A 60,948-nucleotide genomic window follows, 5' to 3' on the forward strand; every position below is an offset into this window, starting at 1 on the left:
CATCTTAAAACGTTACCACATGGAAGGCTGCAAGCCCGTCAAGACCCCTATGGAAACAGGACGTGTGAGACACACAGACGAACCGGCACCGACGGAGCAGAGCCCCCCGACCATACCCTATCAAAATCTGATTGGGAATTTAATGTACCTCGTCCAAGGGACTCGCCCAGACATTGCTTTCGCGACTCATTTTTTAAGCCAGTACAATACAAACTTCACCATCACACACTGGAAGATGGCGAAAAGGGTGCTACGGTACCTACAGGGCACAAAGGACGCTGGTATTACGTATCGGGCATGTGGTGAACCTGTCGTCGGACATTGCGACGCAAGCTGGAATGAGACAGGAACGGGTCATTCGCGGAGTGGATACGTCTTTACGCTGTCGAAGGGAGCCGTAAGTTGGAGATCGACCAAGCAGCAAGTGGTCGCGCTCTCGATGTGCGAGGCTGAGTACATCGCCGCTACGGAGGCGATCAAGGAAGGCAAGTGGCTACAAATGCTACTTCATGAACTTGGGTTCAACAAATACGGCACTAAAGGAATGGAAATTAGGAGTGACAGCCAGTCCGCGATATGCCTGATGGAAAATCCTGTCAAGCACCAGCGTTCAAAACATATTAACCTGAAATATCTCTTTGCAAGACGAGAAGTAGAGAACGGGAACTTCGTCATGACATACCTCCCAACAGACCGAATGACAGCAGACTACCTGACTAAGGCGGTTGGCGGCATGAAGAATCTGGTGTGTGCAACCGGATGCGGGTTACAACTTGGACAGTCTCAGTCGAACCTTGAGACCTACGGAGGTGACTAGTCTGGCTGGATGCAATAGACCTGATTACCAACGTGAAGGGGGGTGTGTTGGTAGCCACGTTGGCAACCCTGTATATATTGTACATAACTTCGTTTTCTATGGGGGGAAATAAAACCGAGCTGCAGGTGCGGCAGCGGAATCCTTTTTTCGGCACCGCTAAGCGACGAAGTGGACGTGGTTGTTCTGCACTCTCGCGTGTTGGAATGCCAGGGCACCAGCTGCGGTAGACCGAAACATAGGTACAGGTCAACAAAACTGACATGCAAAACTGTCACGTTCATTTATTCGAGGTATAACAAACAGCAATCAGTCACGCAACTATTACAAAATGCAAATACAAAAACATTACGAAACCGTAGATGAATACACCTACTCACAACACAGCGCAAGCAGATATAGCCTGCCCACTCGGCAGGCCGGACGTATATACTTCATGTTTTTGTTTGGAATCTAGTGTTTGATGTGCCTCACGTTCAAATGACAAGTGTCCGTACATATTCTCCTGGAAACGTATGTGACACTTGGAGGAGCGCCTTCACAAGTGGAACTGGTAGCGTACCCATAGAGGAAGTAATATGCCTGAAAGCCAAAATGTATTCCATCAAATTAGCCATGGAAAAACAAACTGCAAGAGCTAAAGGGGTCAGAAAGAACAACATTGTGTGCAAATACCTCCTCCATGATACATACCACGATACCCTCTTCAAGCACACTAGCATATCTCACGAATAGGTGTCAATAGTTGGAAAGAACAACAACAACAAAAAGTGAAGAAGTGATGATGACATGGGATGTTTTCCCGTGGTAGCCACAGGACCCTACCCCACTTCACAGTGGTTAACATGAGAGGATGAATTATGGTGAAAGTGAAGCGACGACAGGTCGGAGTTCTGTTTGGAGCTCTTCGAGGAGTCCAGTGGCTTGCATGAAAACAAAAAGGGAGCGAAGAGCCTGGCACTGATGCGCAGGGGAGCTCCATGGGCCAAGTACTTTGGACAAGCTGAATGGTCTATGGTCAAGGAGTTCAAGTTGGAGGATCGTAGCTGGGGTGTGGCAAGCTAGGCACAGTGCCGTGTTACTGTAACCCAGCTTAATACGGAGCACAGGGGAAAGAAACATTGCATGTACACCAGAAATGTGAAAAGAAGTGTCGTGGTGTACGACGGCAAACGATACCACTACAATGATGTTGACTCCTACCCATACGGAAGCTGCGAATATGGTAAGCTGGAGTGGATGACCTAGATAGCCTGGTTTCAGCAGGCGTTCTTTCTCCCCTCAGATAATGTAGGGGATGAGGAGGCGTACTGTCATTTGGACTGTGTAACTGGAAAAATGAGGTACCTTGTTTCTTCTCGCTCGTCTCGTGCACGATGGCGCTGGACGCCGGCGACTGAACTGCAAGCATCAAGCTGGAGACGGGTAAGCACACCCACGCACACGAATGCCCAGGCGATATTTTGGCCATCAGAGAGTGGTATGTAGTACCTATGCGGTTCGGCATTAACCTGGATAAATGCTACTATCGCTGCGCACATGCCTTCAATCGCTGGATGTGAGCGACAGCTACGAAGATATCTAGTGCATGTGGAAATGTCAACTCACGAAAAACAAAATTTTTCTTAGCCACTCTCCCGGAGTCGTCTACATCATGCGACACATTCGAGGAACCACACCGAGCATTAGAGGAATCAATCTCTCCAAGATTGCGACGATTTTTCTCAATCATGAACTCAATAAACGCTGAAATGTACTTCGCTTGTCTGTCTAAGACAGAAGACGCCAGCGGGGTGGTGGTAACGAAAACCGGCTTGTCATTGTTTGCGTCACATATGTGGGCTGCGTCACGACTGTAGCCAGGATGAGATGAGATGGTGTGATAACACCAGGAAGGCCAATCAGCATTTTAGAAGGAGCCAATCAGCGCGAAGTGGATGGAGCCGACCAGTCGGCGATCTGTAGGTTTAAAAATGGGTGGAGCTATAACTAACCAATCAACATGCCAACCAATTAGTGGCTCATAATCGACCAATCAACGTGAAGGAGCGAAGCTAGCTAATTATCATAAAGGGGTGGAGTCCCGACCAGTAGGCTTGCAGTAGACCAATCAGTGTGAAGCGCCTGCAGCCAAGCCAGCTCACTACCACAAGGTGTGGAGCTATAGTCAACCAATCGGCGATCAGTAGGTTCGGAGCGGACCAATCAGCGTTTGGGGCGGGGACAAGCCGCCTCATTCGCATAAAGGAGTAGAGCGATGGTGGACCAATCGGAATTGGCTTCTGTTGGGTCAGAATTGGATTATGTTGGATTAGAACTGTATTTTGCCTTGGAATTGGATTAGAATTGGCTTCTGTTGGATAAGAGAAAGCTCTTGGCTATAGCACTTGTATTCATACTACTCGCGCATCGTTCGGACCTCTCTACACTGAGGAACTTATCTTATGCTTTTGAGAACACTCTTCACGAAAAAACTAAACGAAAAACTAAAAAGGGGGGGTCACCCCAGTGGTCGTTTAAAGGGACAGTCCGGGAAAACCGGAAGTTGATTTTTTCCAACTGTCACGGAAGCTTACATGCTGGGTGGAAAGTTTCAGCTCACAAAACGGCGTGGTTTTCGAGATATCGAATAAAAAAGACTCATCTGAAGACATCCGGTTTCGTTTTTCTCCCTCACATACTCCTTGCCCCAAGGATCCTCTATGTACGTCAGCCGTCACGTGAGTATGACGTCCCCAATGGACAAAGTGGAGCGGAGGACTGCGCCGTTGCTGGGAATGCAGAGAGGTGTTTTTGTCTATGAGTGTACTGAACAGAAGGCTACGTCGTGATACCTGTGTTTACATTGACGCTACTCTGCATTTTAGTCTACATAACGCGTGATTGCTACTCAAAAACATCATAATGGACAAATGCTAGCACGCAACAATCAACTATCGCGCAAAAAGGCATGCGCAAGTCACGTGCGGCATCGCTCTTATGCACGTCACGCGAGAGCTCGCTGCGGCCTTTACTCGGGACCAACTGCGGCATAGAAAAATGTCGATTATAAATCGTGCGATACGATTTCTTCTGAAATATTTTGCACAGTTGTTGTGAGGAGTATTAGAAATCATAAGGCGGTGTTTCCCAGACCTATGTTTTCGACCGGACTGTCACTTTAAGGGCGCATGGCATTCATCTATGTTCTTCACCCCTTTCTTCACGTAACGACCGATGACAGCCGAGACACAAAGATTGTGTTTGTGATCGTCTATGTTTCTTTTTTGTCTCGAGGTTCAGTCAAAGTTCATCATGTATCACCAGTTAGCCTGTATTTTGACTCTTATCACGTAATTGAGGTCATCTACTTTAACGAGAATGGGGTCCCTGGGTTTGAATCTCGAGAACCACAACTTATATGCCCGTTTGACCGATGAGGTACAGGAGGAACCGAGTAGACTTTCTTTCGCCTTCATGACCTTATGTAGCATTGTACAGAATGCACTCTTCGTCTTTGACATAAACTCTATGTGAAGCCAACATGTGCCTCTGTGCTTCACATGGAGATAGGACGGGGACCTAAGAGTCGTATTTGTTGATAGGTACTCAACTAGTTTAGATGTCGCTCTTTCCATTTTCCCAAGCCGTGTCTTACATGTTTCTTCGTCTTTGAGCGAAGTCTGGGGCGGTCCACCTTGACTTTGAATGGACGGGACAATATTACGATGTAATGAATGTCTCCGCTCTTAGTACTCCATGGAATACCAACACGAACAGGCCCAGAGCGACGGTTTAGGGGCCTCCCTCCTCTCGACGGGTTACTCAACGGTACTTGCCTGGGATAGCATACCAAAAGCAGTTTCCGATCCGTATAAGCATGTTGCTTGCATTATGTGTCCACATGGCAACGCTCTTCGTAATTTTACAGTGAAAACGGAAAATGAGAAGCGTGGAAGCAAACTGTTGGCTCAGCTAGAATAAACACGGACAACAACCGTTCTCGTTGGTAGCTAGAGCTGAACTGGCTGAGCTGCCGCTTAATATCGCGCGCCGCGATTCTGGATGCGCTGTCGATGGCGGTAGTGGTGCCGCTACAGCTGCCCCCCTCCTAGGGAGTCGCCGTAAAGCGACGACTGGTGACTAGGCGCTTGGACCATGTTACGTGTGGACGGAAAGGGCTCGAAGGGACTGCCGACGGGTCCCCAGGCTGGCTAGTGGGAAGCGGGGCGGAAGGACCAAGCGATGCGACGGCCGGCGAGGTGGAGGCGTCGATGAAGGCAGGTTTTAGACGGTGGAGGGAAACAGTTGTCTTCCTTGCCATTGACGAGGAGCGTGATCTGAGGAGCGCGAGGAGCGGAGGCTGGGGTCCTCCGCACGATGGGATAGGGCCCGGAGTAGGGTGGCTGAAACGATTTTTTTCACACCGTCGCAGCGGACGAAGACATGCGAGCAGCGGTCGAGGTCGGGGTGTTGCAAGGAGTTTGAGACGCGACTGGAACGAGGAGGGGTGGGCGGAGAGCGTCCATGGTGTGCCGGAGCCGGGACAGGTAGTCGGCAGGAGACAGGAGCGGCAGGTTAGGCGAGGCTTCAAGGAGGTCAGCGGGAAGGTGTAGGGTGGCACCATACACAAGATCTGCAGTGGTGCAGCCAAGGCTTGAAAGATGTTCGGATGCCCAGCAGGACGACAAGCAGAGCTTCTGGCCAGGGGGTATGCTCGGCGGCGCGGAGGGCGACCTTCAGCAGCCGATGGAGTCGCTCAACGAGACCATTGGATGTGGGATGATAGGCAGTTGTGCGGGAACGCTTCGCATGAAGTTGGTAAAGAGGGCTGACTCGAACTGAGGACCTCTGTCAGTGGTGATGACAGAGGGTACTCCGAATCGTGAGATCCACGCACTGATAAGCGCTTGGGCGATGGTGGGGGCGGTAGCATCAGTGATGGGGACGGCTTCCGGCCAGCGCGTGTATCGGTCGACGATTGTAAGAATGTAACGGAAACTGTTGGTCAATGGCAGTGGGCCAACAAGGTCTATATGTATGTGGTCGAAGCGGCTCGACGGGAGTGGGAAAGCAGAAGGAGGCAGGCGAGTGTGGCGATGGACCTTGTTCCGCTGGCAGGATAGGCAGGTCTGTACCCAGCTTGTGATGTCCCTCTTCATGTGGGGCCAGACATAACGCTGGGTAATGAACCGCTGAGTAGCGAGGATGCCTGGATGACAAAGGCGGTGGAACGAAGCGAAGACGGCACGTCGAAGGGGAACGGGGACTAGAGGACGTGGGCGGCCATGGGACGTGTCGCAGGCAACAGCCGTCGTGAAACCAGGGAGGTGGACGTCCTGGATCTTCAAGGAGATTGAGTTTGAAGCGCGGAAGGTGGCGACCTCAGTGTCAACGAGCTGGGCCTGAGCCACGGTGTCCAGCGAGAGTGGTTCATGGGCGCAAGGGCGCTTGACCTGCGTGACCGAGCTCAGGCGACTTAGGGCGTCGGCAACAGTGTTGGCATTTGCTGGATGTCGGTGGTAAACTCTGGTATGAAGGAGAGATGCCGGACTTCACGGGGTGTATATCCAGAACCAGAGGACGACAAGGCGTACGTCAGGGGCTTATGATCCGTAAAGAATGTAAATGGGCGGCCTTCAAGAAAATGGCGAAAGTGTTTGATTGCGAGATAGATGGCAAGTAATTTCCGGCCGAATGTGCTGTAGTGAGTTTCGTGAGACTTGAGTTTTCCGGAGAAGAATGCGAGTGGGCGCCACGACCCTGAAACTTGCTGTTGGAGTACCGCGCCGACTGCAACGCTGGAAGCATCCACCATGATGCATGTGGGTGCATCGTACCGCGGGTGGATGAATAGCGTTGCGGAGGCAATAGCTTCTTTGATGGACTGGAATGCTTCTGAGGCGTCGGGAGTCCACTGAAGCGTTGCGGAAGAGCGTTTAGAGGTGGAGAGCAGGGCTTCCAAAGGGTGAAGCATAGCGGCACACGATGGTACGAAACGGCGATAGAAATTTACCAGCCCGAGGAATTGTCGGAGTTTGGTGATAGAAGAGGCTGTGGATCTCCCGTTCCCATCTAAAGTTACTGTCACAGTAACTTTAGATGGTAAAGGCAGTATGCCTTGGCTGCTGATCTGATGGCCGAGGAAGTCTAGTTCTTGGACGCCGAATTCGCTCTTGGAAGCGTTAATCACAATGCCGTTCTCTCAAAGACGGGTGAAGACGGCGTGAGGGTGTTGCTCGTGCTCCTCAGGTGAAGAGCTCGCCACTAGGAGATCGTCGATGTAGGCGTAGACGAAGGGAAGGCCTGGAATGATGTTATCGATGTATCTTTGGAAGGTCTGTGCCGAATTACGTTGGCCGAATGGCATTCTCAAGAACTCAAACAAATCGAATGGTGTTGTTACGGCTGTTTTAGGGATGGCCTATTCCGCCATCGGGATCTGATGATAGGCCCGTACCAAATCGATCTTAGAAGAGGTGGTGGCACCTTCATTGTTAGCTGCAAAATCCAAGATGTGAGGAATGGGATATCTATCGGGGACTGTGGCATGGTTGAGAGCAAGATAGTCTCCACATGGTCGCCAGTCGCCTGTCTTCTTCGGCACCATGTGGGGCGGCGACGCCCATGTACTCGAGGAAGGTCGGATGATGCCGAGTTGAAGCATATGATCAAACTCCGCTTTGGCTACCTTGGCGCACAAATACGCCATCGTACGCCTCCGGAAGTTCCTCGGGTAAGTAGGCAACGAGTTACATGCAAAAGTGCGGGTTACGTCTTTCTGCACACACCCTGTACGTCACGAAAAATCTCAACCAACCAGGCGCTTGTCGTGAGCTTCCGTGCACCGGAATGAAACGGGAGCTCGAAAAACGGCACGTCTTTCGTCTTACACTCTGGGGTGCGCGAGGGGCGCTGGTGTCCCGTTAAGTGAGTGGATGAAACACTAGCGCCCATGGGCTCCGCACCCAATTTCCAACACGCCACGCGGAGGCATAAAGTTGCACGTGCACAGGGGCATGAAAATGGAGACGGTCGTGAACGGTCGATTCTAACGGTTACTCGAAAGGTGGTCCCTAGTTGAGCTCTCTATTACATTAAAACGTTTAGTACTCTTAGATTAATAATATTCTTGGGAGTTGTTATGCTTGAAGTTGACTTGGCATGAACTTCCTTCTACGTGTTACTGAAATTTAGAGATAGACTTGATTCTTGAATCCTAAGGGATTCGAGATTCGCGAATCCGAATCCAAGTATTCAAAACGGCGAGTCGAATCATTCGAATCCACCAACCACATTTGTTCGATTCTTTTTTAAAATTGGCGCCTCCGGAGTCCACCGAAAGCCTGATTGACCGGCCCCGGGGCGCGCAAAAATCACAGCATAAAGCTCCGACATTAAAAATAACACGGTTTTGTTTTTGATCGTTTCTTAGCCTTATGAAAAGAATTCAGACTCGGGAGTCTATGTAGTTCCTGTAGTCGATGAACAACACGTTAAACTACATTTAAGAAGCAGTATATGGCAGAAAGTGAACTGCAATTTAATTTGTTTTTCATCACACTTAGAAATGAACTTCACAGCATAGCACGCTCCTAGCCAACCACCATATCGAATGATATCGTTATCTGCTCTGATTTGTTGAAAACGGGAGGCGTACGCCTTTTCTGTGACAATTATGAACAGTATAAGTGTCACAGAGAAGAGCAAGATTGCTCTTCAGTTGTTGTTGACCTTCTGGTCGTGCACATAAAGATTGATTATTCTTTATTCTGTAGCTTCTCAGTAACACCTTGCCCTTTTATAAATTATTACCGGGAAACCAACATATGGTATTGTTATACGATGAATTATTCGACCATCTGCCCGACACATGATTTCTTCGGACACTCGATTTGGAGAATGGGAAAGTCTGGAGCGCGCATATAAGTGCTGATAAGATCGATTGCCACATTTTAAGCACCGATTGACGTCGCTCAGTGATGCCCGACGTGCAACTGAAATAAGCCTAACAAGACAAAATTCACGAGCCTCTGCGTTTGCGATACAAATGGCGCTATGTACTGTGTTGGTTGTTTTTGTTAATCAACCCAGCGATGACGGTGTTTAGCGGCTTCATGGAGATATACCGACCAGCCCCAGCCCGAGTCTCAACTTTAGCTTGCCCTTCCGGTTTGTTGCCAAAACGACATCCGGTTTCGCAGCAAACACGGTTTGCGCCAACCGCTATGTCGACTGATACTGTTATCGCTTCTGATTTGAAAAGAGAGAGGGCCGTATACGCCTTCTTATGACAATTCAAATTGCCACAAAGAGGCGTACGCCTCCCACTTTCAACAAATCAGGAAAGTGAAAGCTATAATTCTGCATGGTGGCTGGTTCCGAGCGCCCTTGGTCGCTGAAGGATTGGAAGTCTTCGAGGCAACGAAAGTTGTGACGCGGCCTTGTTTATGTTTACCCGAGAATGTCATGTATAGATGCAGCAGGGCGTAGCAGCCTTATTGCGCTGTGAGGTATAACGTCGTAGCTCCTCTACAGGTCTTCCACACTCTCAGAAAAAAGGTAGAGCAGTTACACCTTTTAGGAGACAATAGTTGTCTCATAATATGTTGTGCCTAAAATGTTGCAAAGTTCTACCTGCTACCTGCTGCCGCAAACACAAACAAGCCTCAACGAAAACTTGCGGTGCCACGAAGACTTCCGGTCCGTCCGCGACTAAGGACGCTCGGAATCAGCCGCCATGCAGAATTATATCTTTCATGTTCCTGATTTGTTGAAAACGGGAAGCGTACGCCTTTTTTTGCCAACTTGAATTGCCACAAAAAGGCGTATACGATGCTCTCTCTCCTCAAATCACAAGCGATAACTGTATCAATCGGCGCAGTCGTTGGCGCAGAGCGTGTTTGCTGTCAAACCGGATGTCGTTTTGGCATCAAACCGGAAGCTATGAAAACGGCATGTATAGGGTTCTTCTGGTTTGGTGGGCGAGGGGGGCACACGCCTTTTTGTAGTGATTTGGATATATGATAATTCCTTTTATCACCCTTTGACATCCTTTATCAGAGGTTATGTTGACCTAAGTGGTAACTATAGATGTTACCACACTGTCAAAACAGAACTTCACCACATAGCACGTTCCTAGCCACCCACCATTCCAAATGACATCATTCTGTGCCCTGATTTGTTCAAAACAGGGGGGAGGCGCCTCTCTGGGACATGCACAATGTGTCCCAGGTAGGCGCCTCCTCCCATTTTCACCAAATCAATACACAGAATGATATCATTCGGAATGATGGTTGGCTATGAGCGTGCTATGTGGTGAAGTTCTGTTTTAACAGTGCACCTTTTCACACCATTTTTTCTTAGAGTGCATAAATGAACTTCACCGCATAGCCCGCTCCTAGCCAACCATCATCTCGAATGATATCGTTGTCTGCCCTGATTTGTTGAAAACGGGAGGGGTACACCTTTTTGTGACACTTATGCTGTTCATCAGGGCTGGGCAGTAATACTGATATTTTGTATTATAATACAAATACATAATACATGACGGCAATGGGTATTATAATGCAAATACATAATACTCTTGCGTCAAGGTATTATAATAAATAATAATACAGTCGACCCCCGTTTATCCGGACTTCATTTATCCGGATCCCGCGGTATCCGGACAAAAGGCACGGGAACGGATTTTCCTCCATGTATTTTGTTCTCCTTTATCCGGACTTGAGCTTCCGAACTCGGACAAGAATTTCCGGGAACGAAACTCGAAAATTCTTGTAATCCAGCTGCAGTTATCCGGACTACCGTGAGTAAGAGGAGACGCTGACCCCGCTTTGTCACCCTTTTCGCTGTTTTGGGGTTATTCCCGTCACACGTCAGGGACCTACATTCCTCCGTAGGGGAGACAACCGTGCACGATGACCCCCTTTTCTATTTGTGTGCGTTGGGTCACGTTGACCAGTCGAGTCATTTGGAAATATCTAGAGCAACTGTCCGGTTTTAGAGGGGAGAACTCCAACCCGAGGGCCTGCTGCTTACGGCCCGTTGGCCGATGAAGACATTCCCCTTAGCTGAGCTGCGATCCCTGCTGCAGAGGCTCACTGCGACTGCCGTAGATGATGCTGCGGTTTCTGATTACGTTGACGTTGATAAGGATGATGACGCGTGTGCAGCTATGACTGATGACTGTGTGATTGCTGCTGTTGCCTCCGATGATGTTCTTTCCGTTCCGCACTGACATTCTTCGAGCAGCGCAACAGCGTGGCTCAACTCTATGCACTTAGCAAAAGTTTGCAGGAATCGAGTGCCTACACTACTATGTAACAGCTGTCATTGACGAGATTTCTGTGTTTTAATTAAACCTTGCTCTGTAGGACGTTTCTATTCGGTCGTTTCATTAATCCGGATGCTCCGGTATCCGGACGATGTCGCCGGGAACGGCACCGTCCGGATAAACGGGGGTCGATTGTAATACATCTATGTATTACTTGGGTAATACTAGTAATACAGTTCACTGGATTCATTGTGAGCCCGTCTTCGTAAGGGATTCTCCTTCATGCTTTCTTCATACTCTAGGTGTGCAGGAGGACTGACCCTCTGAAATGTTTAAAAAAATGTTAAGAAAGAAACGGATCCCGTTCACATGTGCGGTCAGTTTAAGCTGCACAAGAATGACGCGTCATCATTATTAGGGTGTTGTTGGTTATGTCTTCACACAAAACAAATAAAGACAATAGAGGTTCACCTTGAGATGAACCTTCAAATACGAGGTTGACTGCTTCGATGCGCTGATCACTTTCGAACAGAATACTTTACACATTTTGTCTTCAATGTGGTCTTCATGTGGTCCGGCCGTTCAAAATTCTGCGACCGTCCATGTTAAGAAACACCTACAGTTCTGTCCGGGCACGTAAAGCATCCTTCTAGGAAGACATTGCACATGTGATGACTGACATGAGGGGATGTCGTCATTAACCCGAACAAACGCCCGGAAACGAGTGTTCCCAACTCTGAACTCATTGATCCAGTCCCGTGTAATCTGGGAAAGGGGCCTTGCTGTGAACTTACGGTCAGTGTGGCCGCATACCAGGCGCTTTGGTTTGTCACCAATGGGAGATGGGCTTCTTGGAAGGAAGATTACCGATCATCCGTACGTGTCACGCTCCTGTTAGGACCAAAAGCTCCACAAAAAGTATTACGACTTCGCAAGTAATACAATACACGTAATACCTCAATTTTGTGTATTATAATACAGTTACAAATACATTTTTAGAGTCAGTATTATATTCCATGATACAGATACTCAAGGTATTATAGCAATAGTATTATAATACAAAGTATTACTATTACTGTCCAGCCCTGGTGTTCATAATTGTCACAAAGAAAAAAAAAGGCATACGCCTCCAGTTTTCAACAAATAGGAGCAGATAACGATATCATTCCAAATGATGGTTCACTAGGAGCGTGCTATGCAGTGAAGTTCATTTCTAAGAGCGTGATTCGGGAGCGTTCCATTGGTGCTAACGTAACACGTTAAAACAGAAATGACTCCTTTTGTTGACGTTCATAAAGCTTCATTAGATCACGGGCGTAGATGGGACGCGGGCTCACGCACCTCGAGAATCGGAGTCCAAGGCTAAAATATGACCGGACTGAACTATAAGTTAATGTCAAATAAATGCTGCTTTTGTGCTTACTCTTGAAACTAGCTAGCTCCAATGGCTTAGTGGCCAGGATGAATGTCTTTCACCCGGCGACCAGGGGCCCTATTCTCGTCAAAATAATTGACCTTGATTACTTTGTGTCTCACCAGCTTCCGTGGCATAGCGATTAAGTTAAGATGATAGCCTTCTACGCCGAGACTAGGAGGTGACGCGGGTTCGAATCCTGTCACCGGCTGTGCTGTCTGAGGTTTTCCCTGGCTTTTCTGAAGACTTTCCGGACGAATGTTGGCACAGTTCCCCCCGAAGTCGGCCCAGGACGCATGCGAACCCCGCTGTCTTCTCTCCTTCCTGCTGTCCTCTCTCCATCTGTCAACGTCTGTACGCCGCTCATAGCCACAGTTGCTTCACGGCGCTAACACGGAATTAAAAAAAAAAACTTGGTGCCTCGCCTGTTATTGCTTGTTACGTGAACAAGGCGTGAAGAACAGTTAAATGAATGTCACGCGCCCTCAACCAATAGTCGAGCTCTTTATCCTGCAAGCTCCGTAGGAGATAAAGCACGAGGAGTGCAGGATCAAGTGCTCGACTATTGACTCGACATCCATCTCTGTTCTTCACGCCTTCTTCACGTAACGACCAATAACAGGGGACACACAAAGCAATCGACAGTCGACGACTTTGACGAAGATAGGACACCTGAGTTTGAATCTCGACCACGACAACCTATGTCGTCACCACAACCTATATGCCCGTCTCAGCCGATGAGGTACAGGAGGAATCGAGTAGGCTTTCTTTCGTCAACATGACCTTACGTAGGGCATAGAATACATCGGTTTACATGGACCATTTTCATTCATCAACACATTTTGTGTGTGTGTGTGTCTAACACAGAACCCTTCCTCATTTATGTAAGCTTAGTGTGAAGCCAACGTGTACTACTGTGTTTCACATGGAGATAGGACGGGGACCTACGAGTCTATTTCTTGATGCCTCTATACTCACCTAGAGATACCCGATCATTCTTTTCATTTTACCAAGCTGTGTGTCACGTGTTCCTTCGTCTTAATTCCAGCGAGGATGGGAGCGATCCACATGGACTTTGAATGATCGGGACAACATTAAAACGACCTGCATGTCTCCGCTTTTAGTACTCGATGGAACACCAACAGGTCCAGTGCGACGTTCTAGGGACCTCCCGACTGGGTACTCAAAGATACTTGCCCGGGATTTCATACCGAAAGTAGTTTCCGATCCGTATAACCATTATGCTTGATTTATGTATCCACGTGGCCACGCTTTTCGTAACTTTACAGTGAAAACAGAAAAGGAAAAGCGTGAAAGCAAATAATGAAAGAAAGGTAATGGGAAGCAGTGACCGAGGCTTGTTTACGGAACTATCGTTTGACGGTTCCGTGGTATTCCAGGTGGGTGAACTTTTCACGTGGAAGATTTCGCGTTGTATGAAAGAAAGCGTACTCGATTCCTCCTGTACCTCATCGGCCAGACGGGCGCTGTTATTTGCACTAATCTGCGGGCAATGCAAACATTGATGGATGCAGCATTGTCGACACTGTTCAGAACTTACGAGGACAAAAGCCAATTAATATGGGCGTATACCTTCAGTAACGTGTAAGGCTTAATGAACGTCGTAGCGTTGTTGTTGTTGTCGTTGTTGTAATTGACTTACGGACGTCGTTTGGCCATAGCAGGGAATTATCTACGGAGAAGCCGAGATTGGTATTGTGAAGCATGACCTTTGGAAGGCAATACAATACCAGAAATGCGATCAATTAAAATTCAATGTCTTAATTACCTTATCCGTACATTTTTAATGAAATGTCGAAGCGGGCAGCTTTGCGTTTGTAAGCGAGGTATATATATGGGCAGCTCAGGTATAAACCCCTACATTCGATGTACGTGCATGCTGGCAACGTTGACAAAGTCCTCTCCAATATGAAGCTGTTCTTGATTGGCACGCTGATAGCGTTGGTAACCGTCGTACACATATACGGGTAAGCAGTTATTTTCCATAAAAGTGATAATGCCTACTCTGTCGGATAGACGTGCGAGGATTGAAAGGATGGATTTAAAAGGAGAATTAGAGAGACGATTGCATCATTCTTGTTGAACATATTTCGATAGTGTTGTTGTTATTATATTATTATTATTATTATTATTATTATTATTATTATTATTATTATTATTATTATTATTATTGTTATTATTATTATTATTATTATTGTTGTGTTATGCCTTATTTCATTAGGACTGATTTGTTTTCCGGAATATTACCGACGTTTCTGCCTTGGTGATACCGTACACCGAATCTGCTGTGAGATGTAGATGTTTCAGGCCGAAGAATAAGACAAATTAGTTGTTTGATAATAGCACGAAATACTGTAGAAGCTATACTACCCGAGCTATGGCCAGAGACAGAGAGGACACGGCACTTCGTGCTTCCCCAATGGTCAGGCTTCTTCAGTGTGGAGTTCATCCACCAGCTCGTCTGAATCTATGACTATTTTGTCATTGTCTGGCAAACTTCGTTGAGTGCTAGGAAATTGGAGGCGAGGGACCGCTAAATTTGCTATGTGATGGGGTACCTGAACCAAATAAAGTCGACAGATTATTGGGCTTTTGTTTGCCTCCGCGGTCAACAGGTAGGTATGCCATTTTTTAGTATGATAAAGTTTCGTAATATAGACTTTTCTGTTTTTGGCCTGGCGTCTATCTAGTGCCATAACATGTGTGACGGTACTCTCAAAAAGTAAACGTAATTAACAGGTTGAAAATTCACTTAGTACTTTGAAATGTAACATTATTAAAAGCTGATTTTGATGCGTTCTGATATGTTTTTGAGTAACGTGGTGATTTCAACATAGGTTGCGAACTCGTGCTTCTTTTACAGTGGAAATTCCTACTATCTTGAATGTTGGTTTGGTGGGCCGGAAGGCACTTGCGTAGACTAGGTTTAAAAAGCCAGCTAATATTGTTACTCTTCGCAAACAATAAAACCGTGAATAGGTACTTCACGAGTAACTGAGTTGTGCATGGCAAATGCAATTGAAACAGTTCACGTGGCACTGCACAAGTGACATTAAAAGTGATGCGCTTAAGGCATTTAATATCACATTTTTCGCGCCCACGTGGAATGACACGTTCTTCTCAGCGATGGGTTAAGGGGTACACTTCTGGAGATCTTACTTTATCCCCACAGGGGTGGTACACAGGGAGCCGCAGTCGAGGAACCTATGTTGAAAGAAAGAAGCGACCCATGCGGAAATGCGGCGGTAAGATTCATTGTATGTCGTCTCTTATTTGACTTTCGTTGGTGTATGTATGTTTTACGCAAGAAGAACGCACAGCTATATTTTACATCAAAATAAAGGCCGGTGGAGTGTCCCTGAACGAACGAAGTTGCATATTCGACAAGTATCCTACTACTTCCTACACGCACCGGAGAAGTATGGTGTGATGAATGTCAAATAGGACAGTTGGTGACTTTCCTCTTTCCTTGTACATCCCTCAGCGTTTGTCCTACGCCAGCGATTATTGATTGATTGATTTTTAAAAGAAAAAAATGGAGAGCCAGCGATTATTATGTACAACGTTCCTATTCCTTCTATTGTTTTCATTTCTCTCTTCACCAAGCTTTCGTTGTTCTTGTAGGGGTTCGTCGACAGGGGTATATACAGGGTGTTTCACGAAAATCCCCCGGCCGAATAATTCGTGAACAGGTGACGCCATCGAAGAAATTTCTTTTTGGTAAAGATCCTTGGGGGACATCTGCTATGAACTGAGTAGTGAGCGGCTCATTTGCATACGCTCACTAATTAAATAAACAGGCTAACTTTCGCAGGCTTACGGAACTTCTGTTTTACGCATCGGGACCTTCAGTGAAAAGTATTCCAAGAAAAAAAAAAAAAACGCATCGACACTCAGTGATTTTTCCGAGTAATTAATCGGTTTCGGTTTACATATTTCTTGCGCGGAGCAGTGCACCAATGCGCTCTTTGGATCAGCTATCCGGCTGTCAATTTCGTGTTCCTCCGCATGCTTCGCGCACGAGGGCGACGGAAGATAAGGAACAGCCGCAAGAGGTGCTTTGGTATTCATTCTCAACGCGACTGGTAAACAGCGCTGGCGGTACTGTCGTTCCGTAGGTGAGATAGCGTGCTCTTATCATGGATGATGAGGAATGCGCCACGAGCACTGTGAACTAGTGGGGTACACTATTAAAAATTAGCTACACCACATAGTACGCTCCTAACCAACCATCATCTCGAATGACAACGTTCTCGCACGATTTGTTGAAAACGGGAGGTTCGGCGTAATTGGTACAACAACAACAACAGCAAAAGCGTACGTCTCCCGTTTGCCTCAAATCGAGGGATAGAACGTTGTCATTTCGGATGATGGTTGGCTAGGAGGGTCCTATGTGGTGTAGCTAATTTTTAATAGTGTACCCCACTAGTTCTTTCCTTTCTTTTTGTTTCTTGTTTTCTTTCCCTTTCCTTTCTTTTTGTTGCTTTTTGTTTTTCTTTCTTTCCTCTGTTTCGATCGCCCTTTTTTCTTCCTTTTCTTTTTCGTTTTCCCCTTCCCCCTTTTTTTTCGGAATAGCAAGCCGGCTTTTTGCCTGGCTGACCTTTCCTTTCTTTTTTTTCTTAATAAACATATCCCCCCACTAGTTCACAGCGCTCGTGGCGCATTCCTCATCATCCATGATAAGAGCACCCTATCTCATCTACCGAACGACGGTACCGCCCGCGCTATTTACCAGTCGCGTTGAGGACAAATACCAAAGCGCCTCTTGCGGCTGTTCCTTATCGTCCGTCGCCCCCGTGCGCGAACCAGGCGGAGGAACACGAAATTGACAACCAGATATCTGATCGAAAGAACGCATTGGTGCACTGCTCCGCGCAAGAAATATGTAAGCCGAGACCAATTAATTACTCGGAAAAATAACGAAGTGTCGATGCGTTTTCTTTCTTGTAATACTCTTCACTGAAGGCCCCGATACGTAATGCAGAGGTTCCGTAAGCGTGCAAAGTAAAAGTTGAAAGTTAGCATGTTTATTTAATTAGCGAGCGTATGCAAATGAGCCGCGCACTACTCAGTCCATGACCGATGTCCCAAGGATCTTTACCAAAAAGAAATTTCTTCGATGGGGCCACCTGTTCACGAATTATTAAGCCAGGGGATTTTCGTGAAACACCCTCTATAGTTACGACAGTGTTATCATAAAGTTCCTATTATTATCATTTTGTACGCACTCCCCTTCAAAGGAAGACAATCAAATTACACAGAAAAGGAGATGACAGTGCCATCCTAATCAGGGGCTCCTCTGCGTCCACACACCTTATCTTGTTGGTAGATTAATACATGTAGGAGAGGTTTGGTATCATATTATTATTAGATTGACTTTTTTTTTATAGGCGGGAAGTTTTTATTCTTTGCACTTTAGTTATTATGGTGCACAGCTGAGTTCATGTACCCCATGGATGTTATGCATGACACTGTTTCTTTCTTACAGTGCACGAATCACAACCAGTGTGGTCCAAAATGTAGATGCATGGGATCCAGGACCTTTCCCCATGTGCCCAGGTGCCAGACGGCATAGAAGAAATAAATGTTAGCAATTCCCCTTGGCAACTGTGTATGCACTTCAGCATTCTTGTGTTCTTTCAAACTGTTCAGCGAAACGCACGCGGCAAAGCTTACTGAATCGCCTAGAAATATTTGTGTGTCTGTAGAGGAGATGGTGCTCCTCCACATGAGTCCTGACCGGCAATGATGGAATGTCCCAGAGGGCAGATGGCATAGAAATCATAAGGAGAGAGGCTAGAAGAAAAGCTGGGAGAGAGAGTGAAGAGGGAGAGCAGGGAGTTGTACGGAGGGAAGACCCTCTCCCAATGTCCGAGCCCGGGGGACGCCATGATCGACATTGCGGATTCGGCCGGATTCTGCCACAGCCTTTCCACGTGTGAAGAGCAGGTCCGTTCGGCGCAATGGTATCCAATCCAATGCATGTCGCTTCCGCTTCCGCATGGCTCCGTGCGCCATGCCGTGCGCGAAGTGTGTTTGTCTTGTCTGCAATCACCTGTGCGCTTGGATTCCTTATAGAACGAGTATCGTACGGTTTAAACCTTGTTCTGCGACATGAAACAACGGCGCACGGAACTCGTATGAGACACTGTTCGTAACGCGCTAGGCCTACCGTATCAATCATGGCGGCTCCCATGTTGAGATGCCCCCCTTCAGTGGCCTGGTTCCTAGTTATTATGAGAGTTCTATGGCAGATGGTGGTGGCCTCACGCTAGGACGGCACTGGTAGAACTGGCTGCGGGGCGCGCAGCAGCAGAGGCGCGGCATCATCGTTGTCCACGGGCCACCACATTTAACGTTAAGCTGATTTTAACATGATTACACAACTATACGAGAAATTGAGTTACACTGAAATTATACACGAAAAATGAAGGAATTTGGTTTACATAGCAGGTTTTCCGGACGCGGTTCATCAGTTTACACGATGACTTGTCGCAGAAGGCCAGGTGTTGTAAACTGGCTGTTGTGAACTGGCGCTATTCCTGGATACCCTGCTTCCGCGTGTTCTACGTGGCCCCAGTCATTTGAAAATGTGCAGTTTGAAATAGGTATCAATTACAATTAGCTTGATTTTTGTGACGCTTGTGGTTCGTGCAACAGCACATTAGGACGGGAAGCCTTCGTCGACACGAATGCTGGAGGGGAAAACATAACGAAACTCTTTCTCAATACTTCCGAGTGAAGGCGTCTGGTGGGACGTAACAACTTTTACATTCAGTGCATTTCGCCAGATAAACTGTGCGGGAAGTCGATAAGCTGCAATTAAGATTGTATGGTAATTGCCGTATCGTACGCAACGTGGGACGTTCCGAAGGTGAAGACGCCCTAAAGACCATATTACTCCATTTCCTATCCGCTTACGTCACAATTCCTCTTCAGTATTACTGCTCCGGAGAGCAAGGTTTACGAAACACCGTCTAGGTTAAGCACTTGATCGATACCCATCATGTTCAGGGTGTACTTCCCCTTTTAGCATATCGCTTGACCATTTTTTCTTTTAGTAATGGGGATAGAATGTAGTTTGGACACCACGGCGCGTTAGATACAGGGGTCAATTAGATACCACGGTATAGATCTACGTACCGCGAATCCCCCTCGACGGGAACCTGTTTTTTAAAATTAAGTAACTGCTTATTTCATGATCTTCCAGTCCACACATGCAAGTAATAGACATACATACACAGTTGTACACGTGAAGATATTTTGAAACGTAAAATTAATGGCCTCCCTAGCCTATAAGTCGTGGTATTGCGGTCATTGGAATACGCCAGCCAGGTGTGGAACACGCGCAAGAAAACCGACATGCAAAACTGTCACGTTCATTTATTCGAGGTATAACAAACAGCAATCAGTCACACAACTATTAAAAAATGCAAATACAAAAACATTACGAAACCGTAGATGAATACACCTACTCACAACACAGCGCAAGCAGATATAGCCTGCCCACTCGGCAGGCCGGACATATATACTTCATGTTTTTGTTTGGAATCTAGTGTTTGTGTGCCTCACGTTCAAATGACAAGTGTCCGTACATATTCTCCTGGAAACGTATGTGACACTTGGAGGAGCGCCTTCACAAGTGGAACTGGTAGCGTACCCATAGAGGAAGTAATATGCCTGAAAGCCAAAATGTACTCCATCAAATTAGCCAGGGAAAAACAAAATACAAGAGCTAAAGGGGTCAGAAAGAACATTGTGTGCAAATACTTCCTCCATGATACATACCACGATACGCTCTTCAAGCACACTAGCATATCTCACGAACAGGTGTCAGTAGTTGGAAAGAACAACAACAACAAAAAGTGAAGAAGCGATGATGACATGGGATGTTTTCCCGTGGTAGCCACAGGACCCTACCCCACTTCACAGTGGTTAATTTGAGAGGATGAATTATGGTGAAAGTGAAGCGACGACAGGTCGGAGTTCTGTTTAGAGCTCTTCGAGGAGTTCAGTGGCTTGCATGAAAGCAAAAAGGGATCGAAGAGCCTGGCACTGATGCGCAGGGGAGCTCCATGGGCCAAGTACTTTGGACAAGCTGAATGGTCTATGGTCAAGGAGTTCAAGTTGGAGGATCATAGCTGGGGTGTGGCAAGCTAGGCACAGTGCCGTGTTACTGTAACCCAGCTTAACACGGAGCACAGGGGAAAGAAACATTGCATGTGCACCAGAAATGTGAAAAGAAGTCTCATGGTGTACGACGGCAAACGATACCTCTACAATGATGTTGACTCCTACCCGTACGGAAGCTGCGAATATGGTAAGCAGGTGTGGATGACCTAGATAGCGGGGTTTCAGCAGGCGTTCTTTCTCCCCTCAGATAATGTAGGGGATGAGGAGGCGTAGTGTCATTTGGACTGTGTAACTGGAAAGATGAGGTACCTTGTTCTCTTCTCGCTCGTCTCGTGCACGATGGCGCTGGACGCCGGCGACTGAACTGCAAGCACCAAGCTGGAGACGGGTAAGCACACCCATGCACACGAATGCCCAGGCGATATTTCGCCCATCAGAGAGTGGTATGTGGTACCTATGCGGTTCGGCATTAACCTGGATAAATGCTACTGTATCGCTGCGCACATGCCTTCAATCGCTGGATGTGAGCGACAGCTACGAAGATATCTAGTGCATGTGGAAATGTCAACCCAGGAAAAACAAAATTTTCAAAATGTCAACCCAGGAAAAAGCCGCCTCATTCGCATAAAGGGGTCGAGCGATGGTGGACCAATCGGAATTGGCTTGTGTTGGGTCAGAATTGGATTATGTTGGATTATAACTGTATTTTGCCTTCGAGTTGGATTAGAATTGGCTTCTGTTGGATAAGAGAAAGCTCTTGGCTATAGGACTTGTATTCATACTACTTGCGCATCGTCCGGACCTCTCTACACTCAGGAACTTATCTTATTCTTTTGAGAACACTCTTCACGAAAAAAAAGCTAAAAAGGGGGGTCACCCCAGTGGTCGTTTAAGAGCTCATGGCACTCATCTATGTTCTTCACCCCATTCTTCACGTAACGACCAATGACAGCCAGGGATTTCCCTACACCCCCCCAAGGGGGGTGTACACCCCCTCTGCATTTTTGCAACAACACCCCTGAAATTTCTCAGGTGACCTCACCCAGCTCGGCCACCAACACGTTCTGGTAGAGTGCAGCGAATTACATCCTGTACTGTCAAACTTGGGCTGTAGGACCACAGTCATGCAGATGATCGTACCATGCATTTGTACAATCTGTGTGCTAGGTATTCATTGAGCTTCGTGAGACAAGGTGCTAGTCTTTGTCCGTCGTGTGATTATGCATCTTAAAGTTGAAATGCCGTTGATAATGAATCTGTATTCTAATGTACTGTGTTCTAACGTAGTAACATGTACAAATAAAACGGGAAAGCTCTGCAGAGATGTCACCATCGTTTCACGATTCTTTCCGTGTCTAAGAAAATTCCTTAAGTGCAACCTTCACCAAGCATACCCCCCCCCCCTTGAAAGCTCGGCACCCCCCCAGCAGTGAATTTCTGGGGAAATCACTGATGACAGCCGAGACACAAAGATTCTGTTTGTGATCGTCTGTTTTTTTTTTGTCTCGAGGTTCAGTCAAATATCATCATGTATCACCAGTTAGCCTGTATTTTGACTCTTATCACGAGAATGGGGTCCCTGGGTTCGAATCTCGAGAACCACCACTTATATGCCCGTTTGACCGATGAGGTACAGGAGGAACCCAGTAGACTTTTCTTTCGTCTTCATGACCTTATGTAGCATTGTACAGAATGCGCTCTTCGTCTTTGAGATAAACTTTATGTGAAGCCAGCATGTACGTCTGTGCTTCACATGGAGATAGGACGGGGACCTAAGAGTCGTATTTCTTGATAGCTACTCAACTAGTTTAGATGTCGTTCTTTCCATTTTCCCAAGCTGTGTCTTACATGTTCCTTCGTCTTTGAGCGAACTCGGGGGCGGTCCACCTTGACTTTGAATGGGCGGGACAATATTAACGATGTAATGAATATCTTCGCTCTTAGTACTCCATGGAATACCAACACGAACAGGCCCAGAGCGACGGTTTAGGGGCCTCCCTCCTCTCGACGGGTTACTCAACGGTACTTGCCTGGGATAGCATACCGAAAGCAGTTTCCGATCCGTATAAGCATGTTGCTTGCTTTATGTGTCCACATGGCAACGCTCTTCGTATTTTTACAGTGGAAACGGAAAATGAGAAGCGTGGAAGCAAACTGTTGGCTCAGCTAGAATAAACACGGACAACAACCGTTCTCTTTGGTAAGTGGAGCTGAACTGGCTGAGCTGCCGCTTAATATCGCGCGCCGCGATTCTGGATGCGCTGTCGATGGCGGTAGTAGTGCCGCTACAGCTGCCCCCCTCATAGGGAGTCGCCGTAAAGCGACGACTGGTGACTAGGAGCTTGGACCATGTTACGTATGGACGGGAAGGGCTCGAAGAGGCTGGCGACGGGTCCCCAGGTTGGCTAGTGGGAAGCGGGGCGGAGGGACCAAGTGATGCGACGGCCGGCGAAGTGGAGGCGTCGATGAAGGCAGGTTTTAGACGGTGGAGGGAAACAGTTGTCTTCCTTTCCATTGACGAGGAGCGTGAAGTAGGCTGGGGTCCTCCGCACGATGGGATAGGGCCCAGTGTAGGGTGGCTGTAACGGTTTTTTTCACACCGTCGCAGCGAACGAAGACATGCGAGCAACGGTCGAGGTCGGGGTGCTGGAATGAGTTTGAGATGCGACTGGAACGAGGAGGGGTTGGGCGGAGAGCGTCCATTGTGTGCCGGAGCTGGGACAGATAGTCAGCGGGAGACAGGAGCGGCAGGTCAGGCGAGGCTTCAAGGAGGTCAGCGGGAAGGTGTAGGGTGGCACCATATACCAGATCTGCAGTGGTGCAGCCGAGGTCGGGCTTGAAAGATGTTCGGATGCCCAGGAGGACGACGGGCCGAACTTCTGGCCAGGGGGTGTGCTCGGCGGCGCGGAGGGCGACCTTCAGCAGCCGATGGAGTCGCTCAACGAGTGCGTTGGATGCGGGATGATAGGCAGTTGTGCGGGAACGCTTCGCATGAGGTTGGTAAAGAGGGCTGACCCGAACTGAGGACATCTGTCAGTGGTGATGACAGAGGGTACTCCGAATCGTGAGGTCCACGCACTGATGAGCGATTGGGCGATGGTGGGGGCGGTATCATCAGTGATGGGGCTTCCGGCCAGCGCGCGTATCGGTCGGCGATTGTAAGAATGTAACGGAAACTGTTGGTCAATGGCAGTGGGCCAACAAGGTCTATATGTATGTGGTCGAAGCGGCTCGACGGGAGTGGGAAAGCAGAAGGAGCCAGGCGAGTGTGGCGATGGACCTTGTTCCGCTGGCAGGATAGGCAGGTCTGTACCCAGCGTGTGATGTCCATCTTCATGTGGGGCCAGACATAACGCTGGGTAATGAACCACTGAGTAGCGAGGATGCCTGGATGACAAAGCGGCGGAACGAGGCGAAGAGGGCACGTCGAAGGGGGACGGGGACTAAAGGACGTGGGCGGCCATGGGACGTGTCGCAGGCAACAGCCGTCGTGGAACCAGGGAGGTGGACGTCCTCGATCTTCAAGGAGATTGAGTTTGAAGCGCGGCAGGTGTCATGCTCAGTGTTAACGAGCTGGGGCTGAGCCAGGGTGTCCAGCGAGAGTGGTTCATGGGCGCAAGTGCGCTGGACCTGCATGAGCGACCTCAGGCGACTGAGAGCGTCGGCAACCGTGTTGGCGTCGCCGCTGGTATGTTGGATGTCGGTGGTAAACTCTGGTATGAAGGAGAGATGCCGGACTTCACGGGGTGTGTACCCAGAACCAGAGGACAACAAGGCGTACGTCAGGGGCTTATGATCCGTGAAGAATGTAAATGGGCGGCCTTCAAGAAAATTTCGAAAATGTTTGATTGCGAGATAGATGGGAAGTAATTCTCGGCCGAATGTGCTGTAGCGAGTTTCGTGAGACTTGAGTTTTCCGGAGAAGAATGCGAGTGGGCGCATTCGTCGACGCAGGGTCGTGGGCGCCACGACCCTGAAACTTGCTGTTGGAGTACCGCGCCGACTGCAACGCTGGAAGCATCCACCATGATGCATGTGGGTGCATCGTACCGCGGGTGGATCAATAGCGTTGCGGAGGCAATAGCTTCTTTGATGGACTGGAAGGCTTCTGAGGCGTCGGGAGTCCACTGAAACGTTGCGGAAGATCGTTTAGAAGTGGAGAGCAGGGCTTCCAAAGGGTGAAGCAAAGCGGCACACGATGGAACGAAACGGCGATAGAAATTTACCAGCCCGAGGAATTGTCGAAGCTTGGTGATAGAAGAGGCTTGGAAACTCCCGTATGGCAGTAACTTTAGATGGTAAAGGCAGTATGCCTTGGCTGCTGATCTGATGACCGGGGAAGTCTAGTTCTTGGACGCCGAATTCGCTCTTGGAAGCGTTAATCACAATGCCGTTCTCTCAAAGACGGGTGAAGACGGAGTGAAGGTGTTGCTCGTGCTCCTCAGGTGAAGAGCTCGCCACTAGGAGATCATCGATGTAGGCGTAGACGAAGGGAAGGCCTCGAGTGATGTTATCGATGTATCTTTGGAAGGTATGTGTCGAATCACGTTGTCCGAATGGCATTCTCAAGAACTCAAACAAACCGAATGGTGTTGTCATGGCTGTTTTAGGGATGGCCTCTTCCGCCATCGGGATCTGATGATAGGCCAGTACCAAATTGATTTTAGAAGAGGTGGTGGCACCTTGTATGTTAGCTGCAAAATCCTAGATGTGAGGAATGGGATATCTATCGGGGACTGTGGCATGATTGAATGCACGATAGTCTCCACATGGTCGCCTGTCTTCTTCAGCACCACGTGGAGCGGCGACGCCCATGTACTCGAGGAAGGGCAGATGATGCCGAGTTGAAGCATATAATCAAACTCCGCTTTGGCTACCTTGTACTTCTCGGGTGCGAGTCTGCATGGGCGGAAATGAACAGGCGGGCCCTGGGTGATTACATGGTGCGCGACTTCATGCTGCGCCGGCTTCGTCCAGTCAGGTGGGCGAGAACGGGCGGGGTACCCCTTAAGGTAGAAGTAGGTAGTGAGTCAGTAGAAGGCGTCTGCGCCGAAGCGGCGATGGTACCAGAAAACTCCCTAACACGGCAAGCGAAGCAGGGGCTTGATTTTGAACTTTTCGCTATCCCGTAACGCTTGCTAAACGCTCGTGCTCCCTGGTTGATGGCCAATGCGCGTGACGGAATGAGCGCGCAAATATTGAAAAATAGCTATAACGATCGCTATGTGCAGGTCAAGATTGAGCTCCAGGAGGACACCGAATAGGACAAACGTAACGACGATATTCCCTTGGCGCAATCGCATTTCTTCGTCAGCCGATGTCGTTAAGCTGTCGGTCTCGTTACGGCCGTGCACGTGCTATTAGCTGACTACGCCTGGGCTCGAGCGCGTCAACGGCGTTTCCTTCACTTCACTTCTTCAGTTTTTCGACTTCTTTAGAAAGCAGCAAATATGCCATCGTCGCGTGGTTCTCGCAGTGCCCAGCAATACGAGGTTATGGCCCGATGCATGCAATGGCCCGATGCATATTTCAGGGTGTAGTTCCGTATCGGGACCACTCGTTTTTCAAAAATTAGTGAGGGAGTTAGGAAGGCAAATATTGTATAGAAGTGGGAGAAGGTCAAATACTGAATCTAAAAATGTAAGAATTATAAAATTCTGTGGACTATAGCTTTTTTATATGCATTTCAACAACCCCATCTGATTCAGTTTTAGCGCAGGGGAAACACGTGACTGCTAAGTCTAACGGAGTCGAAACTTGCCATCTTGCAAGAGGTAGGGTCGTTGAATTGGGCTAAATCTCCCCCACACTTAAGTGATGTTAGTCTAGGTTTGGTTCTACAGATTAGGTTCTACGCCCGCACCACATAGTGCGTGCCTGGGGGATGGTCTGCCCCCCCCCCCCCTTCAGGCACGCACTATGCGGTGCGGGCGTCGAGACTGTGCCTCGGGTTAGATCAGAAGGTCCTTAGTAAAGGTGGCGGATCGCCTTCCAGAAACGGGCGGTAAAATTAAATTGTTATACGTTTCACGCAATATACGAAGGTCATTCCTGGTTAATTTCCTTATTAATTAGCTCCTCTTTCACGTAAAAGCCTTTGATTTTTGCTTTTATTCTTTTTTCTTTAAAAAAAGCTTGTGGTCCCGACACGGAACTACATTCGTAATATATTCCGAGGAGCATCTTCGTCTGCCATATACTTGTCAACATCGGGACAGAGACTGGGAAGACTTAGCAGCCAGGCTGAACGCTGTTGGAGGTGCCGCGCCCAGGGGCTCCGCACTCAATTTCCACCACGCCACGCGGAGGCATAAAGCTGCACGTGCACAGGGGCATGAAAATGGAGACGGTCGTGAACGGTCGATTCTAACGGTTACTCGAAAGGTGGTGCCTAGTTGAGCTCTCTATTACATTGACCAATGGAGTTGCGCACAGCGCGCTTAGAAGGGTTATCATAAATATTGTAATTGTATTGGTGACCTTCCTTAACTGAAATTTTGTGTATTCCGCCCTTAATTATGCTGGTACTTGTCAATTGTAAAACGTTTAGTACTCTTAGGTTAATAATATTCTTGGGAGTTGTTATGCTTGAAGTTGACTTGGCATGAACTTCCTTCTACGTGTTACTGAAATTTAGAGATAGACTTGATTCTTGAATCCTAAGGGATTCGAGATTCGCGAATCCGAATCGAAGTATTCAAAACGGCGAGTCGAATCATTCGAATCCACCAATCACATTCGTTCGATTCTTTTTAAACTTGGCGCCTCCGGCGTCCGCCGAAAGCCTGACTGACCGGCCCCGGGGCGCGCAAAAATCACAGCATAAAGCTCCGACATTAAAAATAACACGGTTTTGTTTTTGATCGTTTCTTAGCCTTATGAAAAGAATTCAGACTCAAGAGTCTATGTAGTTCCTATAGTCGATGAACAACACGTTAAACTACATTTAAGAAGCAGTATATGGCTGAAAGTGAACTGCAATTTAATTTGTTTTTCATCACTCTTAGAAATGAACTTCACAGCATAGCACGCTCCTAGCCAACCACCATCTCGAATGATATCGTTATCTGCTCTGATTTGTTGAAAACGGGAGGCGTACGCCTTTTCTGTGACAATTATGAACAGCATAAGTGTCACAGTGAAGAGCAAGATTGCTCTTCAGTTGTTGTTGACCTTCTGGTCGTGCACATAAAGATTGATTATTCTTTATTCTGTAGCTTCTCAGTAACACCTTGCCCTTTTATAAATTATTACCGGGAAACCAACATATGGTATTGTTATACGATGAATTATTCGACCATCTGCCCGACACATGATTTCTTCGGACACTCGATTGGGAGAATGGGAAAGTCTGGAGCGCGCATATAAGTGCTGATAAGATCGATTGCCACATTTTAAGCAGCGATTGACGTCGCTCAGTGATGCCAGACGTGCAACTGAAATGAGCCTAACAAGACAAAATTCACGAGCCTCTGCGTTTGCGATACAAATGGCGCTATGTACTGTGTTGGTTGTTTTTGTTAATCGACCCAGCGATGATGGTATTTACCGGCTTCATGGAGATATATCGACCAGTCCGAGTCTCAACTTTAGCTTGCCCTTCTGCGCACCTCTTCCTGTTTGTTGCCAAAACGACATCCGGTTTCGCAGCTAACACGGTTTGCGCCAACCGCTATGTCGACTGATACTGTTATCGCTTCTGATTTGAAAAGAGAGAGGGCCGTATACGCCTTCTTATGACAATTCAAATTGCCACAAAGAGGCGTACGTCTCCCACTTTCAACAAATCAGGAAAGTGAAAGCTATAATTCTGCATGGTGGCTGGTTCCGAGCGCCCTTGGTCGCTGAAGGATTGGAAGTCTTCGAGGCAACGAAAGTTGTGACGCGGCCTTGTTTATGTTTACCCGAGAATGTCATGTATAGATGCAACAGGGCGTAGCAGCCTTATTGCGCTGTGAGGTATAACGTCGTAGCTCCTCTACAGGTCTTCCACAATCTCAGGAAAAAGGTAGAGCAGTTACACCTTCTAGGAGGCAATAGTTGTCTCATAATATATTGTGCCTAAAAGGATACAAAGTTCTACCTGCTACCTACGAATGATATACATGACATTCTCGAGTAAACACAAACAAGCCTCAGCGAAAACTTGCAGTGCCACGAAGACTTCCGGTCCATCCGCGACTAAGGACGCTCGGAATCAGCCGCCATGCAGAATTATATCTTTCACGTTCCTGATTTGTTGAAAACGGGAAGCGTACGCCTTTTTTTGCCAACTTGAATTGCCACAAAAAGGCGTATACGATGCTCTCTCTCCTGAAATCACCAGCGATAACTGTATCAATCGGCACAGTCGTTGGCGCAGAGCGTGTCTGCTGTCAAACCGGATGTCGTTTTGGCATCAAACCGGAAGCTATGAAAACGGCATGTGTAGGGTTCTTCTGGTTTGGTGGGCGAGGGGGGCACACGCCTTTTTGTAGTGATTTGGATATATGATAATTCCTTTTATCACCCTTTGACATCCTTTATCAGAGGTTTTGTTGACCTAAGTGGTAACTATAGATGTTACCACACTGTCTATACAGAACTTCACCACATAGCACGTTCCTAGCCAACCAGCATTCCGAATGACATCATTCTGTGCCCTGATTTGTTCAAAACAGGGGGGAGGCGCCTCTCTGGGACATGCATAATGTGTCCCAGATAGGCGCCTCCTCCCATTTTCACCAAATCAATACACAGAATGATATCATTCGGAATGATGGTTGGCTATGAGCGTGCTATGTGGTGAAGTTCTGTTTTAACAGTGCACCTTTTCACACCATTTTTTCTTAGAGTGCACGAAAAAATTGCAAGCGTGCACACTTATAAATGAACTTCACCGCATAGCCCGCTCCTAGCCAACCATCATCTCGAATGATATCGTTGTCTGCCCCGATTTGTTGAAAACGGGAGGGGTACACCTTTTTTGTGACACTTATGCTGTTCATCGGGGCTGGGCAGTAATACTGATATTTTGTATTATAATACAAATACATAATACGTGACGGCAATGGGTATTATAATACAAATACATAATACTCTTGCGTCAAGGTATTATAATAAATAATAATAATACATCTATGTATTACTTGGGTAATACTAGTAATACAGTTCACTGGATTCATTGTGAGCCCGCCTTCGTCAGGGATTCTCCTTCATGCTTTCTTCATACTCTAGGTGTGCAGGAGGACTGACCCTCTGAAATATTAAAAAAAATGTTAAGAAAGAAACGGATCTCGTTCAAGAATGTTCTACGGATCCCGTTCACATGTGCGGTCAGTTTAAGGTGCACAAGAATGACGCGTCATCATTATTAGGGTGTTGTTGGTTATGTCCTCACTTCTTCACACAACACAAATACAGACAACAGAGGTTCACCTTGAGATGAACCTTCAAATACGAGGTTGACTGCTTCGATGCGCTGATCACTTTCGAATAGAATACTTTACACATTTTGTCTTCAATGTGGTCTTCATGTGGTCCGGCCGTTCAAAATTCTGCGACCGCCCATGTTAAGAAACACCTACAGTTCTGTCCGGGCACGTAAAGCATCCTTCTAGGAAGACATTGCACATGTGATGACTGACATGAGGGGATGTCGTCATTGACCCGAACAAACGCCCGGAAACGAGTGTTCCCAACTCTGAACTCATTGATCCAGTCCCGTGTAATCTGGGAAAGGGGCCTTGCTGTGAACCTACGGTCAGTGTGGCCGCATACCAGGCGCTTTGGTTTGTCACCAATGGGAGATGGGCTTCTTGGAAGGAACATTACCGATCATCCGCACGTGTCACGCTCTCGTTAGGACCAAAAGCTCCACAAAAAGTATTACGACTTCACAAGTAATACAATACACGTAATACCTCAATTTTGTGTATTATAATACAGTTACACATACATTTTTAGAGTCAGTATTATATTCCATGATACAGATACTCAAGGTATTATAGCAAATGTATTATAATACAAAGTATTACTATTACTGTCCAGCCCTGCTGTTCATAATTGTCACAAAAAAAAAAGAAAGGCATACGCCTCCAGTTTTCAACAAATAGGGGCAGATAACGATATCATTCCAAATGATGGTTCACTAGGAGCGTGCTATGCAGTGAAGTTCATTTCTAAGAGCGTGGTTCGGGAGCGTTCCATCGGTGCTAACGTAACACGTTAAAACAGAAATGACTCCTTGTGTTGCCGTTCATAAAGCTTCGTTAGATCACGGGCGTAGATGGGACGCGGGCTCACGCACTTCGAGAATCGCAGTCAAAGGCTAAAATATGACCGGACTGAACTATAAGTTAATGTCAAATAAATGCTGCTTTTGTGCTTACTCTTGAAACTAGCTAGCTCCAATGGCTTAGTGGCCAGGATGAATGTCTTTCATCTGGGGACCAGGGGCCCTGTTCTCGTCAAAGTAATTGACCTTGATTACTTTCTGTCTCACCAGCTCCCGTGGCATAGCGATTAAGTTAAGAGGATAGCTTTCTACGCCGAGGCTAGGAGGTGACGCGGGTTCGAATCCTGTCACCGGCTGTGCTGTCTGAGGTTTTCCCTGGGTTTTCTGAAGACTTTCCAGACGAATGTCGGCACAGTTCCCCCCGAAGTCGGCCCAGGACGCCTACGAACCCCGCTGTCTTCTCTCCTTCCTGCTGTCCTCTCTCCATCTGCCAACGTCTGTACGCCGCTCATAGCCCCAGTTGCTTCACGGCGCTAACACGGAATTAATAAATAAAAAAAAACTTGGTGTCTCGCCTGTTATTGCTTGTTACGTGAACAAGGCGTGAAGAACAGTTAAATGAATGTCACGCGCCCTCAACCAATAGTCGAGCTCTTTATCCTGCAAGCTCCGTAGGAGATAAAGCACGAGGAGTGCAGGATCAAGTGCTCGACTATTGACTCGACATTCATCTCTGTTCTTCACGCCTTCTTCGCGTAACGACCAATAACAGGGGACACACAAAGCAATCGACAGTCGACGACTTTGACGAAGATAGGACACCTGAGTTTGAATCTCGACCACGACAACCTATGTCGTCACCACAACCCATATGGCCGTCTCAGCCGATGAGGTACAGGAGGAATCGAGTAGGCTTTCTTTCGTCAACATGACCTTACGTATAGGGCATCGAACACATCGGTTTACACGCACCATTTTCATTCATCAACACACTTTTTGTGTGTGTCTAACACAGAACCCTTCCTCATTTATGTAAGCTCAGTGTGAAGCCAACGTGTACTACTGTGTTTCACATGGAGATAGGACGTGGACCTACGAGTCTATTTCTTGATGCCTCTATACTCACCTAGTCGAGATACCCGGTCATTTTTTTACATTTTACCAAGCTGTGTGTCACGTGTTCCTTCGTCTTAATTCCAGCAAGGAAGGGAGCGATCCATCTGGACTTTGAATGATCGGGACAACATTAAAACGACCTGCATGTCTCCGCTTTTAGTACTCGATGGAATACCAACAGGTCCAGTGCGACGTTCTAGGGACCTCCCGACTGGGTACTCAAAGATACTTGCCCGGGATTTCATACCGAAAGAAGTTTCCGATCCGTATAACCATTCTGCTTGCTTTATGTATCCACGTGGCCACGCTTTTCGTAACTTTACAGAGAAAACAGAAAAGGAAAAGCGTGAAAGCAAATAATCAAAGAAAGGTAATGGGAAGCAGTGACCGAGGCTTGTTTACGGAAGTATCGTTTGACGGTTCCGTGGTATACCAGGTGGGTGAACTTTTCACGTGGAAGATTTCGCGTTGTATGAAAGAAAGCCTACTCGATACTTCCTGTACCTCATCGGCCAGACGGGCGCTGTTATTTGCACTAATCTGCGGGCAATGCAAACATTGATGGATGCAGCATTGTCGACACTGTTCAGAACTTACGAGGACAAAAGCCAATTTATATGGGCGTATACCTTTAGTAACGTGTAAGGCTTAATGAACGTCGTAGCGTTGTTGTTGTTGTTGTAATTGACTTACGGACGTCGTTTGGCCATACCAGGGAATTATCTACCGAAAAACCGAGATTGGTATTGTGAAGCATGGCCTTTGAAAAACAATACAATACCGGAAATGCGATCAATTAAAATTCAATGTCTTAATTACCTTATCCGTACATTTTAATGAAATGTCGAAGCGGGCAGCTTTGCGTTTGTAAGCGAGGTATATATATGGGCAACTCAGGTAGACCCTCTCGACATGCTGGCAGAGTTGGCAGAGCCCTCTCCAATATGAAGCTGTTCATGATTGGCACGCTGATAGCGCTGGTAACCGTCGTACACATATACGGGTAAGCAGTTATTTTCCATAAAAGTGATAATGCCTACTCTGTCGGATAGACGTGCGAGGATTGAAAGGATGGATTTAAAAGGAGAATTACAGAGACGATTGCATCGTGCTTGTTGAACATATTTCGATAGTGTTGTTGTTATTATTATCAGTATTATTATTATTGTGTTATGCCTTATTTCATTAGGCATAGACTGATTTGTTTTCCGGAATATTACCGACGCTTGTGCCGTGGTGATACCGTGCATCGAATCCGCTGTGAGATGTAGAGGTTTGAGGCCGAAGAATATCACAAATTAGTTGTTTGATAATAGCACGAAATACTGTAGAAGCTATACTACCCCAGCTATGGTCAGAGACAGAGAGGACACGGCACGATGTTTCTCCTTCGTGCTTCCCCAATGGTCAGGCTTCTTCAGTGTGGAGTTCATCCACCAGCTCGTCTGAATCTATGACTACTTTGTCATTGTCTGGCAAACTTCGTTGAGTGCTAGGAAATTGGAGGCAGGGAAACACAATATTTTCTATGTGATGGGGTACCTGAACCAAATAAAGTCGATAGATTATTGGGCTTTTGTTTGCCTCCGCGGTCAACAGGTAGGTATGCCATTTTTTAGTATGATAAAGTTTCGATATATAGTCTTTTCTGTTTTTGGCCTGGCGTCTATCTAGTGCCATAACATGTGTGACGGTACTCTCAAAAAGTAAACGTAATATACAGGTTGAAAATTCACTTAGTACTGTGAAATGTAACATTATTAAAAGCTGATTTTGATGCGTTCTGATATGTTTTTGAGTAACGTGGTGATTTCAACATAGGTTGCCAACTCGTGCTTCTTTTACAGTGGAAATTCCTATTAACTTGAATGTTGCTTTGGTGGGCCGGAAGGCACTTGCGTAGACTAGCTTTAAAAAGCCAGCTAATATTGTTACTCTTCGCAAACAATAAAACCGTGAATAGGTACTTCACGAGTAACTGAGTTGTGCATGGCAAATGCAATTGAAACAGTCCGCGTGGCACTGCACAAGTGACATTAGAACTGACGCGCTTAATATGACATTTTTCGCGCCCACGTGGACTGACATGTTCTTCTCAGTGATGGGTTAAGGGATACATTTCTGGAGATCTTACTTTATCCCCACAGGGGTGCTACACAGGGAGCCGCAGTCGAGGAACCTATGTTGGAAGAAAGAACTTTGGCTAACCTCACTCACCCCCTAAGAAGAAGAAGACGAAGCGACCCATGCGGAAATGTGGCGGTAAGATTCATTGTATGTCGTCTCTTATTTGTCCTTCGTTGGTGTATGTAAGCTTTACGCAAGAAGAACGGACAGCTATATTTCACATCAAAATAAAGGCCGGTGGAGTGTCCCTGAACGAACGAAGTTGCATATTCGACAAGTATCCTACTACTTCCTACACGCACCGGAGAAGTATGGTGTGATGAATGTCAAATAGGACATTTGGTGACTTTCCTCTTTCCTTGTACATCCCTCAGCGTTTGTCCTACGCCAGCGATTATTATGTACAACGTTCCTATTCCTTCTATTGTTTTCATTTCTCTCTTCACCAAGCTTTCGTTGTTCTTGTAGGGGTTCATCGACAGGGGTATATACAGGGTGTTTCGCGAAAATCCCCGGCCGAATAATTCGTGAACAGGTGACGCCATCGAAGAAATTTCTTTTAGGTAAAGATCCTTGGGGGACATCGGCTATGAACTGAGTAGTGCGCGGCTCATTTGCATACGCTCACTAATTAAATAAACAGGCTAACTTGCGCACGCTTAAGGGAACTTCTCTTTTGCGCATCGGGACCTTCAGTGAAAAGTATTCCAAGAAAAAAAAAAACGCTTTTTCTTTCTTTCCTCTGTTTCGATCCCCCTTTTTTATTTCCTTTTCTTTTTCGTTTTCCCCTTCCCCCTTTTTTCTCGGAATAGCAAGCCGGCTTTTTGCCTGGCTGACCTTTCCTTTCTTTTTTTTCTTAATAAACATATTCCTCCCCCCCCCCCCCCCACTATTTCACAGCGCTCGTGGCGCATTCCTCATCATCCATGATAAGAGCACCCTATCTCACCTACGGAACGACAGTACCGCCCGCGCTATTTACCAGTCGCGTTGAGGACAAATACCAAAGCGCCTCTTGCGGCTGTTGCTTATCTTCCGTCGCCCCCGTGCGCGAACCAGGCGGAGGAACACGAAATTGACAACCAGATATCGGATCCAAAGAACGCATTGGTGCACTGCTCCGCGCAAGAAATATGTAAGCCGAGACCAATTAATTACTCGGAAAAATAACCAAGTGTCGATGCGTTTTCTTTCTTGTAATACTCTTCACTGAAGGCCCCGATACGTAATGCAGAGGTTCCGTAAGCGTGCAAAGTAAAAGTTAAAAGTTAGCATGTTTATTTAATTAGTGAGCGTATGCAAATGAGCCGCGCACTACTCAGTTCATGACCGATGTCCCAAGGATCTTTACCAAAAAGAAATTTCTTCGATGGGGCCACCTGTTCACGAATTATTAAGTAAGGGGATTTTCGTGAAACACCCTGTATAGTTACGACAGTGTTATCATAAAGTTCCCATTATTATCATTACGTACGCACTCCCCTTGAAAGGAAGACAATCAAATTACCCAGAAAAGGAGATGACAGTGCCATCCTAATCAGGGGCTCCTCTGCGTCCACACACCTTATCTAGTTGGTAGATTAATACATGTAGGAGAGGTTGGGTATCATATTATTATTAGATTGACTTTTTTTTTATAGGCGGGAAGTTTTTTATTCTTTGCACTTTAGTTATTATGGTGCACAGCTGAGTTCATGTACCCCATGGATGTTATGCTTGACACTGTTTCTTTCTTACAGTGCTGGAATCACAACCAGTGTGGTCCAAACTGTATATGCGTTCTGTCCAAGGACTTTCCCCGTACGCCCACGTGCCAGACGCCAAAGAAGAAATAAATGTTAGCAATTCCCCATGGCAACTGTGTATGCACTCCAGCATTCTTGTGTTCTTTCAAACTGTTCAGCGAAACGCACGCGGCACGGCAAAGCTTATTGAATCGCCTAGAAATACTTGTGTGGCTGTAGAGGAGATGGTGCTCCTCCACATGAGTCCTGACCGGCAATGATGGAATGTCCCAGAGGGCAGATGGCATAGAAATCATAAGGAGAGAGGCTAGAAGAAAAGCTGGGAGAGAGAGTGAAGGGGGAGAGCAGGGAGTTGTACGGAGGAAAGACGTCCGAGCCCGGGGGACGCCATGATCGATATTGTGGATTCGGCCGGATTCTGCCACAGCCTTTCCACGTGTGAAGACCACGTGTGAAGACCACGTGTGAAGACCGTTTGGCGCAATGGTATCCAATCCAATGCATGTCGCTTCCGGTTCCACATGGCTCCGTGCGCCATGCCGTGCGCGAAGTGTGTTTGTTTTGTCTGCAATCACCTGTGCGCTTGGATTCCTTAGAGAACGAGTATCGTACGGTTTAAACCTTGCTCTGCGACATGAAACAACGGCGCACGGAACTCGTATGAGACACTGTTCGTAACGCGCTTGGCCTACCGTATCAATCATGGCGGCTCCCATGTTGAGATGCCCCCCTTCAGTGGCCTGGTTCCTAGTTATTATGAGAGTTCTATGGCAGATGGCGGTGGCCTCACGCTAGGACGGCACCGGTAGAACTGGCTGCCGCGGCGCGCAGCAGCAGAGGCGCGGCATCATCGCTGTCCACGGGCCACCACATTTAACGTTAAGCTGACCTTAACATGATTACACAACTATATGAGAAATTGAGTTACACTGAAATTATACACGAAAAATCAAGGAATATGGTTTACATAGCAAGTTTTCCGCACGCGGTTCAACAGTTTACACGATGACTTGTCGCAGAAGGCCAGGTGTTGCAAACTGGGTAGCAGCGCTATTCCTGGATACCCTGCTTCCGCGTGTTCTACGTGGCCCCAGCGTTTGAAAATGTGCATTTTGAAATAGGTATCAATTAGAATTAGCTTGATTTTTGTGACGCTTGTGGTTCGTGCAACAGCACATTCGGACGGGAAGGCTTCGTCGACACGAATGCTGGAGGGGAAAACATAACGAAACTCTTTCTCAATACTGCCGAATGAAGGCGTCTGGTGGATGTAACAACTTTTACATTCAGTGCATTTCGCCAGATAAACTGTGCGGGAAGTCATTAAGCTGCAATTAAGATTGTATGGTAATTGCCGTATCGTACGCAACGTGGGAGGTTCCGAAAGTGAAGACGCCCTAAAGACCATATTACTCCATTTCCTATCCGCTTACGTGACAATTCCTCTTCGCTATTACTGCTCCGGAGAGCAGGGTTTACGAAACACTGTCTAGGTTAAGCACTCGATCGATACCCATCATGTTCAGGGTGTACTTCCCCTTTTAGCATATCGCTTGACCATTTTTTCTTTTAGTAGTGGGGATAGAATGTAGTTTGGACACCACGGCGCGTTAGATACAGGGCTCAATTAGATACCACGGTATAGATCTACGTACCGCGAATCCCCCTCGACGGGAACCCATTTTTTTAAATTAAGTAACGGCTTATTTCATCATCTTCCAGTCCACACATGCAAGTAATAGACATACATACACAGTTGTACACGTGAAGATATTTGAAACGTAAAATTAATGGCCTCCCTAGCTTATAAGTAGTGGTATTGCGGTCATTGGAATACGCCAGCCAGGTGTGGAACACCCGCAAGAAAACCGACATGCAAAACTGTCACGTTCATTTATTCGAGGTATAACAAACAGCAATCAGTCACACAACTATTACAAAATGCAAATACAAAAACATTACGAAACCGTAGATGAATACACCTACTCACAACACAGTGCAAGCAGATATAGTTCTTCAAAAATGATGATTTTCAAATTCTCATTCTTTTTACGATATCTGGAGAAGTGGAACAGTCTTCCGTAAAGGCTGATAAGCTGGTATTCTGCCAGTGCATCTTACAACTTGCCATGCGAATTGATTGAAGTTAGTGAAATTTTTCTTTAAATTATGAATACTTTGTTAAACAGCTCAACGTGTTGCTTCTACTTGTAATTTTTATGCTGTTCAGAATACTTTATGAACATAATGATCTAATTACACACGCAACTGCCGATATTACATTTTTCTTTTCACTAACACTGTAACATAGTAGATGTTCTATGTGCAAACGATTGTTACAAGTATGTCAGACTGCTAAAAATATGTATAATCTACAATTCGTATGTACACGTATCAGGCAAAATTCGACTGAAAAATTTGTTGTGATTAATTTATACTACATTTACATAGCCTGAATACTTTGTTAAAAAACGAGGTTCCTCAGAGCAACGCGCCCATACTTCACGCATATCAACGTTACGCCTTACAGCGGCGGCACACTAAAGACAATGTCGACACTACAACACATTCATGTAGAACATATGTATTTGTTCCATTTGCACCATGGTTAGGGCAAGTAAAATTTCTTGTAGTTCCCCATTTGATCAGCCAATCTTTTGTTGGAAGTATACCCCAGCAGGCTTTCCTGTGAAAACCCGCACCTCCTGCGGCACTGCAACCGTGTCCCTTCTACCAGTGTGCGAGAACGTAGCACTGGTACTCCCTCCTTCGGAGCATTCGGGATACTTGGACTTTCTCTGCATATATATCCGGAAAGTGATCGTGCACAAACTTATATTGCTAAGTAGTCTCTTTATAAAACTCGAGTGGATTTTCTGCTGTAGGATACATATTGCCAAGACCCTTGGGTACAAGTGTCCTGGATCCTTCTCCCAGCCAGTACATGACTAGAGGGTGCCAGATGAATCGACATGGTTTAATATGCCTAACGTGTTCCTCAGAGCAAACAACGACCTGTGCGTTTTCACACATGGAGGGCTCGGCCCACCCTCTGCTTTTGGCCTCCTCAACACGTGACAGGACAATAGGTGTTTCTTGTCCTTCCAAAAAAAGTTAAAGATTAACGTGTTCACCTTCGCAATGATCTTCGCCAGAGGAGTTATTATCTTTGTGGCGTACCACAGTTGACTGCAAAACACGAATTTAATTAGATACGCATGGTCGTGTAGCAACTCTGTAGTCTGTAGCAACTCTGCAAATTTTAGTAATGACAATTGTCAACAGTACTGGGAAGCATGACAATGACAATCGAGTGATGGGGAAACCCAGAAAAAACAGTGGCGCATGGTGAAACCATCGTAGGAAGTGTTGTACCATCGTCGTAATATACGAGTAACAAGTGTCTGGATGTTTCTGCTTAAATGCGGTTTGCAGCACAATGCATCTATACATAGCGTGAATGTTGCCGCGGCTGCACAACAGGTATTTACAGGGACGTTAATAGCATCGCTTGCGAATCCTTGCTGTTTATTTAGGATCTTTGTAACACTGATGTATGAGCAGGGTTGTCAATTGTGATATCCCGAAATCCCGGGATCCCGGCCAATTTTTGACGTTCCGAAGTTCCTGGATTTATTCGGGAAATACCGGGATTTCGTGAGAGCAAATATCCCAGGCGATATTTTGGCCATCAGAGAGTGGTATGGGGTACCTATGCAGTTTGGCATTAACCTGGATAAACGCTACTGTATCGCTGCGCACATGCCTTCAATCGCTGGATGTGACCAACAGCTACGAAGATATCTAGTGCATGTGGAAGTGTCAACTCACGAAGGACAAAATTTTTCTTAGCCGCTGTCCCGGAGCCGTCTACATCATGCGACAGATTCGAGGAACCACACCCAGCATTAAAGGATCAATCTCTCCAAGATTGCGACGATTTTTCTCAAACATGAACTCAATAAATGCTGAAATGTACTTCTCTTGTCTGTCTAAGACAGAAGACGCCAGCGGGGTGGTGGTGACGAAAACCGGCTTGTCATTGTTCGCGTCACGTATGTGGGCTGCGTCACGACTGTAGCCAGGATGAGATGATATGGTGTGATAACACCAGGGAGGCCAATCAGCTTTTTAGAAAAAGCCAATCAGCGCGAAGTAGATGGAGCCGACCAATCGGCGATCTGTAGGTTTCAAGGGGTAGAGCTATGACTAACCAATCAGCATGCCAACCAATTAGTGGGCTTATAACCGACCAATCAACGTGAAGGGGTGGAGTGAAGCTAGCTAATTATCGTAAAGGGTTGGAGTCACGACCAGTAGGCTTGCAGTAGACCAATCAGTGTGAAGCGCCTGCAGCCAAGCCAGCTCATTACCACAAGGTGTGGAGCTATAGCCAACCAATCGGCGATCAGTAGGTTCGGAGCGGACCAATCAGCGTTTGGGGCGGGGACAAGCCGCCTCATTCGCATAAAGGGGTCGAGCGATGGTGGACCAATCGGAATTGGCTTCTGTTGGGTCAGAATTGGATTATGTTGGATTAGAACTGTATTTTGCCTTGGAATTGGATTAGAATTGGCTTCTGTTGGATAAGATAAAGCTCTTGGCTATAGGACTTGTATTCATACTACTCGCGCATCGTTCGGACCTCTCTACACTGAGGAACATATCTTATGCTTTTGAGAACACTCTTCACGAAAAAAAAAACTAAAAAGGGGGGTCGCCCCAGTGGTCGTTTAAGGGCGCATGACATTCATCTATGTTCTTCACCCCTTTCTTCATGTAACGACCATTGACAGCCGAGACACAAAGATTGTGTTTGTGATCGTCTGTGTTTCTTTTTTGTCTCGACGTTCAGTCAAATTTCATCATGTATCACCAGTTAGCCTGTATTTTGACTCTTATCACGTAATTGAGGTCGTCTACTTTAACGAGAATGGGGTTCCTGGGTTTGAATCTCGAGAACCACCACTTATATGCCCGTTTGACCGATGGGGTACAGGAGGAAGCGAGTAGACTTTCTTTCGCCTTCATGACCTTATGTAGCATTGTACAGAATGCACTCTTCTTCTTTGAGATAAACTCTATGTGAAGCCAACATGTACCTCTTTGCTTCTCATGGAGGTAGGACGGGGACCCTTAGAGTCGTATTTCTTGATAGCTACTCAACTAGTTTAGATGTCGTTCTTTCCATTTTCCCAAGCCGTGTCTTACATGTTCCTTCGTCTTTGAGCGAAGTCGGGGGCGGTCCACCTTGACTTTGACTGGACGGGAAAATATTACGATGTAATGAATGTCTCCGCTCTTAGTACTCCATGGAATACCAACACGAACAGGCCCAGAGCGACGGTTTAGGGGCCTCCCTCCTCTCGACGGGTTACTCAACGGTACTTGCCTGGGATAGCATACCGAAAGCAGTTTCCGATCCGTATAAGCATGTTGCTTGCTTTATGTGTCCACCTGGCAACGCTCTTCGTAATTTTACAGTGAAAACGGAAAATGAGAAGCGTGGAAGCAAACTGTTGGCTCAGCTAGAATAAACACGGAGAACAACCGTTCTAGTTGGTAGCTAGAGCTAAACGGTCAGCGGGGAGGTGTAGGGTGGCACCATACACCAGGTCTGCAGTGGGCTTGAAAGATGTTCGGATGCCCAGGAGGACGACGGGCCGAGCTTCTGGCCGGGGGTGTGCTCGGCGGCGCGGAGGGCAACCTTCAGCAGCCGATGGAGTCGCTCAACGAGTGCGTTGGATGCGGGATGATAGGCAGTTGTGCGGGAACGCTTCGCATGAGGTTGGTAAAAAGGGCTGACTCGAACTGAGGACATCTGTCAGTGGTGATGACAGAGGGTACTCCGAATCGTGAGATCCACGCACTGATGAGCGCTTGGGCGATGGTGGGGGCGGTAGCATCAGTGATGGGGCTTCCGGCCAGCGCGCGTATCGCTCGGCGATTGTAAGAATGTAACGGAAACTGTTGGTCAATGGCAGTGGGCCAACAAGGACTATATGTATGTAGTCGAAGCGGCTCGACGGGAGTGGGAAAGGAGAACGAGCCAGGCGTGTGTGGCGATGGACCTTGTTCCGCTGGCAGGATAGGCAGGTCTGTACCCAGCGTGTGATGTCGCTCTTCATGTGGGGCCAGACATAACGCTGGGTAATGAACCGCTGAGTAGCGATTGATTGATTGATTATGTGTTTAATGGCACAAAGGCAACAAAGGCCATAGAGCGCCAAAACTATGCTGAGTGTGTCGGAGACGATTATGGGAAAGATGATGTGAGAGAGAGTGTGGTAGTTAAAACCTATCTACAGGTATGAGCGATGAGCGATGATTGATTGACCAGGATAAGAGAGAGAGAGGGGGATGACGATAGCAAGCGAGCATGGCAGTTAAAAGCTATCTACAAGTGTGACAATGTCACAATGACAAGTCTGAGTAGCGAGGATGCCTGGATGAGAAAGGCGGTGAAACGAGGCGAAGACGGCACGTCGAAGAGGAACGGGGACTAAAGGACGTGGGCGGCCATGGGATGTGTCGCAGGCAACAGCCGTCGTGGAACCAGGGAGGTGGACGTCCTCCATCTTCAAGGAGATTGAGTTTGAAGCGTGGAAGGTGGCGAGCTCAGTGTCAACGAGCTGGGCCTGAGCCAGCGAGAGTGGTTCATGAGCGCAAGTGCGCTGGACCTGCATGAGCGACCTCAGGCGACTGAGAGCGTCGGCAACCGTGTTGGCGTCGGCGCTGATATGTTGGATGTCGGTGGTAAACTCTGGTATGAAGGAGAGATGCCGGACTTCACGGGGTGTGTACCCAGAACCAGAGGACGACAAGGCGTACGTCAGGGGCTTATGATCCGTGAAGAATGTAAATGGGCGGCCTTCAAGAAAATTTCGAAAATGTTTGATTGCGAGATAGATGGCAAGTAATTTCCGGCCGAATGTGCTGTAGCGAGTTTCGTGAGACTTGAGTTTTCCGGAGAAGAATGCGAGTGGGCGCCACGACCCTGAAACTTGCTGTTGGAGTACACAGTAAACTTTTTTACACTTTTTTTGGTGCAAATGGCTTGTCCCATGGCGCACACCTTTTTGGTGTTGCCTTTACACTCAAATGATGGGTGTTTTCTAATGCACCCTTTAGTTAAGTGTATTCCTAATGAAACACTGTTATAATGGGTGTTTAGAAACAAAAACACCCTTAAAATTGGAGTATTCTATTGAAAACACCTTTTATAATGGAATTATTTGCTAGCGAATATTCCATCGCAAATAGTGTAATAGGAGCTTCCGCGGCAGTATACCGACACCACTGGCCGAGACATACAGTTCGACGTTCTTGCTTCTATGGCATGCAGCACCGCGAACGCGGTAGACTTCCAGCCGTGGTTCCATCGTAGAACCTAAACCGGAGTGCAATGCGTAGCAGGCGCGCCTCGTTAGCTTGTTAACACTGTGGGACCAACGTGAGTGCAGAGGCATAAAGAGACCTGGGGCACCCTCAGTAGCCTATATTGGCGTGTCGGATGTATCATATACTGAAATAAAATTTGTTGGGGGCACGTTCGTTACATGTGGTGTGGGGCGGGAAACGTTTGTAACGGTGGCGGGAATCTGTTTTTGCAATTAGCACCCACGCTTGCAACGAGTCAAAGATATAAGCTAAATTTCTAACATCCCTCCCTGTCAAATACTGTGTTTTTAACTCAGGTTATCGTCTATAATGTGATTACTTGCTGAGCGGAGCTGTGAAACCAGCATATTTTTTCTCTCACGAAATAAAACACCATTTTTAACACCATAGTCCCAATTCAAATGGGTGTAAAAAAGGTGTATTCGACGGAAAACACCTGTTTCAACACCCCACTTTACACCCTTAATGATCCACATTGGATAAGACGTGGTGTATGTCGATATTACACCTTTAGTAATGCACTTTTTGCACTCTTTGTGGAATAAAAAAGGGTGTTTTTATAAGAATACACCTTGTTTGAGCAAATAAAGGTGTAAAATGATTTACTGTGTACCGCGCCGACTGCAACGCTGGAAGCATCCACCATGATGCATGTGGGTGCATCGTACCGCGGGTGGATCAATAGCGTTGCGGAGGCAATAGCTTCTTTGATGGACTGGAAGGCTTCTGAGGCGTCGGGAGTCCACTGAAACGTTGCGGAAGAGCGTTTAGAAGTGGAGAGCAGGTCTTCCAAAGGGTGAAGCATAGCGGCACACGATGGAACGAAACGGCGATAGAAATTTACCAGTCCGAGGAATTGTCGGAGCTTGGTGATAGAAGAGGCTTGGAAACTTCCGTATGGCAGTAACTTTAGATGGTAAAGGCAGTATGCCTTGGCTGCTGATCTGATGGCCGGGGAAGTCTAGTTCTAGGACGCCGAATTCGCTCTTGGAAGCGTTAATAACAATGCCGTTCTCTCAGAGACGGGTGAAGACGGCGTGAATGTGTTGCTCGTGCTCCTCAGGTGAAGAGCTCGCCACTAGGAGATCATCGATGTAGGCGTAGACGAAGGGAAGGCCTCGAATGATGTTATCGATGTATCTTTGGAAGGTCTGTGCCGAATTACGTTGGCCGAATGGCATTCTCAAGAACTCAAACAAACCGAATGGTGTTGTTACAGCTGTTTTAGGGATGACCTCTTCCGCCATCGGGATCTGATGATAAGTCCGTACCAAATCGATCTTAGAAGAGGTGGAGGCACCTTCCATGTTAGCTGCAAAGTGCAAGATATGAGGAATGGGATATCTATCGGGGACTGTGGCATGGTTGAGAGCACGATAGTGTCCACGTGATATTAGATAGCACGATAGTCTCCACATAGTCGCCTGTCTTGTTCGGCACCATGTGGAGCGGCGACGCCCATGTACTCGAGGAAGGGCGGATGATGCCGAGTTGAAGCATATGATCAAACTCCGCTTTGGCTACCTTGCACTTGTAGTTACACCTTTTAGGAGGCAATAGTTGTCACATAATATGTTGTGCCTAAAAGGCTGCAAAGTTCTACCTGCTACCTACGAATGATATACATGACATTCTCGAGTAAACACAAACAAGCCTCAGCGAAAACTTGCGGTGCCACGAAGACTTCCGGTCCTTCCGCGACTAAGGACGCTCGGAATCAGCCGCCATGAAGAATTATATCTTTCACGTTCCTGATTTGTTGAAAACGGGAAGCGTACGCCTTTTTTTGCCAACTTGAATTGCCACAAAAAGGCGTATACGATGCACTCTCTCCTCAAATCAAAAGCGATAACTGTATCAATGGGCACAGTCGTTGGCGCAGAGCGTGTCTGCTGTCAAACCGGATGTCGTTTTTGCATCAAACCGGAAGCTATGAAAACGGCATGTATAGGGTTCTTCTGGTTTGGTGGGCGAGGGGGGCATACGCCTTTTTGTAGTGATTTGGATATATGATAATTCCTTTTATCACCCTTTGACATCCTTTATCAGAGGTTATGTTGACCTAAGTGGTAACTATAGAAGTTATCTGGGACATGCATAATGTGTCCGAGATAGGCGCGTCCTCCCATTTTCAACAAATTGATACACAAAATGAATTATCATTCGGAATGATGTTTGGCTATGAGCGTGCTATGTGGTGAAGTTCTGTTTTAACACTGCACCTCTTCAAACATTTTTTTCTTAGAGTGCACGAAAAAATTGCAAGGGTGGTTCGGGGGCGTTCCATTGGTGTTAACGCAACACGTTGAACAGAAATGACTCCTTGTGTTGCCGTTCATAAAGGTGCGTTAGATCACGGGCGTAGATGAGATGCGGGCTCACGCACTTCGAAAATCGCAGTCAAACGCTAAAATATGACCGGACTGTTAATGTCAAATAAATGCTGCTTTTGTGCTTACTCTTGAAACTAGCTCCCTCCAATGGCTTAGTGGCCAGGATGAATGTGTTTCATCCGGCGACCAGGGGCACTATTCTCGTCAAAGTAATCGACCCCGATTAATTATGTTTCTTTCCTGTCATTGGTCGTTGACTGGTCGTCACTGGATTTTTGACGAGGATTGGGCACCTCGGTTTGAATCTCGACCATCACAACCTATGTCGTCACTACCACCTATATGCCCGTCTGGCCGATGCAGTACAGGAGGAATCGAGTAGGCTTTCTTTCGTCTACATGACCTTACGTAGGGCATAGAATGCACCGGTTTACATGGACCATTTTCTTTAATCAACACATTTTGTGTGTGTGTGTCTAACACAGAACCCTTCCTCATTTATGTAAGCTCTGTGTGAAGTCAACATGTACCACTGTGCTTCACATGGAGATAGGACAGGGACCTACGGGTCTATTTCTTGATGCCTCTATACTCACCTAGAGATACCCGGTCATTCTTTTCATTTTACCAAGCTGTGTGTCACGTGTTCCTTCGTCTTAATTCCAGCGAGGATGGGAGCGATCCACCTGGACTTTGAATGGTCGACACAATATAAAACGACATGTATGTCTCCGCTTTCAGTACTCGATGGAATACCAACAGGCCCAGTGCGACGTTCTAGGGACCTCCCGACGGGGTACTCAAAGCTACTTGCCCGGGATTTCATACCGAAAGAAGTTTCTGAGCCGTATAACCATTCTGCTTGCTTTATGTATCCACGTGGCCACGCTTTTCGTAGCTTTGCAGAGAAAACAGAAAAGGAAAAGCGTTAAAGCAAATAATGAAAGAAAGAAAATGGGAAGCAGTGACCGAGGCTTGTTTACGGAACTATCGTTTGACGATTCCGTGGTATACCAGGTGGGCGAACTTTTCACGTGGAAGATTTCGCGTTGTACAAACAGCATTGCTGTTGTTTGCACTAATTTGCGGGCAATGCAAACAATGATGGATGCAGCATTGTCGACACTGTTCAGAACTTCCGGGGGACAAAAGCCAATTAATATGAGGGTATACCATCAGTAACGTGTAATGCTTAATGAACGTAGTAGCGTTGTTGTTGTTGTTGTAATTGATTTACGGACGTCGTTTGGCAATACCAGGGAATTATTTACATGCAGAATCTACGGAACAGCCGAGACTGTTGAGTGATTGGTATTGTGAAGCATGACCTTTGAAAGGCAATACAATACCGGAAATGCGATCACGTTAAATTCAATGTCTTAATTACCTTATCCGTACATTTTTAATGAAATGTCGAAGCTTTGCGTTTGTAAGCGAGGTATATATATGGACAGCTCAGGTATAGACCCCTACGTTTGATGTACATGCATGCTGGCAACGTTGCCAAAGTCCTCTCCAATATGAAGCTGTTCTTGTTTGGCACGCTGATAGCACTGCTAGCCGTTGTACACATGCACGGGTAAGCAGTTATGTTCCGTTAAAGTGATAAAACTTACTCTGCCATATAGACGTGCGAGGATTGAAACGATGGATTTAAAAGGAGAATGACACAGACGCTTGCGTCGTGCTTCAACATATTTCGACAATGGTGCTGTTCTATTACTATTATTATTATTATTATTATTATTATTATTATTATTATTATTATTATTATTATTATTATTATTATTATTATTATTATCATGTTCTGCCTTATTTCATTAGGATAGATTTGCTTGCCCGAATATTACCGACGTTTCTCTCTTCGTGATTCCTTGCACCAAAGCTGCTGTGAACTGTAGACGTTTCAGGCTGAAGAATATAAAAAATTAGTTCTTTGATGCTAGCCCGAAACAAGCTTAACGGACAAACTCCATACTGTAGAAGCCCGAGCTATGCTTAGAGACAGGGAGGACACGACACGATGCCCCTGCTTCGTGCTTGCCCAATGGTCAGGCTTCTTCAGTATGGAGTTCATCCACCAGCTCGCCTGAATCTATGCCTATTTTGTCATTGTCTGGCATTGTCATTCGAGGCGGGGAAAACGCTATTTTTTTTAGGTGACGGGGTACCAACATCCAGTCACTTCGAAATATTATTGGGCTTTCGTCTGCCTCCGCGGTCAACAGCTAGGTTTGACATGAGTTAATATGCTAAAGTTTCGTGATATAGTTGCTGTTTTTGACCTAGCGTCTATCTAGTACTAACATGTGCGATAGTACTCTCAAAAACTAAATATACTTTACAGGTTGAAATTTCACTTTTTTCGTACTCGTATTTTGAAGCGTCGATTTTGATGCGTTCTAATATCTTTTTGAGTAACGTGGTGATTTCAACATAGGTTGCCAACTCATGCTTCTTTTGGCAGTGAAAATTACTAAAAACTTTAATGTTTCTTTGTTGGGAAGATACCTACGTAGACAATAGGTTTAAAAATCCGGTTAATATTGTTACCCTATGCAAACGATAAAACCGAGAGTAGGCACTTCATGAGCAAATGAGGTGTGGAGAATGGATTGAGCATTATATAGCAAATGCCATTGAAACAGTCCGCGTGGCACTGCACAAATGATACTAAAACTTATGCGCTAAATAAATATAAACTTGAGGCTAAATAAATATAGAAAGAACGAAAGACTACTTAATGACATTTTTCGAGCCCGTGTTGCACGCGTATTAATCTTGCCTTAAGCGTGGCACCTTAGAAAAGTGGAACGACACGTTCTTCCCAGCGATGGGTGTAAAGGGGTGCACTTCTGGATATCTTACGTTTCCTCAACAGGGGTGAAACACAGGGAGCCGCACTCGAGGAGCCTATGGTGGAAGAAAGAAGTAGGTCATGCTCTGGCTGGGTAAGGTTCGCTGTATATTGTCTCTTCTTTGTCTTTTGTTAGTATACGTTTTATTCAAGAAGAGTGGACAGCTATATTTCATATCAACACACAAAGGCTGGTAGAAACAGCGTTCCTCGAGCGAACACAGTTGCATATTCGACAAGTAACCAACTACATACTTCCTACACGCACCTTATTTCGTGTGCGTCCCTCGCCATGTGTCCTACACCGCCGATTGTTCCTTATATTGTTTTCATTTCTTCTTCATTTCTTCAGCACGTTTTCGTTGTTCTTATAGGGTTATACATGGTCGACAGGGGTATACAGGGTGTCCCAGAAAACGTGTCATTGAATTATAATAAAAAAACTACGGCGCCTAGAATCATGCAGTCAACAGCATTTCATCTTACCAGGTTTTTGCCAACTTCCAATGTGAATGTCATGTGTCCTAAGTTTAATTATGCAAATATTTGCGAACTTAACTCGGAAATTTGCCAAGTAACGGTCACTTTTTTACCCCACCAATATGAAGAGCGTGCCGAATTCACTCAAGTTCATGATAATTGACAGTCATGTTCACGAGCTATCCCACCAGAAAAAATAGCCGAACATCGTGCTTTTCGTAGCACCGAACCATAACGCACGACGACTTTTTGAGCGCAATCGCTCTCAATCCGACGAAGGGAGGTTCCGAACTAGCCCACAGGGTGATAGTAGAAAAAGTGACAGTTCCTGAAATTGGGAGAGGGAAAGTGCGATCCCAGCGAAGGTCGGACGCGATAAGCTATACCTGTGTTATCTCTTTCTGCGTTGCAGGTGGGGGCTGGGTTTACAACCTCCTTTCGTCGGACTGTCAAGGATTGCGCTGAAAAATTTGTCGCGCGCTAGCTCCGTAGAGTGATGTTCGGCTATTTTTTCTGATGGGATTGCCCATAAATATCCCTGTCAATTATAATTAATTTGAGTAAATTAGACACGCTTTTCACATTGGTGGGGTAAAAAAGTGACCTTTACTTGGCAAATTTGCGACTTCAGTTCGCAAAACTTTACATAATTGAACTTACGTTACACGAGATTCACATCAGGAGGTGGCAAAAGCCTAGTAAGAACAAATGTCGTTGACCGCAATACGTTCATTAGAACACACACACAAAAAAGGGAGGAAAGGCCAAATGGCATGTCGGCTTGCTATTCCGCAGAAAAAAAAAAGAGAAAAGAAAGAAATAAAATAATTGGAATAATAAATAATAAAGGATAAATATAAAAAATAATAAACGAGTAAAGGATAAACTAAAAAAGGTGAAAGCAAGCTGCTATACGTAGATTAAAGACAGAGGTGACGTTAAAAAATGAGAGTAATGTGTATGAGGGTGAGAGCTGAGGGTGAGCCACTGAAGAATGAGATGGCACGACTTGAGTGCACAGCTGTTCATGTGACCTGTGTCACTGAGGAACGTCAAAACGAGTTTTGTGTGTTTGGAGAGGTTAGGCATCATGTCATTGTTAGCTTGACTAGTTTTTATGGGCGGGAAGTTTACCATACTTTACACTTTAGTTACCCTGATGTACAGCTGAGTTCATATACCCTACGAATGTTATGTAAGACGCCGTTTCTTTCTTACAGTGCAGGCATCAAGGCCATTGTAGTGGCAGTTGTGTCTGCAGGCCTGGCAATGGCTACGGCTTATACAGCAGCTGCCAGTAGGCGAAATAAATGTTTCAGATTGCCAATGGCAACTGTGTATGCACGCAAGCATTGTTGTGTCCTTTCAAAATGTGCAGCGAAACGCACCGGGCAAAGCTAATTGCATTGCCTATGTGTACTGACCATCTAACGCACCGTGGTGTCCAAACTACATTATATCCCACCATATACTAACACAAAAATTGACAAAAGATCTGCTAAAAGGGAAGTACATCCTACGCATGATCAGTATTGGCCAAGTGCTTGTGTGCCAAGGTTGTGTGATAACCACTTGGAGATGCCTTTCAAGAAGAAAACACACAAAAAACCTCGCAACAATCGTTCGTGTTTTTTCATAACACACCAAAGACACATCGAATTCGAAACCAACTGCAGCTTCCGGTTGAAACGGCCATTCCCTGATTCGCCTCTTCCGGTGACGTAATTGGCATTGCGGCGAGATTCCCAATCACTCAGCTGGCGTCGTCGTCAGGCTGGTTGCGATCCGATATACCACGGAAAACATGAACGCATATGTTTCTAGCAGCTGTTCGGCAGCAGATTGGTAGTTGGAAGACCGCATTTTGGACGGGAACCTGCCATCATAACAGATTCCAGTGACGTCGACCGCACACTGTTGCCTGCATTCAGCCTGGAGCACGCAGACAGCTACAAAATCCGGTTAAATTCATTTTCTAATGTTTCCGACTGTTTCAAAACAAAATAATACGGTTCGATGTATTTCAGGCACCCTCTATTCCGATCGCACCTTCAGTTCAACTGCGTTTTTTGTTCGGACACAATCTTCAACCCAGGGATGGGCAGTATTTAAATACGTTGTATTTAAAATACCACTATCCAAAATATAAATACATTTATGTTTTGTATTTAAATACAGGTTTGAAAAATGTATTTGTTAAACATAAAGTTACATTTAAATACCAGTTTGCGGGTATTTATTTTTGTAAATACTTTATAAATACTGCTAAATACACAATATATTGGTGTGTTCCATGGATTCGCACCTCCGTCTTTTTGGACAGGACGTGCCTTCGTGACTTTTGTCCGGTATGAGTACATCTGGACACATGAACTTGTGTCAGACATTCCAGCATATGTTCCTGTGTAGAAGTCATGTCGCGAAGAACCCTTGGACAACGAGTCGTGTGCGGCACTTCTGAAGCCCTGTCACTGCTGAAGGGCCTTCAAGACAGGTTTCACATGTACCAGAATGTTGAAGACGATGCCGCCGTTTTTGCATCGGTATCCCACCTTTTTTAAGCTCAGGGGGGTGTCCAAAGAGCTGTCTGGAGAAAAGAGCAAAAATGACAGAGCCCCTTCTACGAGCTACAGAGCAGGAGGCCTCCATTACTCGACAAACAAGAAAGTATCACCCGAGGACGTTTTCCAACTTCGAAGGAACGCTTCCAAAACCACTTGTGACAACAGCTATCACCAGTGACAACAGTTGGGTGCTCAAGTTTTAGAATACGCCCAAACAGATGTGGCCGTACTACACGACTACCCTGTTGAATGAAGCATTTTCGCCAAATTTACTACAAGCCTTTGTTTATTGGCACCTGTGGGCCAGTTTCGTTCTCCGGCGGGGCCGATGCTAGGGATATGCGGGGCCTGAGGCAAAGGCACATCGCGGGGCCTGTTTCACACGATTAAGTGCATACTTGATATTAAAAAAAAGTAATCCCTGGTTGAGGGCTTCGTGCGCGGCGCCTAAGGCGATCGCCTTACTCGCCCCCCCCCCCCCCCGCCCTCTATCGCCGGCCCTGTTCCCCGCATAACCACCAGCAAAGGGGTAGAGTATCGCCCCTGATGGTGAAGCTCCCCATTCACCATCACTAGATAAAGTGGTGGTTGTTTGCTCTTTGTGAATGAGATTCTACGGCCGAACAGAAGATGCCTAGATGATGATATCTTCGACAATGTTCTAATATTAAAATCACCATGACGATGTAAGAAATAAATAGTATTGTTTCTTGCTGATTTGCTGTTATGATGGTAGTTATTTCTATAGTTACAGAAGACAGCTTCCTCACAGTATTTATGGTAGCAGTTACAGTATTTAAATACTGTATTTATATTTTATATTTAAATATTTAAACTTAAATTTTTTTAAAATTTTTTAAAATTAAATTTTATATTTAAATTTAAATATATTTAAATATTTAAACCCTGCGCTCCCGAGTAATAAGTGTGACGTAAGATTATTGCAAATGGCGTTAGATGGTCCTTAGGGCGTCTCCACTTTTGGAACGTGCCACATTGCGCACAATGTGGTAATTATCATACAATTTTAGTTATAGCTTAATGACTCTTCGCACAGTCTTTCCTGCGAAATGCACTGAATATAAAAGCAGTCCATCAAACGTCTTCGTTCACATTTCATATTTGTTTCCATAATAGCTTTGTAGGCACCACAACCAAGCGCAGGACCCCTGGGATGAACCCGTCCGAGTCGGCAGTAAAGAGAGAGAGAGTTGCGTTTTATTTTCCCCCCAGCATTCCAGTCGACGAGGCCTTCCCACCCTAATGTGCTCTTACACAAACCACAAGCGTGACCGAAAACAACGTAATTGCGATTGCTGCCTATTTCAAATGACACATTTCCAAATGTCTGGGGCCACATGGTATACGTGGAAGCAGGGTATCCGGCAATAGCGCTGGAAGCCAGTTTACAACATATGGCCTTCTACGACGAGTCATCGTGTCAACTGGTGAACCGCGTGCGCAAAACCTGCTAAGTGAAACAAAAGTTCTGTAGCGGCCCGTCGCCATCGTCACCACGGTCTTGTTCACCTGGCGCGAGCTCCAAAAGCCTTCGACCAGATCATATATCATTAAAGCGGTTCTCGTTGATTCTCGCACCATGAAGGTTGTCTTGTCTCCTTCAGTTCCTTCAGTTCTGTGTGTAATTTCATTGTAACTCAGCTTGTCGTAGCTGCATAATCATGTTAAAGTCATCTTAACGTCAATGTCACCTGCACGTTAAACGCCACATAAATATATATTAGGAATACTTATATGACGTTTCACGTGCAGCTGACACGTGCTTAAAGGAGCTCTAAAGGGGTTGGTGTTTATGGGGGGGGGGGAATATGTTTATTAAGAAAAAGAAAGGTGTTTATGGGTCTCATAGGCTACTGGGCAACAACAACAACGACAACAATAAATGATGAGATGAGGTGTTTCACCGCGGTGGTGCGTTACCCTACCCCACTGCACGTGGAACATTATGTGAAGCTGATGAATGAAGGATGAAAACACAAGAAACAACTAAAGCGTAAAGGGCTTGCAGGCAGTGCGTGCAGCACAAAGGGGTGACTGACGGTATCGTAAGCTCTTTTGACGTCCAGGAAAACCGCCGTGACAATTTTCTTCTGGCTCTTGGCTTGTTCAACGGAGGTGACAAGGTCGAGGACCGAATCATAGCGCTGCAATGGCGACGGAAACCTGTCATCTCTGCAGGGAAAGCTCCATGTCCCTCAAGCCACCGTTCTAACCTCTGCAGCACCATCCGCTCCACAACTTTACCGAGACAACTTGTCAGGCTGACAGGGCGAAAGGAGGAGAGATCAGCAGGTGGCTTGCTCGGCTTTAACAAAGGGACAACTAAGGCAGCTCGCCGGCACTTCCCCGTTTCTCCATGAGGTGTTGTAGACATGGAGCAAACAGGAAATACCCGCATCGCCAAGATTTCGGATGGCACGATAAGTAATGCCGTCTGCACCTGGCGAGGAGTTGGCACGTGAGAGGCGTACGGCAGCCCAGAATTCGGCAACTGAAAAATCCATGTCCATCACGTCGTTGATCACTGGCTGTCTACCCGCAATGTCTTCTTCGATTGTAGAAGTATGGTAATGAAATATTTCAGTGTGTGCAGCCTGCGACCTTGCAGAGATACTCTTACCACAGTCGTGTACCACGTCAACCTCAGATTTCTTGAGAGACAAAGCGAGCGCACCCGAAGGATTTCTATAGGTGAAGGGGTCTCTTTCAGACTCCGGGCCATACGCTAAACCTTGGAGACACGATCAAAAGGGAAGAGACCGGCGCAGAACTGGCGCCAACGCCCTCTATCCACAGCCTGTAGTTCCTTCTGGACAAGCCGTGCTGCTCAAATGTCTTGAAGCAGACCTATTTGACGAGCTTTTCGTTCCGCCCTCCTCCTGCACGCCTGGAGCGGTTCAACCTAAGGATTGATGCCCATGTGACCCGTCAGAACCTGCACAGTTCGGGATGACGAGCAGGGGGCTGCGGCACATCAGTGAGTTGTTCAGCTGACATGTCCGGCTGTGCTCAGCCTGTGCTGTACTCACGGAAAGTTCTCCAATTGACTACTCTGACCATTTTTGTGCATGACTGCAGACTATACCTGGAGCATGTAATATAAATGGGCAGATGGTCACTTCCTCTCCCATCTGCGACAGTAGACCAAGATAAGATCCGGGATATGTCTCTGGGAAACGCAGAGGGAAACGTAAGCTATATCTGTGTTATCTCTTTCTACCGTGCCGGTGTGGGCTGGCTTCCAACCTCCTTTCGTCGGACTTACAATGATTTCACTGAAAAATTTGTCGCGCGCTATCCTCTGCGAGCTCCGTAGAGCATGATTTTCGACTATTTTTTGGGATACGATAGCTCCTCACCCTGTCAATTATCATTAATTTGGATAAATTCGGCACGCTCTTCACATTGGTGGGGTAAAAAAGTGACATTTACTTTGCAAGTTCACTTCGCAAAAATTTACATAATTAAACTTATGTTACATGACATGCACATCAGGAGGTGGAAAGAACCTAGTAAGAACAAATGACGTTGACCGCATGATTCTATGTGGCGTAGTTCTTTTTATTAAAAATCAATGACAGGTTTTCTGGGACGTACCCTGTATACGTACACCAGTATTGGGGATTTAAAATCTCGGGTTTGATTTAAATCCAGTTTTAAGCCCTCTGTGTCTCACGTGTTCCTTCGTCCGAATTCCAGCGAGGATGGGAGCGGTCCACTTCGACTCTGAATGGACGGGACAATATTGAACGACCTGCATATGTCTCCGCATTTAGCACTCGATGGAATATAAACTGGTCCAGTGCGACGTTTTATGGAACTCCCTCCTCTTGACGAGGTACTCAAAGATATTTGCCCGGGATTTCATACCGAAAACCGTTCCCGATCTGTATAACCATTTTGCTTGTTTTATGTGAAACTGTGAAACTTATGTGAAACTACTCAAAGATATTTGCCCGGGATTTCATACCGAAAACCGTTCCCGATCTGTATAACCATTTTGCTTGTTTTATGTGTAACTTTGCAGCAGTGAAACAGAAAATGAGAAGCGTGAAAGCAAACAATGAAATAAAAGTAACGGGGAGCAGTGGCCGAGGTGATGTTAGCCGGGCATCGACTATAGGCTTGTGTTCCCAAGGCAGCAAACGAGTGCTCGTGGGCCTGACACTTGACGCTGCATTTTCCAGTTGCGAAGGACAGCCTAAGCCGGTACTTATGTAAATATGTATGTGGTTGTCTATACCTGACATAAACGTACCACTGTCATAACATTTGATGGACTCGTTCACAATCTGCCATAATATTGCTGTCGTTTCCTAGCGACCACATAGACAGATTTTCTCCACAAGGATCCTTCTTCAACCTGGCCTTTGAGACCTTGTATTGAGACAGGACATTCATCGCTGGTGTAACTGCGTCCTTTGTGGTTTCCCTCTTCCCGCCTTCCTTCTTGTTTCCAAGCATTATGCACTTGATACTATATGGACTCGCTATGACGGGTAAGCCGGTTCCGTTATGGCGTCCGGGTAGTTGCACGTGCATAGGGCAGGCTCCAGCCCCATCATTTGTGCTTCGAGGGAAATCCAGGAAACCACTTCGATTCATGTGTATGTTCCCCGGGTTATCCATGGTACTCTCAAAGTTCAGTTCCAGCACCAGGACTTAGTACGTAAATCGTAATGGCAGTGTAATTTATAAATGGTGCACTCTGAAAGTGGAAGAAAACCGAGAGGCACGGACGAAGAGCATGAACACACACACAGATCCCGTTTCTCTCGGTTTGCCTCCATGATGAAGTACCAGCTTGCTTCCACCCTTTCTCTGCTCTCACTGGTGCCCTATGAATGGTTGATCACATGGGCATTTCACGATGCCTTTACTCCGTCGTTGAAATGCCGTAATTTTGAAACAAAACGTTCAAAATCATCGTTAGACGATTCCATGGTATACCAGGTGCGCGAACTTTTCACGCGGAAGATTTCGCGTTATACGAACAGTAATGACTTACGCAGAAACTTCGGAAAAGCCGCAATAGCAATGGGGTAGCATTCTGCTCAATGAGCGGAAGTCATCCCCATATCATCGTCTTTCTCTCTCTCTCTCTCGGAAAAGCCGAGTCTGTTGACTGACTGACATTGTGAAGCCTTACGTTTGAAAGGCATGATACAATACCGGTAATGCGCCTTTGTCTCAATTACGGTACCCGTACACTCTTAATTAAACGTGGAGGCGGGCAGCTTCGCGATTGTAAGGTATATATACACGCGCAACTCATGTAGAGCTCTACGTTCGATGCACATGCTGGCAGCGCTGACAAGGCCCTCTCCAGTATGAAGCTGTTCATGATTGGCACGCTGGTAGCGCTGGTAACAGTCGTACACATGTACGGGTAAGCAGTTATTTTCTATAAAAGTGATCAAGCCCACTGTACCGGATAGACGTGCGAGTATAGAAATGATGGATTATAAAGTAGAATTACAGAGACGATTGCGTCGTGCTTGACCATATTTCGATAGTGTCGTTATTCTATCGGTATTTCAGTATTATTATTTTTACGATTGTTCTTATTATTGTGTGCCTTATTTCATTAGAACTGATTTGTTTGACGAACGTTACCGACATTTCTGTCGTGGTGATTCCGTGCACCGAATCTGCTGTGAGATGTAGAGGTTTTTTATGAAGAATATCAAAAATTATTTCTTTCATAATAACATGACACAAGTTTGACGGACAAACTCCATACTGAAGGAGCCCGAGCTATGGTCAGACACAAAGAGGACACGGCACGATACCCCTTCTTCGTGCTTGCCCATTGGTCAGGCTTCTTCAGTAGGGTGTTCATCCACCAGCTCGCTTGAATCTATGACTATTTTGTTACTGTCTGGCAAACTTCGTTGAGTGCTAGAAAATTCGAGGCGGGGAAATTGCTAAATTTATTATGTGATGGGGTACTCGCACCAAATCACGTCGATAAATTATTGGGCTTTTGTCTACCTCCGCGGTCAACCGGTAGGTATTTCATTTTTAAATATGCTAAAATTTCGTAATGTAGACTTTTCTGTCGTTGGCTTAGCGTTTATCTAGTGCCATAACATGTGTGATGGTACACTAAAGAACTAAACGTAATTTACAGGTTGAAAATTCACTTAATACTTTGAAGCGTAATATTATTAAAAGCTGATCTTGATGCGTTCTGATATGTCTTTGAGTAACCCGGTGATTTCAACATAGGTTGCCAACTTGTGCTTCTTTTGACAGCGAAAATTCCTAACAACTTGATTATTGGCAAACATGTTGGCAAACACGACATGTTGCTTTGGCGGGCCCGAAGACACTTGCGTAGACTAGGTTTAAAAAGCCAGCTAATATTGGTACTCTCCGCAAACAATAAGACCGTGAGTAGGCACATCATGAGCAACTGAGGTGTGCATGGCAAATGCCATTGAAACAGTCCGCGTGGCACTGCTCAAATGGCATTAAAACTGATGCGCTCAACACATTTAATGTCACATTTTTCGCGCCCGCGTGGCACGCGTATTAATCCTGCCTTAAGTGTAGCACAGATGAAAACTGGCATGACGCGTTCTTCCCAGCAATGGGTAAGAGGGTACACTTCAGGAGATCCTACGTTATCTCAACAGGGGTGGCACCCAGGGAGCCGCAGTCGAGGAGCCTGTGTTGGAAGAAAGAAGCGTGCCATGCGGTTCAGGTAGGATGGTAAGATTCACTGTATGTCGTCTCTTATTTGTCTTTCTTTGGTGTATGTTTTACGTATGAAGAACGGACAGCTATATTTCATATCAATATAAAGCCCGGTAGAATGTCCTTGAACGAACGAAGTTGCATATTCGACAAGTAGCCCACTACTTCCTACACTCACCGGAAAAGTATGGTGTGATCAGTGTCAAAATAGGACATTTGGTGACTTTCCTTTTTTCATGTACATCCCTCAGCGTTTGTCCTCTACACAAACGATTATTATGTACAACGCTCCTATTCCTTCTATTGTTTTCATTTCTCTCTTTAGCACGCCTTCGTCCTTCTTATAGGGTTCGTCGACAGGGGTATATAGAGTTACGATAGTGTTATCATAAAGTTCCTATTATTGTTACTATGCACTCACCCCCTTGAAAGGAAGACATGGAAAGGAAAGCAATCATATTACACCAAATAGGAGAGATAGTGTGCTAATGTCATCCTAATCTTGATGCTTGATGACAATACGCACGTAATCCGGGGGTGCTCTGCGTCCACTCACTTTATCTCGTTGGTAGATTACTACATATAGGGGAGGTTGGGTATTATATCATTATTATTATTAGATTAACTTCTATTTATGGGCGGGAACGTTTATATAATTTACACTTCGGTTACCATGATACGCAGCTGCTAGTCCTTACACCTTACACTAAGAAAAAAAAATAGAACTTTCTACCCAAACTGGTACTGGTAGGAGTACAGTACCTCTACCATTTCGGGCCAATCCGTGCGCGGTTTCTCCTCCGCGGGTATAAGCTGCGGCTTTCCCATGCTCCTCTCTCCCACATTTGCTCTAAGGAAAAAAGGGCAGAATTTCCTACCCGAGCTGGTAGAATGACAGCTTCTACTCTGTAGTTTGTTTCTACTCTGCAGTTATACCCCAGAGGTAAAACTGATTTGAGTAGAAATGTGGTTGCAATACAGCTCTGCCGAGAGGGGTAGAAAATTCTACCTTTTTTTCTTAGAGTGATATATAAATGTTATACGAAAGATTTTGTTTCTTTCTTACAGTGCATGAGTAACCACCACTGTCCTCAAGGCTGTGTCTGCAAGAGTGACTGGGGCTATCCCCCTAGGCCCACGTGCTGGACGAGATAAAAGAAATAAATGTTTGCACTTGCCATAGCAATTGTGTATGCACGCTAGCATTCTTGTGTCCCTTCAAATTGTGCAGCGAAACGCACGCGACAATGCATATTGCATTGAATAGGAATATTTATGTGGCTGTAGACGAGATGGCATTCCCCCACATGAGTCCTGACCGGCAATGATGGAATGTCCCAGCCGCCAGATGGTCATCGCCTCACGCTAGGACGGGGACGGTAGAACTGGCTGCCACGTACCACTCACGGCAGCAGAAAGGGGTCGTCATCGTCGTCCACGAGCCGTCACATGCAGATTAAACGTTTGACGCCGTGCCTTTAACGTGATTATACAACTACGACAAATTGAGTTACATTGAAATTATACACAAATAATCAAGGAAATTTTGGTTCACGTAGAAGGTTTTCCGCTCTTGGTTCACCAGTTAACACGATGACTCGTCGTAGAATACTAGTTGTTGTAAACTGGCTTCCAGCGCTATTCCTGGATACCCTGTTTCCGCGTATACTACGTGACCCCAGTCATTTGAAGATGCGCAATTTGAAATAGGCAGCAATCGCGATTAGCTTGACTTTTGTAACGCTTGTGGTTCGTATGACAGCACATTAAGGCGTGAAGGCTTCGTCGACAGGAATACTGGGGGAAAGACATAACGCAACTCTTTTCTTTACTGCCGAATGGGACGGGTTCATCCCAGTGCACTTGCACTTGGTTGTGATGTGTACACAGCTATTATGGAAAGAAATATGAAATATAAATGAAGAAGTCTGGTGAGATCTAACTGATTTCACATTCAGTGAATTATTCGACAGAAAAAAAAAAGAAAGCTGTGCGGAAAGTCATTAAGATACAATTAAATTGTATGGTAATTGCCCCATCGTACGCAACGTGGGACGTTCCAAAGACACCCTAAGGACCATCTTAGTCCATTTGGGATCATCTTACCTCGCACCTTGTTACTCCGTAACATTTATTATGCCTTATTAATTATTATTACTAAGCATTATTATTAGCTTTATATATATTTAAGCAACGCCGTCTACACTAAGCACTCCATCGATACTCATCATGCTCAGGGTGTACTTTCCTTATAGCATATCGTTTGACCATTTTTTTGTTGTTGTAGCGGGGATAGAATGTACTTTGAACACCACTGTTAGATACGAGGATCAATTAGATACCATGGTATAGATCAACGTACCACGAATACCACTCGACGGTAACCTGCGAGCTCCTCTCGTACCATCAGTAACCACGCGCTGACCCCGCGAGCCGTTGCATCCCGATTGATATTTTTTAAAATAATTAAATAACTGATTATTCCGTCGTCTTCCAGTACACACATGCAAATAATATATATGCAAACGCAGTTGTACCCGTGAAAATATTTTGAAACGTGAAGTTAATGGCCTCTCTAGGCTATAAGTCGTTGAATTGCGGTCATTAGAATACGCCAGCCAGGTGTGCGAGAAAACCGACATGCAAAGACCGGAACGAGATTAAAGGGTGGCTGCCAGGTTCATTTATTCGAGGTATAACAATCGACAATCGGTCAAACAACTATTACAAAAAGCAAATATAAAAATAT

General features: G+C 46.2%; 2 long non-coding RNA genes across 2 annotated transcripts; both read left to right on the top strand.

The window, feature by feature from the left end:
• The first annotated feature begins 32,893 nt into the window (after positions 1-32,893).
• Positions 32,894-35,939, top strand: LOC135387549 (uncharacterized). The gene is made up of 3 exons (XR_010421186.1): positions 32,894-32,972; positions 34,117-34,231; positions 35,836-35,939. It is a non-coding gene; the product is annotated as an uncharacterized LOC135387549 (long non-coding RNA).
• A 20,848-nt stretch (positions 35,940-56,787) lies between these two features.
• Positions 56,788-59,343, top strand: LOC135387550 (uncharacterized). Its single transcript, XR_010421187.1, has 3 exons — positions 56,788-56,886; positions 58,139-58,214; positions 59,268-59,343. It is a non-coding gene; the product is annotated as an uncharacterized LOC135387550 (long non-coding RNA).
• Positions 59,344-60,948: the final 1,605 nt, after the last annotated feature.

Source organism: Ornithodoros turicata, chromosome 3, assembly GCF_037126465.1.
Source record: "Ornithodoros turicata isolate Travis chromosome 3, ASM3712646v1, whole genome shotgun sequence".
Classification (NCBI taxonomy): Eukaryota; Metazoa; Arthropoda; class Arachnida; order Ixodida; family Argasidae; genus Ornithodoros; species Ornithodoros turicata.